This window comes from Netta rufina, assembly GCF_964035555.1.
Source record: "Netta rufina genome assembly, chromosome: 2".
Classification (NCBI taxonomy): domain Eukaryota; kingdom Metazoa; phylum Chordata; class Aves; order Anseriformes; family Anatidae; genus Netta; species Netta rufina.
Window position 1 is genome coordinate 33,882,690 of NC_140124.1, and position 71,150 is coordinate 33,953,839.

At 41.9% G+C, this 71,150-nt stretch overlaps 3 protein-coding genes across 4 annotated transcripts in view; all 3 read left to right on the forward strand.

The window, feature by feature from the left end:
* The first annotated feature begins 13,152 nt into the window (after positions 1-13,152).
* KLHL7 (kelch like family member 7) lies at positions 13,153-36,299 on the forward strand. Of its 2 annotated transcripts, XM_084282797.1 has the most exons (11): positions 13,153-13,425; positions 16,368-16,470; positions 17,398-17,491; positions 18,657-18,781; positions 21,020-21,195; positions 23,797-23,971; positions 25,392-25,534; positions 29,981-30,221; positions 32,817-33,018; positions 33,295-33,392; positions 35,044-36,299. In XM_084282797.1, the coding sequence occupies exons 1-11, from the start codon at positions 13,306-13,308 to the stop codon at positions 35,325-35,327; spliced, it is 1,761 nt and encodes a 586-aa protein (XP_084138923.1). In that variant the 5' UTR covers positions 13,153-13,305; the 3' UTR covers positions 35,328-36,299. The 2 variants fall into 2 exon arrangements, with proteins under 2 accessions (XP_084138923.1, XP_084138924.1); XM_084282798.1 differs by lacking the exon at positions 13,153-13,425 and having other exon boundaries at positions 16,399-16,470; positions 17,375-17,491.
* Positions 36,300-37,410: 1,111 nt separating this feature from the next.
* On the forward strand, positions 37,411-42,574 carry NUP42 (nucleoporin 42). The gene is made up of 7 exons (XM_084281896.1): positions 37,411-37,516; positions 37,647-37,905; positions 38,755-38,849; positions 39,154-39,230; positions 39,890-39,976; positions 41,678-41,762; positions 41,876-42,574. The coding sequence occupies exons 1-7, from the start codon at positions 37,423-37,425 to the stop codon at positions 42,442-42,444; spliced, it is 1,266 nt and encodes a 421-aa protein (XP_084138022.1). The 5' UTR covers positions 37,411-37,422; the 3' UTR covers positions 42,445-42,574.
* A 20,153-nt stretch (positions 42,575-62,727) lies between these two features.
* Positions 62,728-71,150, forward strand: part of GPNMB (glycoprotein nmb) — a gene marked incomplete at both ends in the record, with an annotated part of 16,035 nt that continues 7,612 nt past the window's right edge. The window contains 4 exons of the mRNA XM_084282347.1: positions 62,728-62,797; positions 67,695-67,844; positions 68,547-68,690; positions 70,003-70,176. Of these exons, the coding sequence (XP_084138473.1) occupies positions 62,728-62,797; positions 67,695-67,844; positions 68,547-68,690; positions 70,003-70,176 (538 nt within the window). The remainder of the gene's footprint in view (positions 62,798-67,694; positions 67,845-68,546; positions 68,691-70,002; positions 70,177-71,150) is intronic.

Genomic DNA, 71,150 nt, shown 5'->3' on the forward strand with positions numbered 1-71,150 from the left:
AGCAGACTCCTTGCTTCACGTGGCTCAGCTTGTGCTCTGTTACCTGACAGCACCTCACTGTAGCATCCTTCTGTCGTGAAGAACATTGGTGATTGAAATTAAAAAGGGACCACACGCGTTAGGTACATATCACATATCTGATCAAACCACTGGGACATCCAAGGGGAAAAAAGGTTTCTGTTTTGTGCAAGAACTTCATGATCTTAGGTATTATTCCCTGATAAAATCAGATCAGCATTTGACAATAGCTAAACATATTTCCAACCCATTTCTCTAACTCTGCCACAGATCTGTGTGTTCCAGCCTGGCAGCCCTTGTGTGTGTCACTGCCAGGGACTGACTTGTCTCCTGCCTTTTCTGGGGGTTTACTCTCTGTGTGACAGATTAAAATTATAGCCAGTTATACTGTCAGGTCGTGGCTTTGTTCACCACTAAATAACCATCGTAAGACACATCGCTCACTCAGACAGCCCCGAGTCTTAAAAGTGACCGGGTGCTGGTAGGTGGGGGGAGATTCATTGTTGATAGAAACAAAGTAGGAGGATTTTGCTTTTCCTTCGGAGAAATCACTTCCAAGGAGGAACCGGGGGAAAAAATATAAGCAAATAAATAAATAAAGTATGACAGAAAGCCTGAGATGGCATTGAGCAGGGGACGCCAAATGAATAAAGCTCTATAGCTGGGAAAAAGCAAGCAGCCAACAAACAGAACTGCACATGCACGTGTGCACGTATACATCTGTATTTGTGGCCACCCTCACAGCGTATAAACCCTGCTGCCACGAACCACAGCCCAGTGACCTGACTGGTGACTACGTTTTAATAGTCACCATGCTTTTCAAAGCATCATAGAAACGAAATGCACTCTGTAAATGCTAACGCTGAGAGAGCTATCACATTTTGACAGAAAGGAAGCCTACTACAAGAAAGCTTTTTGCCTCCCTTGGCACAGGACCTCTCATCACAAGCATCCCCAGCGGTATTTCCCATTGTCGCAATGACATCTGCTGGAGGGGATGGGGTTGAGCACGGATTTCGCTGTCCAGGTGTTAACACTTCCAGCGCCAGCAGGGCCGGTGCAAATCCTCGTCCTGAAAACTGGTGGAGGAGTGAAATGGGCAGAAAGCAACATGTCAGTGTTATTGCTCTATTTTACACTCCCTCAAGAGATGCGCGATAAAAAAGAATGAGAGGAAATGATTCAAACCTCATCTACTATGTGTAAATAAAAATGACCCGGCCAGATATTTTTAAACGATTAGATGAAAAGGAAATGAACTTGTTAAACATCTCTTGAAAGATATAACAATCACTAACTTTAGAAGAATACTTCGCTGTTGCACTCCAAAGATACGTAAGTCCAAAACAAAGGTTTGTTAAAATAAATGAGATATTAGAAATTGGTTATGTAAACCAGTATAAATTGAAAAGAAAATATATTGAAGGCTTTTATATTTGAGGTGTTTAATTTTATTCACAATAAAAATACTGAATGTTTACACGAAAAAACTAGTATATATTCTTGCTACAATTTCATTTGAGGAGTTCCCACTGCCTGCACAGGGCAAGGCAGGCATCAAGTCCATCTACTGCCCCTTCCCTTCCCTTCCCTTCCCTTCCCTTCCCTTCCCTTCCCTTCCCTTCCCTTCCCTTCCCTTCCCTTCCCTTCCCTTCCCTTCCCTTCCCTTCCCTTCCCTTCCCTTCCCTTCCCTTCCCTTCCCTTCCCTTCCCTTCCCTTCCCTTCCCTTCCCTTCCCTTCCCTTCCCTTCCCTTCCCTTCCCTTTCCTTCCAAGACAAGACCTCCAGGGCAGCCAAACGTGGGGCTTGGAAGGCAGGGCCCTAGGGTTTGAGCTTGGCAACAGGCAAAGGTACACTCAGGGACTCGTGTGCTGAGCAGCTGCTCCATGTAGGAACAGGTAGGAAGCCTGACATGCCCTCTGCCCAGCTTCCTGAGCACGCTTGTCCTGGATTTCAGGCTGCCTAGAAATCAGAAGAGCATTGGCAAAGCAATTTGGCAGCAGATGTCTGCTGCTAAAAGAAGACGTCTACTGCCCAGGGTATTAGGGTTGGCAGGCCAGAAACATGCTGTCAGTGCTTGGCTGCTCGGGAGCGAGCTGAAAGGTGGGGGTCACACAGCTGAAAGGAGGGCACTGCTCCCCCAGTGATGTACCCCTGTTAGAAAGGGAAAAATTAAATTAAAATTTAAAAAAAAAAAAAAAAAAAAAAAGATGCTTCAAAAGGTTTTTACAAAAGACTTCTTAAAAAACTCCACTTAACCAACAATTAAGTTAAATCACAATATTAGGGAAACCATGGATATGGCATAGGAAGAAGACACAAAAGGAAAGAAAATACTCAGAAAGTGTTTGTGAAATGTGGGAAAGCAGCTTCTTAGCACTCCTGTGCTTGAAGAACGCCTCTCACCTCAGTCTGAGCAGGTTTCTTCCCACAGCCCAAGCCTCTGGCTATCACCTTTTCTTTTTGTGTGTGTGTGTGTGTGTGCTGAAATATGATGCTTCTGCCTTCAGCCAGGGCCCTGTCTGCACTTCCCAGACCATGAGTTATGAGTGCCCTCGTTCTTCACACATAACTATTTCTGTTTTCTCCAGAATCAATGACAGCAGTAATGAATGGCCAGCTTAAACTCTATTATCTTACACTTGCATATGAAAGCCATTAGATAAAGCGTATCTCTAAAACAGTGAAAACTGTCCACACGTACAATTGTCAGGCTTGCCATCCTCCAGCAGGACTGGATTTGTTTTAATTTCCTTTATGACCCCTCTCCCCTTGCCTCTGCCAGTTTGTCTCCACGGGGAGCTGCTGAGAGGTGATCTCCCCCCTCCTGTGTCTTCTCAAAGGGTTTACAAGTGTTTCGGCTCTGTTTCATCTTCAAGGTCTCAGACTGAAATTTGTTTCTACTTGGAGACTGTGTGTCGTGTCCCTGAGCCTGCTGGCTTCTCCTGTTATCTTTTTGCTGTGAGCCTGGCTGGTCTTGTGCGGGCACCAACTGCACAGCCTGCGCCTTGTCTGCTCTTCCCACAGCCTCAGGCTAGGCTGGAGAAGACGGGACACCCAGAACTCAGCCTGTACAGATCCTGTTGTCTCTCCCTGGCCCAGGCACATATCCTTCATTGGCTTGTTGCATCCCAGTGCTGAGTTTTATTATTTCTCCTCATTTTTGTCATTTACCTGCTGTAAACATCCCAAACCACTGTCATTCACACCGGTCAGATCACTGATCAGCCTGTATCTGACTGTGGCTGCACAAAGACCACCAGGAGCACTGATTGCTCATCTTTACTATGCTCGTGTCAGCCTCAGAAGTCTGCCTTGGTAATCTGGAAATACCTCATTGTGTAACTTCAATGAAGATTAGGACTGAATATTCTTACGGTATCAGAATTTCTCATACAAATGTCAGTACAAAAATTTGTTTTGACTGAACTAAAAGAAGCAATACACCTTTTTTTTTTTTTTTTTTTTCCCACACACGCATACCACGAAATATCCTGTTTACTTACCTACCATTTCAGCACTGACAACACAACCTCCTGGGGCGGACACAGCTTAAGGGAGAACTGTTGTGCAACCCCCGTGCAGCTGCCCTGAGCAGTGAATGGGACCAGGACATCCTCATCTGGGGCAGACACGGTCTATCAGAGGTAACTGCCTGCACCAAAGCTCACCCCACCTGCCCCACTGTGCTTCGGGCACAGCAGCATTGTTCTGGAGGCTGGTGCAGAAGCTGCAGGAGATAAATTTGGCCCCCCTTTCTCCATTTCCATGTTCAGTTTCCTTTCTTCTTGTGAGAACAGAAACAAAAATAAGCCTTTGCAATCATCGGTCGCTGTTTTGAGCCTGACCTTCTGCAGGGCTGGCTCTCTGCTTTGCTTAGATCTCTGTAGCTCAGGATCTATGCCAGCAGGATTAATGTTTTTAGACACTTGGCAAGACCAAGCCAGAGGGGATGCATCTTGCAAGACTAAGACTCTTTGGAGCAGCCCTTTGAACACCATAACCATGCTTCTCGCTAGCCATGTAGGGCCTGCACCTCCTCAGTAGGTTTCGCAGTTCCTGCATTGCAGGACATCGTGTTTCTCGGTCCCTTGAGACACAAAGCCCTGTACAGTCTCATTTCTGTGATGGAGTTAGTGCAGCCAGCCTCTCACCTGCTGCAAGCATCACTTGCGTGGCAATGCAGTAACACTGCTGCTTGACAGGACACGCCAGGGCTGCACAGGGCAGGGAAGAATCCATCCATCTAAAGAAAGCCTCGGGAGGATTTCAGATAGGTTAAGTGAGTTGTTCCACTGACATTCATCCAGCATACCACCCCGAGCTGGACTCGTGGTTTTCCTAAGTGCTTACATCTCCGCTGACATCAGTGATCTGCAGCTGTTCACAACAGCATGAATCTGGCCTTGGAGCTGACGATCCTGTGGCTTGCAGGCAGGAGGGGGGCAGTGAGAAGCGTTGTTTATTTTGGGTAAAAGTGGGTCGGGGACTGTGTCACAGCCCCATCGCTGCCTGGGGGAAACTGCCCTGTTATATCCATGCAGTGGTGTGTGTGTTTTGGGGGAGACACCGACGCATTGCCACGGCCGACAGAGTGAGACACCACGGCGTAACAGGCACTGTCTGACCTTTACATATTCATAAAGGCTTTTATTAATTTGCTTGGATTCTGGATTATTTTCTAAAGCAGCAACAACACACACTGCTGAAGGCAGCAGCTCTGTTCCCAGCACCCCAGCAACAGGCACTCAGTTAACACTGCCTGGGCTGGCATCCAGACAGACCCAGCGCTTCTCCCAAGCCCTACCTCATGCCCCTATCTCTCTCTGTCACCTCCCCTGCCACCCCACCATAGGTTTCACTGTCTGCGTGCCAGGGATCCAAGGTCTAGCTCTGATGCAGCCCAGCTGCATAACCTTGGCTCACACTTCTGGGAGGATTGCAAGGCCACGGCCAAGTGCCGTGAGAAGGTCCAGGCAAAATAAGGAAGGTAAAATTATAGAGGTGGGTGAAAACTCGGTGAAAGACTGGGTGAAAGACAGCAACCCCACAACTCTGATCTGCTCCAGAAAGCAGCAGAGGCCAGCCCACCCCATCCTGACTGGTGCTGCAAGGACTCTTTGCTGCAAGGACCCCCTTTTGAGGGGACATGAGCATGTGAGCTCTGGTAGCTTGTTAAATCTCAGCTATCTTGCATGTGTGTGAGCCAATAAATTGTTGCTTTATACTTTTAAGCTGTGTTTGTCCTGACTGCAGAGACTCTTTACATATGGCTAACTGTGCTGGAACCTAAGAGGATCAGTTACAGTCAACTGCAGAGCAGCTTCCCTTAATCATCATTAATCATTGTTTCTTTCAAAACCAGCTTCTTCCTACCCACAGAACAAATATTTAGTCAAATGAACATGACAAATACGTCAGCATCATTCCAAGATGGTTCCTCAAAGCTCGTTACTGCAGGCAGCCTCATTAGCACCGAGTCTTGCTGCTCCTTCAGCAGTCATTCGGAGTCCAGGCTGCTCCTAGGCCCTACATATCTCCCTCCTCTGTGCCATAAAACACGTCCAAAGCACCAGCCCAGTGTGTGACCGGGGAGAGAGGAGCTAGAGGGGCAAAGTATTTTATTTTATTTTCTTCAGCTCGATGCTGGAATGACTCATTTTTTTGTACAGTCTCTTCACTTGCCAACTAACCAGATTTCCTGAGCCTTTATTACTCACCAGAGCTCATGTGAATTCTCTTGGGAGTGGGTGAAGTTGGGCTTAGTGTTTATGCATGGCACATGCATGCTATCCCAGTGACAAAGAGAGCAATAGGACCAATTCTCCTAGGTAGGGTGGAACAGCAGCAACAGGAGAGCATTGCAGCCACACCACGGGCCTGCTGGCTGGGCGTATAGGTTCCATACTCCCTGAATTTCATGCATCAGGCCATGCAAAATGATGTTGCTCCTCCCAAAATAAACCATACCACTCATTTATAATTTGTGAGGACTTCCATCACACCTGCAACAAGCAAGCTCCGACATATATTTAGCCCTTCTCAAAGCTTTCTCTCCTTGCATTACCTCTCGGAGTGGGAAAACTAGAAACCAGTGCCAAGGGGTTGAGAACCACAGCCAGCACAAAGTCCATGTATGAATGGAAATTTGTGAAAATGTATTCTATAATAATATTTTCCTAATACAGAAATGGACACAGGGAAAAAAAAAAAAAAAAAACAATCCACAGAAGTCTATGCGTGCTACTATCTTGCTCACCAAAATCCCCAGTGAGCTCTCCATCCACCTTGAAGTTCCACTAGAATCAACCCTCAGAAAGTATCTTTTACATCCAGGCATTCAAACAAGAAGTGTTTAACAAGGAATAAAAGTTTTACGAGTTTTAAATGATCACTGGCTCATGCTTCTTTTCTTAACATAACCCAGAACAAGCTATAACTGAGCTGGCATTTTAATCTTCGTGTGCTGTTATTCTAACTTTTAACATCAACAAGCCAACAGTAATGCTTACTGTCATAAAAAATCAAACAACAACAACAACAATAAAAAACAGGTTGCTTCTAAGGCCATCGTGCAATTATGTAAGTATCACCATCATGTTTATAACTGGGTATTTCAGATGAATGTACATGACTTTGTTCCAAAGGAGGTGCCTCCACCGCACGTCTCTTGAGGATGACTCATGCATTGTTTTCTTGAAGGCATCCCATTACAGGCAGCATTTGGAATGGAAAAATGTGATTTGTTTAAAAATGTATATATAGAACTGCAATCATGTGGACCGGTGGGGTGTAGAGGCTGCGAGTTCCTCTGAATGATGAGGGAATCCAGCATGACCAGGAAGGCAGTTCTGCTATTTCCTAGTTGCTGCTACAAAAACAAAACAAAACAAAAACCATGTTAAAAGTGTGCCTCCGTAAGGGTTTTTCCCATGTGTTGGCAAGCCTGTCTTTTGTGTGTGTGTGTGTGTATTCAGAGAAGAAGCAATTTATTTATTGGCTTATTCAGGTAGAAGAGATTCAGGAAAATCCCTTGTTCATTGTAGGGAAATCAGTAAAAAGCTATGAATTGGAACTACTCATAGCAACTTTTTCTGTTGATGAGATCCAATATTTGGGAGCCTTCCTTGGTAGGTGTGATGGCAGCTATGCTCATCTGTTAGAGCTGTGCTCCTTTTCTGTACCTCAGTTCAGCTGAGGGCAAAGCTCACAGAGATGACAGTAATTCAGGTGGAATCTCTCCCTGGCTTCATTGTCCCTGCATTGTCCTGAATGTTCCTATTTCTGAGCTGCTGAAACCTTAGTTATGGAGAGACTGACACCCTCCGTAACACAAAAAGGCGGCGTTACTCATTGAGTTGGACTTTGCACAAATGGCTCCACTACTCCATGATCTTGTTTCCAGCTCTGAGGCTAATGTACTGTGAGCTTTAACAAGTTCAGCCACTGGAACACACACTGCCAACTTGTGGAGTGGATCTTCTAACACTGAGAGCCATCCTCAACAGGAGATATCGAGCTGCAGCTAATCCTTTTCCTTCTGGGTTTCTCCCAGAAGAAGACTAGATCTGAGGAGGAGAAGACAGCATCTGGGGGCTCTGGTTGCTAGAACATGCTGAAAGGCAGAAGGTGCTGGAGGGAGACAGGTGCTAACTATAGCATGTTATTACTTTAAGGTTGCAGGATTTAAAACTCCCTGAACAGAATGCGGGTTTTAGTCCTCATCAGGTTCGTGCCCACTAACTTTAAGTATGGAAATCAAAAAAGCTACTTCTTTTTTCACACCTCATTCCCCTGTGAACTTCATTTTTTTTATCCTACAGTTACTATGATCTTGCTGCAAAATCTCCCCCAGCAGGGCTGCTTGCTCTTCTGACCCATGGACAAGGAAGTCCTGGGCGTCTGCAGGATCCAGGAGCACAGCAAGATGTGCAGGATCCAAGAGCACAGCAGGACGTGAAGGATCCGCTGTCCCAGCCCCTGGCCAGCTCCCACGGGACAGCCTCACAGGGCACCAGGACAGCAAAACCAACCCAAATGCTGGTGTGCTGACACACACTTGCCATGTTCTGCTGCTCTACTGACACGTTTTTACAACCCACACTAGAAAAGTTACTGATCTGGCTTGGAGACACATACAAATATTATTTTTTCCTTGAGGAAAGGGCAGAGAAGTGAATTGGGATAAAAGTATTGTAGGCAGCCTAAATATTTATCGTTCTCCAGAGTGGAGAAGCTAAACTGAAGGTCTGGAATTAGTGCCGAACATTAACAAAAAAGAAGAGATGCATTCAGAGTAGGGCAGATGTTAACGACTAAAGGGCTTTGTGCAATGCATCCTGTGGCAGAATTAACCTCATCTCACCCACCGGCTGGGGTCAGCCAGACAGGGATCTGGAGTCCTCTGCGTTCCTTCTCGTATTGCTTATTTTATCTGTTCCCAAAAGGAGATTATTTTCAGAGTATTTACAAGCCTGTGTCACAAAGGCCTCCTTTGGCTGGCCCTGGTGATAAATCATTCCCCAACGAGCCAAGATGGAAGTGCTGACAGCGAGGAAGGATTGCCGCCTGCCACAAGGCATGCACCAACCTGGGCTGCCAGGACAACACTGCCCTCGGTCATTCTCCCATCCTGTCCCAAACCTCACCACTGAGATTTGGATGTGTTGTGTTACAACGACAGTGCGATTAAATTGCATGAAATTCACCCAGAGAGGGCAGGGGGCATCTGCCTGCATCGAGTTTTGGGTACCCAAACTGCTCTCTACAGTGGGGACCCTAAAATTGGAGGCACTGATGTTTGAAACGGAGCAGATCCCATCCCAGCACAGTGACCAGCCATACTGGGGTCACCTTGGCTCCCCCCATCTCCCAGGGCAGCCCCACTCTGCCTGCTCCCTGACATGGGAGTGCCACTTTCATTTCCTGCTTGGGGTAACACGCAGCAAAACTTCAGCAGGTACGTGGTCTGCAAAGAGTCACTTCGTCAGCTGAGGTTTTGCTTATGAGTTATTTTGTGGTCTGGGGTTCTCAGGATAACCAAGCAGGACCGTAATCTTTAATGCAAAAAGGCAAATAAACTAACTTTCTTACATCATGTACAAGCAAATAAAGAACAAACACCTTTTAGCCTCTCTTTCCTCTGCCTTTAAAGCTCTGATGCATCAGGCACCTACCAGAAGAGAAAATTTGCAATAGCAGGGGCTGTTGTAAGCCACAGTTCACAGAAGTGCAAGTCTGCCCTCCATTAAACTGAAGGCATGAGTCTAAACCATGACGGGGGGAGGGAAAGGAAAAATTGAAACCAGCGCTGAGAAAGCCTTAATTCAAGACAGTAAAACAACTCTCTGAGCCAAGAAAGCAGAAGGACCTCTAATAAACTGATTAGGAGGGAGTACCCTGGAAATAGTTCAGACCTGAGAAAATCCTTCAGACAGAATTCCCCCCGTGCTCTGGCACAGCTCAGAAGGACTCACAAAAGGTGGCACAAGATGTCCTTGCACAGAAGAGGCTGCTGGCAGCCAGTAAGAGCATGCTCTGAAGAAGATCAGTGAGAGTTAAAAATGTACCAGTCAAAACCAGAATGCTGATTTCAGCAGAGTAAGCCGTCCCACTGCTCCGGAGACAGCAAGGAAGTAAATGTTATTTGATCTCCTTAATGCATGTAGTAAGGTGTCCCAGCTAATGGGGTGATAAACCCACCTCATCCTTGAAGTTTATGCTCCCTGTGAGTGTCAGTGCTGTGACTTGTTACAACACAGTTAAGGTTTTCATGTGCAGCTGTACTGCAAAAAAGAACTGGTCTGGGGTAAATGAAGAACAACCTGGAGGTTTTTGTTTTGTTTTGTTTTGAAATATTTGGGATGGATTGACATAAAAAGAATCAGAAACATTACAAAATTGGAAAGCTTTTTGCCACTTTGCTAGATAATACACCTGAGACCCACACGTGGTATGTTGCAGAGGCAAGCCTGCTGATAATCCCTGGCTTAAAACCATCCCCAGTTAAGTGTCTGTTTCCATCTTTGATGTCATATTCCCATTCATCCAGTAGCATCTGATTGGAGTGCTTGTCATTTATTTTTTTGTTCTCTGATGTGATGTGTTGGCTTGTATTTCTCTAACCAACAGAATATCAATTGATCACAAAGTCAAGAGAGCTGGCTTTTAAAGCAGTGTGTGTTAAATATATAATTAGAGGATCATCTGGGCGATCTTTCTCTCTTGCCATAAGTGCCAGCCCTGCTTCAGCCCACATACACTTAACAAAGCCTGTTGCCATTCCCTAGAGCCACAGCTTTCTATTTGTCTCCACTGTTTCATTAGGACTGTCGGCTCTTTGCACAGCAGCACCCCTCAGGTCCATCCGTCATTCATGTCACATAAGCAGAAGACACTTGACCTGCCACAAAAGCCAACCAAAGGCATTTGAATCTTTCACTACAGTGCTGCCAAAAATAGAACCATAATACCGCTAGGCATCACTGTAACATCAAAGCTTTGGGAGAGGATTGCCATGCTTTTGAAGGGAGGTGGCCTGGCACAGGAAGAAGGGGCTTCTCTCCCAGCATCCTGATCTCAGAGGGATGAGAGCTCCCTTGGGATCCACCATTTCATGGTGAAATCTGCACTGCAAGTTGGCATGAGACATTCTCCATATCCAGCACAACTCCCTTCTTCCCCCTCGCTTTCCTCCTAAGACCCTCAACTCTCCTAATTTTCCCCACTTTCCCCAACATATCCGCTTTTCCCACAAGAGGCAGAGGCTCTGCTGGTAGAGGAAGGGGAGGGTAAAAGTAGCATTTCTTTATCTGAACAGAGGAGTAGCATGGGGGGAAGGGTGAGTAGGCCCAGGCTCAAGATAACAAGACATAAAGCTAGAATGACAGCTCTATCTATATCATGGCAGTAGCTGCCATCATCAGTCCAAATCACGGTGAAATAAGGTGTTATCACATACATTCAGATTCAGAACTTCTAGTCTTTTACTCCAGTCTTCTTTGCCTTCTTTACTTCTAGTCTTGCTTTGTGAATTGGAAAGAAAACAAGGCAAAAGTGAACAATCACCATTTATAAACAGTATATAAGAAATTATTAATGCTAGCATGACAAAAGGGAAATTAATCTGACCCCAATGTCAAAGCAGCAGAAGAGCATCCTGCTGCACATATCCTGAGTTTGTGTCTCAGTCTAGCAAAGAGTTGAACACAACCAGTACTCAGTGTCCTTTTGAGTCCGTACCACAGAACCAGGCCCTCCTAATCTTCTAAATTTCAGCATAGCACAGATATTACTTCAGCTTCTCAATGGAAACACTTCTACCATGCTGTGGATTAGAAATTATTGGATTAAGCAAACAATGCTCACAAAAACATTTCAGAGTATTCAGCTGTGTTGCACTAACCCCGTTAGCAGCATTAGTTCATCCCTCAAAATACAATTTGATATACTTTCAAAACCGCAATAGACATGATACTTTGTGCCAGAACAGTTATTTTGCTGTCAAACTCATAAATAAAATGCACTTTAGAGAAGAGTATAATCCCTTTCCATTTTTAATTTTAACCTCAGTTTGTGAATCAGAAGATAAGACATCATTAAACTGTTAATGTTTGTAGAGTGCTTTGAGAATAACAATGTGTTTAGATGAGACACGACGTATTATGATGCTTTCACTTGTATTAAATTCCCAATTTGTGTTACAAACTGCCCATTTCATTTAAATGACTTGAATTTAATTTCTCAGATTTCACGAGGAACTGACTTCTACTTTTTCCAATTCCCATCTAAAAATTCTGAGTAAGAGATGCTGTCCCTGAGATTACATGATTTTCTGCCATCACTCCAAGATTCTGGTGTGTTAGAAATCTAGGACATTAATATGTTTTTCTTTTCTCATCTTGACATGTTCTTCGTTTGTGACTTTGCATATTTACACACAGGAGTGCATATATAAACACAAGTATACCCACACATAAACGCTAGCTGGTTTTCATCAAAAAACAATATAGGATTTTACCTCAGCTAGGACACTTACTCAGAAGACCATTTAAATTTAAGCTAAATGTAGAATTTTCTCTCTAATACTGCATCCAGGCTGCTCGTGGTGATGCAGCTGCCTTGATATCACGCTCTGCTCCCCGCTCACCACCACTGCTGGAGCAGCCAGACCTCACCGCTCCCACACACACCCTTCATCTGTGAATTTCCCTCATATAGTAAAATTTGTAAAGTCAAGTGTGTCAGTGCACTTATTTCAATGAAATAGAGGAGGTTTATGTTAGAAATTAGGAGACATTTCTTCTGAGAAAGAGTAGTAAGACATTGGGACGAGTTGCCCAGGGAGGTGGTGTCGTCACTGTCCCTGGGGGTGTTCAAGGAAAGGCTGGACGTGGTGCTTAGGGACATGGTTGAGTGGGTGACATTGGTGGTAGGGAGATGGTTGGACCAGATGATCTTAGAGGTCTTTTCCAGCCTTTATGAGTCTGTGATTCGATTATAAATGCATTACAACTCTCTCCTCAGCACACACAAGCCTGAGCCTTGCTGCCACCTTGCCAGAGCAAGGCTGAGCCAGAGGAACTTCAAAGCAAGAGCTGGTGTGGTCCCCATGCATGGGCTGAAACCATTCACCGACTGCTCACAGGCGCACACAACTACCACCAGTCCCTAGAACAACACAGCTTCAAAACCCCTCAGGTGAGGAATTGAGCCTAAACCTCTAAAAACAAGCCTTGACCTGGGCTCTTGGGCAAGAGGGATTCCCTGGAGGTGCTCAAGACCAGGTTGGATGAGACCCTGGGCAACCCGGTCTAGTGGGTGGCATTCCTGCCTTATGGCAGGGTGGTGGGATAAGATCTTTGAGGTCCCCTCCAACCCGAGCCATTCTGTGATGCTATTTCCAGGGATGGGGCACCCACAGCTCCTCTGGGCAACCCTCGTCCTATCCCTACGCCCCGTGCCAAAGGGTCCCTCCCCAGCCTTCCCGGAGCCCCCTTCAGGTCCCGGCAGTTCCCCTTCCCCAAGCCCTCCCCAGCCCTTTGTTAACCCCAGCCGGGGGCAGCGCACCGGCAAATGGCGCCCGCGCCTGCGCAGCCCCGCCTCGCTCCCTCAGCCCCAGGGCCGCCTCCTCCGCTCCGGCATCCCCCCCGTCTGTCTGTCTGTCCGTGTGTCCGCCCGGCCGTCTGTCTGTCCGCTCCCGGCTGCGGGGCGGCCTCCGAGGGCTCCCCGCGGCGCCGCATGCGGCCCGCGAGGGGTGACGGCCCCCCGGTGCCGGCGGTGAGGGGCCATGGCCGCCGCCGGGGCGGAGAAGGGCGGCAAGAAGAAGACAGAGAAGAAGCTGGCGGCCCGCGAGGAGGCCAAGCTGCTGGCCGGCTTCATGGGCGTCATGAACTGCATGCGCAAGCAGGTAACGCGCGTTGAAAAAAAAGCGTGAACCCCCCCAAATCTGCCTGCGCTGATTTGAGGAGCGGTGAGCGTTTTTCCACTCCTTGAGAGCCCCGAACTTGTGGTGTGGGCGCGGGGTCTGCGCGGATCCCTAAACGTGAGGGGAACTTTCTGCTCGGCGGTTATTAACGTGCCCGTCTGGGCTGTGTCCTGAAAGGCGACATCAGATATCCTATACATCTTTTATTAATAATGCTGTCAATTGCACTTGTGTGCATAAAGCTTTTTGCGTAGCTCAGCCCCTGTGTATGGAGAACGGAGTTGGCTTCAATGGAGGGTTTGTGGTGGCTTCAGGTAATGGGGCGCTAGGACTGACGTTGACGCTCGGAGCCTATGACCTACTTCTTGTAGGATTTCTTTCTGCTTTGAATCAGGTAAAACATGTTCCAGGGTGCGGCTGAGCCCAGTAACTCAGCTGGATGCCATCTGTCTCATACTGCTGTCCTTGCTGGCAGGGGGACGCCAGGTGCTGGTGCTCTTTGTGCTTGGGTAGAGGGAATCGAGCCCCGGTGTGAGAGGGTGAAGCTGAAGTGCTGCTGTGACACCTGTGGGTACTTCTGGATGTCTTGAAATTTGGGGTGCCAGCGGGGATGCGACCCTGGATTTTGACGTCTTTTATTGTGCCAGAGTTTCCCAAAAACTTCAACTCAGACCTCAGGTGGTGGCTTTGCACGTCTGTCCACCCCTCTAGAAACTTGTGTGTAGCTCATGACACGCCTGCTTCTTCTAGTTGTTTGTGGGAGGAGCAGCCAGAGGAAGGCTTACTGGATCAGCCAGCTCATTATGCTGTGGTTCAATAGGACCTGTAGGAAGCTCTCCTATGTGTTTCGATAACTTGAGGATTGTGCTGTGCTTATAAAACCTCAGTATGCTGTGCATGAAAACTTTCCTGTGGTGGTTATAGCAGCCTGCGTGCACAACACCACCAATTTGACTGCGTTGGTTTAATGATGTAGGAAAATGGTCTGGGTGGAAGGTACGGCTAATTCTTAAGAAGCTGTTTTTTTGTGTGAGTTGGGATCTGGAAGCAGCTGCTACGTTTATGGGATTTTAGAGCAAACTGTGAACACATCTGCGCTTAGTTCTGGTGAGATGTTGGGAGCACGGAGGAGTTGTTGCTCATCTCCAGAATGAGGTGACCCATATCTTTGTGGATGTCACTGAGCTATTTGACAGCACGCGCATAAGTCCTCTGTTGCCACTTTGTAGCTGCGTGGAGATGTGCCAAGAGGGAAGCTATTGAGAATGAAGTTGGGGTAGGTTTGCAAGGTGTCGCTGAGCTCACAAAGCTCGGCAATGCCGGCTGATGCCTGGGTGTGTCCTATGGTTGACGAAATGCTGGTCTTGCATTGAATCCTTGGAGCTGTGGAGTGATGCAAGTGGGCCCTTTTGGAACGAAGTTCTTGCTGGAAATTTCTGTATGGTGTTTGAGACGGAGCAGTTACACCCAGGCACGTCACAGAGGGAGAAAGCAAAGCGATGATCCGTTCTGGTTGACAAATATTTCTTCCCACGCCCAGAGAGGCTTTAGGATATCTGAGATGCTTCAAATGCTGAGCTGAGGCAGTAAACATGCGGACACTAAGCATACCTCACAAACACAGCACGTAGGTCAAGCAGCATTACAAGCCTTAGCACAGCTTGCCCCCAGAATTTTATGGTATCTTGTAGTGCTAATGTGCAACGCTTATTTTGAACCAGATGTGCTGGGAATTCCAGCTTTAAAAGATTTCCTTTGAAATTTTTCTCACATGGTCTTTTTTATTGATTCAGTCTTAAATGTTTTAAAGCCATGGGTGCGCAAAGAAAGTTGGGTGTCATACACCCCTCCACTCTCTGATGAGTGTCCTCTAAGAAACTAAAAACCAGATTTTTTTCACAAGTCTCCATGTGGATTATCAGCCTGAGTTGAACCCTGGGTAACAGTCTATGTGTGGAGAAAATACTAACACTGTTCTAATCAAGTGTATTTCCTTCCTACAGTAGAAGTGCTGCTTTCTGGGGTTAGCACTGGGATGGGTGTAGGTAGGTGTTACCCAAAATAGTCTCATGAACCTAACATAGTAACAGAAAGTGCTGAGAAGCTAACTTCCTAAAAACAGTTTTTCTTAATAAGAGAATGTTATAATTAACTGCAGTATGGCGTGCCCTCATTTCAGTCCGTGTGTTCTTAGCAAGGATACCACGTTAAAATCTATTCAAATAACATATTTTTGCCCTCACCCCTTACTCTTGTCTCCTGACAACTTTTAAGTTCTGTCACTTTGTCCTTCTAGTTTCTCTCCTACATGAACCGTCACGCGCTGTTTATATGCAATGAGCAAACAATGAGAAATAAAAGTGTATTTTGTTGGAAAGTTAGTTGCTGATGGGGTGTGAGCATTCAAAATCTTCAATATAAGTGGTGGTTTTGGGATATGCTTCATTTAACATATCCAGCTGAATGTTTTTGAATTTGTTCATCACTTTCACTCTGGGCAGCATGGTGGGATTCTACGGGTATTGGGATCCTCTGAGTTATTTATGAAAATTGACAGCTGAGGAGGTGAGAGAGCCCCTGATGGATGAAAAGGCTGCAGTGTCAATGCAGCCCCCGCTAGATTCTGCAGGGACTGTTATAGGAAGTTGATGTAAATGTCACAGGAAAAGCTTTAGAGTTCATATTTTATCAGTGACCAGCTTCAAGGAACAAGTTCATGGGGAAAACTGAGCTTTTTTTCTTCAACCTGACCAAAGGTTTGATTTGGTTGCCTTTCAGAACATATTTTTGTTACATGATACTCTTTTGAGTTATGCAGATTGAGGACACCAGTGAATTTCCTTAAGCTGCTGTTAGAGAAATATTTTTGAAAGTGTTTCAAAAAATGCATATCTTTTTCTGTTTGTCTTTTTCCTTTGATTCAGAGAACTCTATGTGATGTCATTCTTATGGTTCAGGAAAGAAAGATCCCAGCTCACCGTGTTGTGCTCGCTTCAGCAAGTCACTTTTTTAACTTGATGTTCACTAGTAAGTCTTCAAAATCGTTTGATTTTATGCTTTCATGGTAATATGCTGTTAGATACGTGGCTGACAAGCTGTTTATTTTATGAAAGTGATAAATTTCAGAGATAAGTGTGAGTGAATATTTCAGTTTGTATCCTTCCATTCATCTCTGTTAACCATTCCCCTCGTTTTCACTTTCTCTCCTTTGATCAAGTCAAGTGTTACTTCATATGAAAGCCCAGCTGGAGCCCACACACTGTCTTGCAGTTGCTTTCCCTCCCTTAACCTGAAAACTGGGAGTTGCTACTCCCGTGGCACAAAGGATGCCTGCCCTGTTCCTTCCCACCATTAGGCACTGCCGCTTACAAAACAGGCTTCCAGGAACGTAGGCGTTCTTGTGTTTGCACTAACTTTACAAATTCAGCCACGTAGCATCTATGTTACAAATCATAAATAAGGCATGCAAAATTTAAACTGACTTCAGTGCGTGTTTTATAGCACGGTAAGTAGCAGTAAAACGCGTGTGCCTTCCAGTGGTTGGCCTGTAACCATCTGCGGGTGAACTTGCAATGCGTGGGGAGCTCTGAGCTGGCTCTATTATCAGCGTGAATATGGAGATAGCTTTTAGTAGTGCAGTCTGTGCTTCCTGTCTTTGGTAATGCTGGCTTGGCAGTCTGCACTGCAGTCAGCAGCATTTCTGACCCTTTCTATTTAATACACCTTACAGCATAATTGACACAACACAAGCACGTGTGCACATGAGTTCTCTTGGTTGTCACACTGCCTTCTTTCTTTCATGACTTGCATGAATAATCCCGGGAAACACCAATCAACTGTGTGCAGTTTTAGCAAGTTCCCATTTTGTATTATCACTTTACATTTTGCAAAGAGTGGAAAATACAATAACCAGAGTGGCTTATTGATGTAGTTTGTCTTTTAATCTATTTGCAGCGAATATGCTTGAATCCAAGTCCTTCGAAGTGGAGCTAAAAGATGCAGAACCTGATATTATTGAACAGCTTGTGGAGTTTGCTTATACTGCAAGGTAGTTTTGGTATTTTAAAATGACATTTCTGCTAGAAAGCCTGCCAATTGTAAATGGTAAAATGTTAAAATAATGCTTTAATGATTCATCAGTTTTATTACCATTATAATCCTTTACTCATTTGAAGTCTGATGTGACTAGACCTTCTATTCTCCTCCCCTTTTCCTTTTTATTTAATCAGTAGGAAGCCCCACAGACGAAAGAGGGTGGTAATTGTCTCCAGAAGGCAATTCAGAATGCTTCTGGCTTCAGTGTTGGAGTCAAATGATATTCCCCATTGTTCTGAAATCCAGGCCCCTGTTGATACCAGCAGGGGTTTCTCTTTATGCCCATAGTAGCTATCACAGATAACCATTTCTGGGAGCTGCACCTTCACCTCTGGTCGGGCCGGGTGGATAACAACTGTGTGAACAGCATTTCCCTTCTATCGCAGGCTGCCCCCATGCTTGGTTTTAAATAGCACTGCAGGCACTGCAGTGTTTATACAAAGCTTGCTCAAACAGCTAGGATTGTGAACAGCACTTTGCAACGAGCTCTTATGGCAGATGGATGGCAGGCCCTTCATCTTCGTGCTGATGGGATTAACTCTCCTTAAGAAGGCTTTTTCTGTTTTCTCAGAGGAGCCTTGTATGCTTCATCCGTGGTCAGACACAGTGTCAGTGCCCCAGCCGTACTGTTGCCTCTGCTGGCACGCAAACGCTTGCCTGTGGGCTCTGGACCTTTTCTTCAGGCACTCCCAAATAGTTGTTGTGCTCACACGCTTTAGACAGATCAACCAGAGCGGTGTCCGCAATGAGTTTAGACAAAATTTGCTGATGTCTGTTTGGGAGTAGGTGGCTGTCAGGAAAAGGTTCTGTTCCTTTTCTGTTTCGTAAAAATGGTTCACCACACAAGTCAAAGTAATTAGCGTGGTATTCCAGATGGCCTGTGTTAGAGGCTTAGCCTTTAAAATCCGGGACTGTTTGCCCTTCCTCGGCAAAGTACAGCAAACCAAAGCAATTTGGAAAGAGCATGAGGGGAGGCTGTGTCTTCTTTGCGTGTAAGAGAAGGATGCCTGGGGAAATAGCAGGGGAATAATTTTGCCATTATTTCAATTGGTGTAAGTTGGTGTTTTGGCTCCAGCGAAGTAGGTATTGGTGCTAACTTTGCATCTTCTGTTCCTCAGAATTTCTGTTAACAGCAATAACGTCCAGTCTTTACTAGATGCAGCAAACCAATATCAGATTGAACCTGTGAAAAAAATGTGTGTGGATTTCTTGAAAGAACAAGTCGATGCTTCAAATTGTCTTGGTAAGAGAAATGCAGACTTTTTACTTTGTTTTTAACTTTGCTCTTCTCAAAACATAGATAGCATCATCTAAAAGACAGTAGCGCTTGGCTAAATCCAGATATGTGGAAAAATAATTTGGCTCTATCTAAACTGTTTTCCCTTGCCATAAACAAAGTGATCTGGCAGTTTTTGTTCAATACCAAGGTCCACTGACTTTGCTAGGTCTCATCCCAGTTTAGCAGCAGCCTGTAGCTTCTTGTTTGTTTGAGATCCTTACCTATTTAATAAGGTGGAGCTTTCAGTTGTTGTTACTGTACTTCGAGGTGGAATTTGATGCTCATAGTTCATACAAAATTAGCCTATCTTCTAAAAAATACAAAGAGGATAAGTTTAGGTTGCTCTATTTTTAATTGCTTCTTTTGAGTGATGTCTGTGATTGTCATCTGGGCAGATTTGGTAGTTAATATGCCCTTTAGCCTTACTGTAAACTCTGAGTTACAAAAAAGGTAACAAGCAGAACTTGGTGTGTATTGGTGCTCCAAGATTTGGAGCACTTTAGTCTCTGTTTAAAGAAAATTTATAAAGCTTCTTGCTGACCTTGGTTATGTTATTCTCCTAGTGACATCTCAAGTATGTTATAGACGTTTATAATATCAACAGAAATGTTTTGTGAAGTTTCTGAATTAAAGGATTCAACTGGTGCTTCAGTGCAGTACAGCAGTGGCTCCAAAACAACTGCTGGAAGGAAGACGTTACTTTCTAAGAAAAATGCCACTTATGCTTGCTTTGGGGCATGTTCAGTCCTCTGTGGTCTTTGTTAACTAGAAAGCTAATTATATTCTCTTAACGCTTGCATACTTTGCTAATTTATATCAAAAGGCAGATCGAGATTAAATCAAATCTTCCTCAAGATATGCTTTACAAGTTGAAATGTGTTCTCTGCAGACTCACAGGCAAGCCCTTAGCTCATAAAAAATGTGTACTTGAAAGAAACCGTGGTGAACCTGGAATCTCTCAAAATTGTTATTTCTCACTTGGACAGCAGCTTGTCAGAGGGATGTTTGGATTTTATTATTGTATTTTGCATCTTACTACTTAGAGAACCTCAGAGTTGCATCCCATGGATTGCCTTTCACTGGTGGGTTGCTTCTGCCACCGCCCGAACCTCCAAAGGAGGAGAGGGAAGATTTGCAGCATGCTGAGCAGATTTCCTGCTGAATATCCCTCTGCTTACCAGGTTACCAGAGGGAGGGTTGGAAACAGTGCTTCTCAGTAGCAGTTGTCTTTTGTACCTTTATGCCAACTTTCTGCTCTTGATGCAGTATTAACTCGACTTCTTTGTGTCAGCCTGCAGCAGAGTTTGCTACCGACACATAAAAGTCCCAGTTGGTTGTGGCCCTTGCAGGAAATTGGGCTGGGCTGGTGACTGCTGCTGCGTGACCAGGTCAGGGGAGGTCATGAAACCTGGAAGCGGTCTCTCAAGCTGTGCTGGTTAGACTGGGTTGTTGTAGTGTGGCTCAGACCTAGTTAACATGCTGTTGGCTCTTTCACAGTGGGGAAGGAAATAGTGGGGAAGTAGCTAATACAGCAAGTGCTACAGGCCTGGCTCTCCAGTTAGTTCTGCAGGGATAGGGATCACAAGTTCGGGCTTATCTTAGTTTGTCTTGAGTTGCAGATGAGTTGTAACAGCATCTTTTTCCTTCTGTTTAAAAAATAAATAAATAGAAAAAGCCTATCAATAAATATTAACTAGGTTTCTAACTATTACTGAAGTTATGGTATTTTTATTCTAGTGTAATATATTAAAAGTAGAACTATAAAATGGCTCGGGTTGGAAGGGACCTCAAAGATAACCCAGTTCCAACCCCCTGCCATAGGCTGGGATGCTACCCACCAGATCAGGTTGCTTGGGGCCTTGTCCAGCCTGGCCTTGAACACCCTCAGGGATGGGGCATCCACAACCTCTCTGGGCAATCTGTTCCAGTGCCTCACCACCCTCTGAGTGAAGAATTTCCTCCTAACCTCTAATCTAAATCTCCCCTCTTTTAGTTTAAAACCATTCCGCTTGTCCTGTCATTGTCTGACTGAGCAAAAAGTTGCTCTCCAGCTTTTTTTATAAGCCCCTTTTAAGTATTGAAAAGCTGCAATGAGGTCACCCCGAGCCTTCTCTTCAGGCTGAACAGCCCCAGCTCTCTCCGCCTTTCTCCGTAGTAATTGCAGTTCAGTTGGGAATTCTTTTTTCAATTTTTCCTTTGCAGGTATAAGTGTGTTAGCAGAGTGCCTAGACTGTCCAGAACTGAAAGCCACTGCAGACGACTTCATCCATCAACACTTCACTGAAGTTTACAAGACGGATGAATTTCTTCAGCTTGATGTTAAACGTGTGACACACCTCTTGAACCAAGATACGCTAACTGTGAGGGCAGAAGACCAGGTGAGATCCCTGTTTCATTGTAAAAGAGCTCTGTCCACTAGCAGCGAAGAGCATTGAACTTCACTATGGTTTTCTAATCAAGAAACAGACTGAGGCAGCTCACTTCGTATGTTCCTACAGTGTGTGATGCACGCAGTGCTTGCTAAAAGTGTATCCTAGCTTGGTCAAAACCCGATATTAATGAGCATCCACACTTGAAGTGTGGATGTTTTGTGTGTAGTCTCAGCAAGCTGCAAAGAGAAGTAATAAAGGGAGTAAGCGAAACAGCTTTCTGTATTGTGATAGCTGTAGGGCTTTCAATTCCATATAACATGAATGGAATTAAATTTATTATATTACAGGAGTTGCTCCCAGACTGGGGTGAGACGTACACCTTAATGGCTGCGTGTCTCAACCTGAGTATGGGCTGAGCCTCAGCTTGTCTCAGAGAAGAGCTGCTGCTGATGGAAATATGCATACATAAACTAATCTTCCAGAACTCAGGAACTTAGGAGCAAGGTGCACCAAACACTCAGAACTAGCTGCATTGACAGTGACAGGTTGGTGGAAGGCCTTTATTTATGGAATAGATTAAAAAAAAAAAAAAAAAAAAGCCTGGGTGGCTGGAAAGGGCCTAAAACTCCATTCATTTAAAAGCTGTAAGCTGTGGTAGAAAGTACATTCACAGCAGTCCCATTTGGAAAACTTGATTCAGGATACCACAGCCCTGAATGGTTATTTGCCAGAATGTTCTTCCTACTGCAAGGAAATAAAGTACAGGTGTGTCTGCAGTGCAGCCCAAAGAGGTGATTGCAAGATGGTTGTAGCTGCTGGGTACTTCTTGAAGGTTCTCAATCAAATCTGTTGAAACCACACTGACGTTTTGCCTTTCTTGCTGGTTCTGGCGCTTGAACTAGATAATTTAAGTTCATTTAGCTATGTCATCATGAGTCTGTGTGCCTCTTTGAAGTGCAACAGAGGGATCTCGTAATCAAGATGGTATGTGTGCGCACTTAAATAGAAATGGGTGTTCTGCTGACTCTGAAGTTTAGTCTTTGCATAATTAATGCATTTTCTTCAATGTATCTGTTACATGAAAATAAGAATTACTATGGGTAGAGGAATAATATCAGGTGACAAGAATATGACAGCTAACTCGTTTATAAGTATGAATATGATTTAGGTCACAGTTCAAAATTCTTACCATGGACTGGGAAGAGTTCAGGCCACAGGGTAACAGTCTCAAAGCTAGAAGTGTTATATTTTATTAGTTTGTAGTGGAAATTACACTTTAGAATTTACATTCTTGAAGTTTTGCTGATAAAGATGGGATGCTTCAACTTGGCAGGGGTGATAGAAATTTCAGGGAGGCAGCACGGCATGATAAAAATTCCTCTTGTTAAGTGGCAACGTACAGTATGAAATTGCAAAGTTAGTGATACCAAAAAAAATCGTCTTTCTTAGGAGTACCAACAGAAAGTTGCCATAGTCCAGTCTTTGTATGGTGTAAAGCATATTTACATTTAGCAGAAACAGGAAGGGCAGCTTTGATTACTAAGTGGCCTATTTTTCCTGAATGCTAATAGTGTTTCTGTTGTTGACTGGGACAGGAACACTGTATGCCAACATTCTGCTGAATTTCCTTAGCTGGTGGAACTTGAGCCTTAAATCCTTCTTTCTTTCTCTACTTTTCCTTGCTCTGTGGTCATTTTGCAGGATTACAGCAGAGGAGGTTTAGCAATCCTTCTGAATAACTCATAATATGGAGAGACATTTAATGGCAGAACTAAATCACTCACAAGTGATCACTGTGATCAGTTTCAGCTACAACGAGTAGGTATTGAATGTGTTAATCACTTGTAATGAAACGAGTGCTGACTCTGAAATGGCAGCGTAGCAGATAAGCTTGCTATGTCTGAGAGCAGCACTGAAATATCTTAGTACATAGGAATGGAAAGGAAGTCCACTATTACCTTCCTGACTCAGAGGACAGTCATAAATAAAACAGGTTACCTTGCTTGTCCTGTCCTCCCTGCCCTGCCAAGGAAACCCATTTTCTTTTCCTGTAAAGAGGAGATAGAGAGGAGAGTCTCAGAACAGTAAACTTATGGCAGTCTGCAGTTAAAGCATATATATATTTTTAAATGGTCCCCCAAGACACAATAGCAATGCATTTGGAACTTCCCAGCACTGATTCGATAACAGAAGCAGTTTGTCAGCTCACGACACTATATAAAGCACAAGCTATTTCAGCACTTCTGGTGAAGTATTATCTGTGTTGTGACATTGAATGTGAAGCGTACTAGTTTTAACGTTGCCCAGATAAATATGAATTGCAGATTCATGCTTCCCACTTGAAGAAAAGGTTAAATGGCAGTAGAAGTTTTTATTAAAAAAAAAAAAAAAAAAGTTTTGTACAGGGATTTTACTTCATGCCTGAGCGTTGTCTTGCATTTTTGGAAGATGGAGATGTATACACTTGTGAAATCTCCGTGTACTGAAATGTTGGTATAAGTTAACCCTCAATAGGTAGAAGAATCTGTTCAGAGCACTGACATTTAGCTTTTGTCTGAGTCTGTGGTGATGTACATTGTCCTTTTCTTTCCTTTTCTTTTGTTTAAGGTTTATGATGCAGCAGTCAGATGGCTGAAGTATGATGAGCCAAATCGCCAGCCATACATGGTTGACATTCTTGCTAAAGTCCGATTTCCTCTTATATCAAAGAACTTCTTAAGTAAAACAGTTCAGGCTGAACCACTTATTCAGGATAACCCAGAATGCCTTAAAATGGTGATCAGTAAGTTGACTTCTAGTTGAAATCTTTGATGTTCTGTATAACTTAAAATTTTTGTGGAATGTAGATTGTTGAAAATTGGTTTAAAATGTTCTGACAACATTTTTGCATTAAATACATCTGACTGTGTTCCCTTGAGGATGTTGCACATATTTGAAGTTGGATTAGCAAATTGTCATGTAAATAGCACACATTCTTATGTAACAAGAGGAAAGAAGTGAAACATCATCAGCAGAAAGAAGTTAACACCATAAGCAAATGATGTTAACTCTGTGATGTGTAATGTAATGAAGTTTCTGTCAATGGGTTGTCAGGGTAATTGGAAGCATTAGCATGCCTTTGGGACACGACAGTAACTTCAGTGTCTAATATTCATATGTGAATTATTAAAATTTAAAGAAATAAATTTTTAATAGTGTGAAGCTTCCCTATGCAAATAAGAATGTTAAGCCTCTGTTGTGCTATTTACATCTCTAATATACTCTGGAAGTTGAGGCTAACAGATAGTTACATTCTCAAGGTACAGATGAGATGAGGGAATAAGCTTTTAGTGTTTTTAGACACCAAATTTGAAGTTTTATCACATAAAAAAGAAAAGCCTAGATGTTGATAAATATTCCAGAAGAATTTTTGCGTTTCAGTAGCAGTTATTTAGGCAACTTCCTTTTAGTGTAAATCTAAAACTGGCATACAACCGTTTTCCTTCAGTCAACAAGCAAGGTTCAAATTAGCCTATATGTTGGTAAGTATTTGCCAACCATCAGTATTTCAGTCATACTTTTTGCATGGCATGGAATTAGGTGGATTGCTGAAGGAATACATTTTTTTTTGTTTTATTGGTTTGTAACGTCACTAATATTTTTGTATTCTTTGTAAGAAAATGCTAATTTTCTTATAGAAAATATAGCTAATACTTTGGATTGTCAAGTTATGAACAGCAGTAACTGTTTTTCATAGATGCATTCCTTATTGATCAGAAACCACAGGGTAAGGAGCAGGGTGTGGTGACTCCTTGTTGCCTTGAAGTTCCTTCTTTAATGTTGGTGCTGTGCTCCTTGGGCTCACAGTTCTGCCAGTACTAGTCATCCTTGGTTGTGCTTCTTTTTGCCAGTTTCAGCATGGCAAACTTAGTTGCCTGGTAGTATTGGCAAAAATTGAGCCAATAGATAGATTGGTATGTGAAATGCATCCATATCCATGTCCTGTTTTCACATGGAGTAGGCAGATTGAAATGAGATGTAAATCTGGATGTATTCTCCTATGTGCTACTGCACATTGTTACATTTAAAAAACAAAACTAAGCCGTACAGATGTACTGTGGAAACTTGATTTCTCCCCCCCCCCTTTTTTTTTCCCTCCCTGGCTCTGAAACATCCCTTTCTCAGCTACGCTGGATTTACAACAGTTGTTGTGTTCCTTCCAGGTGGGATGCGATACCATCTACTTTCCCCAGAAGACAGAGAAGAGTTAGTGGAAGGTACGCGGCCAAGAAGAAAAAAACATGATTATCGCATTGCTTTGTTTGGAGGCTCGCAGCCCCAGTCCTGCAGATATTTTAATCCAAAGGTAATCGTTACCTCAGAATGCATTAACATTCACTGTCTGTAATCTTCCGCGGTTTATATTTGCTGATGATATTAACTAAGGCATAATGCTCTACAAAACGGCGTGGGGAAGGATGTATTCCCTGCCTCTTGGGTATGCAGTTGGAAGAGTGTAGCTAATTAGCCGTTTTCAAATCCGTGTACCTAGATGTAGGACTTCGTTCTGAGTAGAATGATTATGTGCTTGTTTGTTGGCAGTATTAGATAGGGAGTTCTGAAGTACTTTTGAGTCAAGAATTGATTGGTGTGTGCATCCCACAGCTGGAAATAACTAAAAGGTCACAGAAACATCAGGCAGGCAGTTAGGAATATATAAAAATCCATATGCATGTGCATGCGCGTATGTGTCCAGAGACTAACTCAGAGCAGTTTCTTCTTAGTGTAAGTTGAAACATTGGCTTTTATGATAGTATAGAACCTGTTTTAGAGTACAAGGGGTTTTGGTTCATTCAGTATAAATGTGTAACCTTTCCTAAATTCCAGTGGTTCACAATTCCACGAGCTAAGAGTATGTTAGAAGAATCGGCAGCCAGTTACCCTAGAAGTGTGGGGAAAAGTGAATTTCTACAACAAAACCCTTAGAGATGGCCAATTTAGAGCAATCAAGCTTTGCCTGATATTTTCTTCCACGTTTCCTGAATGAAGTCAAGCCACTGGAATGTTTATTACAGCTCTGCAGACTAGATGAGGTTGGAACATTGGCTGCTTGCAGGAGGATTACCTGTACGCTGTTTTACCAGCCAAGCACATGCTTAACAACAGAAATAAGTTTCTACCAAAGCATCAATGCTCTCTAATAAATTATGAAGTTACACAACTGTAATATTTTGTTGCAGAGATTCCAGTTGTTTCACCTCAGCATATTAAATGCTTGTTAGAATTTCGAACAGTTGTGTGTTATCTCTCTGAACTGCATAATGAACAGGAGCCCTGTCAGATCTAATTCAGAATGAACAAGGCCTTGGGGTGCATTTTGAACTCATCCAACATGAATTTGCATTCCCTTAGGTAAAATAAAATTGAAGCCACCTCTTACGAGCATTGATTAAAAAAAAAAAAAAAAAAAAAAAGATTTGCTGACTTAAAGCGAGACATTTAATTTGTATTTTTATTGAGAATCCCAAATTCTTGAATAACGTTCATCTTTCTTCACGCGTATGTTCAAGTAAGACATATAGTGGGGTGGGAGGAACAGAGTAGGTGACTTTTATTTTTTCTTTTTGGAAGAAATCTTGCAGAATTACCTCTTGCTAGAGCTGTATGGTCTTGCATGTGGATTAACTGTGGGGCCGGGCGTGGGCAGAAGGGTAGGGGCAGGGAAGGAGAAGGAAGAAAGTAATTGGAGAACTTGGTTCTAATAAGCATTGTCTCCCTTCAATGTCTTTTTTCTAGTGCTTATATGCTTCCTCAAGTGTTCTTAGCTAGCCTGTCATGTCTTCTTCAATAGCTTTACTTATTTTATTTTTAGCTCTTAAGTTACTTAAAGGTCCTTTTCTGGATATTTTCCTAGAGTGTGTCTTTGATCTTTAACTATGACTGTAGCTTCTTAAATGCCACAAACCAAGGATCCAGAACCCCTGTGAGATTAGCATCACGTGCATGTGAAATAAGTGTGGGATGTAAGGCTCCAATGCTGCAAATCTCCATGACATGTTTAACCTGCTTTAATTAGTCTTATCAAAAATAACAGGAGTGTCAGAGTGCCAAAAATCAAGGTTATATATGGACTTCTGCAAGGTTTTAGGACCTTGGGAAGGAATTGAAATTCCTTATTTTGTTGTCTTCTGGGTTGATTGAATAGTGACCTAAGCCTCTACTTTGATTTTAATTAAATTCAATAATTTAATTATTGAATCAGCGAAAGAAATAGTTCAAAACAAACTTAGGTAATCTTTCTCCTGAAAATATTATATTGGTTGTGAGTGACGTAACTTTCACTAATACTGCAAACATTATTTCGCTATTGAATAGGCCGTGTTTGTTGAAACTGTTAACAGAATTACGTTGACTATCTTTGTCTTTGTTGTGCTGTGTTTAATACTTCGTTGCATGTACTTCAAGAGAGCAAAATAATGGAACAGATGCAGACTGGGGCATAAAACTCTCGTGGAGCAATCTGGCACTATTTTGAACAGAAATGTTTGGTTTCAGAATTATACTGAAAATCTTAGGTGTTCTATTTGTGGTGGTGGGAAATACTTTCTTGTTGAGTTTTCCACAGAGCACTAAAAAAAAACCTTTTTTCCCAAGTTGGAAGTAATTTTTTTTTTTATGATTTCTTGATTAAAATTTATACATAACTTCATGACTTTAAGGTAGGAATACTCCTTTGAAATTATTCTGTTAACCCTAGTTTTAGGCTTTAACAATAAAAAATCCACCAATGGCAATTTAAAAATTAACAGATGCCTGGCATTGATGTTTTGTGACAATTAAGAGAACCAGCATGCCTCTTAGGAGCAGATAAGGAGCTATAGGTGATATGCTGTTAATGGCAAGGTTGTCCATGTTAGACATCTCTGCTGTTCTTCCCTGGAAGAGGAAGTAGCAAGTGAAACAAGAATTAAACAAAAGGATGGCCTATTATAACATCTGGAATTGTTGTCACTGCAGGGCCTTGTAGCTGCCAAGAATTCAGATAGTTTTAGTGAGTTAAATTTCTTTTTTAATTAAAAAAAAAAAAAAAAGCCTTTCAAAAACAATTAAATACAAAGATACAGCTTCTGCCTCTGGCGTCCTGCATCACCAGCTGTTGAAAACCAAGGTCAGTAGGCGAAGTGTCAGCATATATTTATCTTGTTCTTTCTTTCCTTCTAACCCCACCACTCCACCCCCTGAAAAAAAAAAAAGAGGCTTCCCACTGCCCTGAGTTGCAGATCTTGGCTGTGGTGGCAAGCAACTGTTTGTAAGCGCAAAAGCCCCGTTGAGATGAATACTGTGGGGTACAGGCGAACGCACTGAAGAGCACTGAAAGAAAAGGACCTAATTGCCTCCTGCTTGAAGAGGAGGGTTCTGCTGAGCGTGCTGAGGTTATGGGAGAGCCTATGGCTTTTCATTTGGTAAAGGTGTGATTGAAAGGGTGGCTAGGAACTGAAGCCACAAAAGTGGGTCGGATCGCAGCCCTTACAACAGTAAGGGAAAACGGATTTCTGTAAAAGTGCCAGAAACTTGAGCCAGAAAATATGATGATCTTGCAGAAAGCACTAAGACATTTTTCTTAAGATTTATGCAGCTATTTATTTTGCCATGCTGTAGTATGGCTTTCCTTTCTAGGATGCCTCAGGACGTGTTTCTCACCATAAAGGGCCACATGCACCTGCCAGCTCTTCTTGATTTGGGGGATGCTACAGGAAAAGATTGTAAGATGTTTTGGACTATAACATGCTCTGCCTCTTTCTTTGAACCCCCATGTAGGAGTCGCTGTTCCTCCTCATTGACCAAGGTGTTTGAAGTATGTCCTTGCTAAGAAAATGTAATAATGTAATGTCTTGTGTGAACCATTACGATGAAGGTCATTCAGCAGGTTTAGCTAGACCATCTGAGGTGACAGAGATAAGTTCAGGTCCCAAGCTTTCCTGTTCAGCATAAGATACAAGCTGTGCTCACGATGGCATGGAATATGTGAGATGCAATTATTCAAGAACTGTTTCTTGTTCTGTATGCTATCCTGGTCTGCCATCAGTTGCTGAGTTTGGTGTTCTTAAGGCTTTGGGTAGCCTTAATGCCTATATTTGATACTTGCTGGTTTTGCCAATCCATGCAAAATCAGCTTCCAGGCACCATGACTGTCAGTATTTGTGATAAAGCATTACCCTATTTCTCATGCTATCAACTGTGGATAGCTATAGATCATTTGTGTTTTGTAAATTCTGTAAATAAGCTTCTAGTTGTTACGGTAATAAAGTATGTATCACAGAGCTTTTTAACTGAGTTGCTTGTCAATTTGGATATTATCTTTTCCCTTTTGCCATCGCCTTTGTTTGGTTTTACTTTCTGTACTTATTTTCTTTAGATGTAAGATGTCTTTTTCCATTCCTATAAAAGAAATTGCAATTCTGCTTTATTGATTACATGCATTGTTTCTGACTTGATAACAGCAGGAGGTCAATTCTGTTGGGGGAAAAAAAAATTGTTTTTCAGGGAAGCTGTACAGGGTGTACAGAGGGAATGAGGAAATAGAAATTGATAATGTCATGGTTCGTTGCAGCTAACTATGTCTGTGTCTAAGCGAATTTTTCAAGAGTACGCCTGAGGAGTATTCTTCAATAAACAGTATTCATGTTTGTTTTGAAAAGGAAATTTAAAACTGACCATATCTAAATCTCTATGAAAAGCTCTGTTTGAAAAACACTCGCTGTGCAGGTAAGTGTTACAATCTATTAGACATTACCTGTTCTTTGTAATGCAGGATTACAGCTGGACAGACATCCGATGTCCCTTTGAAAAGCGCAGGGATGCAGCTTGTGTCTTCTGGGACAACGTAGTTTATATTTTGGGTGGTTCCCAGCTCTTCCCTATAAAGCGAATGGACTGCTACAATGTGGTGAAGGATAGCTGGTATTCCAAGCTAGGACCTCCAACACCTCGAGATAGCCTTGCAGCCTGTGCTGCTGAGGGCAAAATTTATACATCTGGTGGTTCAGAAGTGGGTAAGACACTAAAAATCTTTAAACCAAACCCAAAAAAAAAAAAGCACAAACAAAGATACCTGGAGATTTTTCTGGTTTTTGCATGATTCTGTTGGAACGAAACTGCACGTTGCCATGTTAGCCTAATGAGTTATTTTTCCCATATTGAGAATTTTCTCCTCCCTACAACCCAACAATCTATTTCTGTTGTGTTTTTAAGATGGTTTCACTTATTGAAATGATAATATTCACATTAACTGGCATGTAAAGCACACTGTACTTTTCAGAGTTAACTAGGGACAAGCAAACATGATTTGCCATCCCACTCTGCTATTAGTTCACCTCTATAAATCCACAGAACTGGTTTAAAATTTTCTCGGGCATATGGCCGGAGTACCTGCATTTTGGCAGTGGCATACATTGTATAAGTTGGGCCTCGTGATTTATTTATTTTTTTTCAAAGAAAAAAGTGTGAAATAAAGCTTTTGAGTTACTGGTTTTGGTGGTGAAGTTATACCTGAGGTTTTTTTTTTAGTCTGTTTTTTCTGTGAAATGACAGAAGTTATCTTCTGTTAATTTGTGATTGTTGGCTTGCCTCAGTAGATGATTAAATACTACTTTATATGGATGTAGTTAAACTTGTCCTTGTAGTTAAACTAAGACCACTGGGGGGTTTTACCCCTTCCCACAAAAAAACAAACAAAAAAAAAACACTAGTGGATGACATAAACCCTAGCATAATAGCAACTGTTACTAATTTTTGTCTAAATTTGGTTTCCTGAACAAGCATCAGATTAAAGTAGAAATGTAGGTATGCTATTATCCATAAAAAGTTTTTTTTTTTAAAAAAAAAAAAAAACACCAAAACACTGTATCTAGGGAGAAATTTTTAGTAAATCCTATTGAGTTCTGTCTTACTGCAGAGGAAAGAGCAGGAAAAAGTAGTTGTAATCAGTGCCAAACACTATCAAGATTTTGCAACTTCCCATTAATTGACTTAGTAATGCTATCTGACTTCTAAAATATCTGCTGCTACAACAGACGTCGTACAATAAGACAGTTTATAGCTGCCACCTAGTGTGATAAATGTGATATAACACTTCCCATTACTTAAAACTGGTTTAACCAGGACTTGGAACACTAAAACCTATTAGATCTTCCGCGGGAAAGACAGAAAAGTCACATATAAAAATAAACAAACTCATTTACTTTGCAAGCACATTTTTGCTATGGCGTCCAGTGAACACTGCTTGTTTAGAAAAGTCCATCTGTCCTCATTACAGTGTTTTCTAAATTGGAGCAAACAATTATGCAAAGCTATTAATTGGGGAAAATGCTGTAGTGCGTTTAATTGTAAAGAAATCTAAAAATTGCATGCTGCTTGCATTGACTGGAGAGCTTGGAAAACAAAGTACTGTGCCAGGCCACTGAGACATCAGGGTTTGTTTCACCTCTTAGAACTGATGGAATCCAGGTTTACTTGCAATACCCAGCAGAGTTTGAGCATTAAACCTCCTGAATTCTTCCACTATAATCAGGTGCAGAACAAATACTTAACATGATACTGACTGAAAACAGCAGCTTTTCACTTTTTAGCAATGACATTAAAGACAGTTATTCTCTACTTCCCATTTGAATTTGTACAACTTCAAAGCAATACCGATGTATACTTACATCAAGAAAAAAAAGTCTCATTTTGTAGTTCTTAATGATATGAGAATTATGTGGTAGGAGTAAATAAATATACAGTTTATAGAAGTCTACTGTATTTTGGGTCTGGAAACATAACACTTCCACATACCTTGATGATAGTTGGTAGTGAGTGCTGCTACTGTACATGCTTGGCTCTTTTCAGAGCAGGTTGTATCCAGCTGCCTCTGCTTTCATTATGGCTAGTCATCCAAGCACAAGTATTTAGGCTCCAATTTATTTACATTTAAAAAAAAATAATAAATTACTTTTGATTTAATTAATAGTTTTATTGGCCCTTGAGGGAGGAAGACAGACCTTGCACTTCCAGAAACTATTAAGTATCTGCTAGGCCCCAGGAAGAAAGTAAAATGGTGAGGGCTAGCTACTTTGTGGTCACTAATAATTCAGAATTATGCTTTAACATAATCTAGCTATCTAATTCAGAAGCAGCAAATATGCTGGGAATTGTACAAATCACTTTGCTTAGAGAGAGACTCGCATGAATCTGTACTAACTTCACAAAGCTGGTTTCATCTCCCCATCCAAAAGTTCCCTATGTCTCCAAGTACTGAGAGTAGCGTGGATTGATGGCGATTTGATCAGTACCTGATCAAACTATAATGCACATCTTGATTCAGTCTGCCCCCCCTCCAAAAAAAACCCTGCATAACATATACTCATTTTCAAACACAAGCAGCAATTTTATAAACTTAAATATTTTGGAACAAAAGTCAATAAAAGAATTACAAGTATGTGCTTTTTGAATAGTCCCAAATTTCGAGTTGGTTGGCCCTATTTTTAGTGGTGGAAAAGCACCTTTCCCCTTACAACTAACAAAGCAAATTTGATAATTACTGTTACTCTCCTCCTGAAGGACAACCATCAAAATTAACACCACTTTGGTGGGTTTCTTATTTTTTGAAGGAAATTCTGCCCTGTATTTGTTCGAATGCTACGATACGAGAACGGAGAGCTGGCACACAAAGCCCAGCATGCTGACTCAGCGCTGCAGCCATGGGATGGTGGAGGCGAATGGCCTCATTTACGTGTGTGGAGGAAGCTTGGGAAACAATGTTTCTGGAAGAGTACTCAATTCCTGTGAAGTTTATGATCCAGCCACCGAAACGTAAGTGTTGTATCAACTCTGAATGTTTTTGGTCACTTTGAGCTTTGTTCAGCCAACGAATGCATGAAATAGAGATGAATAGGAAGAATTGTGTGCATTAAAGTATTTTCCCTAGTTAAGTAGTAACGTATCAGTTACTTGTAGTTTTACTTGAAAGGTTAATTTTCTTCAGCTTCCTTTCATATTCCCAACTCCAGGATTTATTTATGTATTTTATATTTATTTTCTAGGAACTAAATTGTCAATTTTCCTGTGGTATTGTGTTGTTTTTTCTAGGTGGACTGAGCTGTGTCCGATGATTGAAGCCAGGAAGAATCATGGGTTGGTGTTTGTAAAGGACAAAATATTTGCTGTGGGTGGACAAAATGGCTCAGGTACTCCAGCACTTGTAATCCTCTGCATGGTCTCACAAGGTTTCATGGGGGGCTTTTGCAAAGAATTCATTCTACTTTAGTCAGCTGAAAAACTTTGAGCAGTACTATAAAACATGTTGTGCTGCTGATGCATTGTTGTTGCCCTCCTTTCTCCTCCATACATCACTATATCTCATTTCCCAAAGCGTTTTACTAATGATAATACAGTTAAATTCAGAAATGCACCCGTATTTTAGCCTAGTTCTGCAGTAGTTTAATATGGCTAAGCTTAAGAAAAGGTAATCTTTTGGATGAGTTAACTTTTTTAGTCCTTTATTATGTATTTGAGAAACTTTGTTATTCCCCTAAGAGACAGGTAAAAATGTAGCCATTGTTTTGGGAACTTCAATCTAAGTGAGCTATTTTCAAGTGGTGAAAAAGTAAGAATTTTCTTGACTGCCCTAGTTAATGAAATATGACTGACTGTCATAGGCAGGTCACTTTATGATCTATCTCCTGATCTGTAAAAGTAGAGTGATAGCTTATCTCCCAGGACAGTTTAATTTTAATTTTAATTACATAGGGTTTCTGAAGTGCTTTTGAAAATGAAAACTTCTCTGCTAGGAGATCTATTAATTATTATTTATGGTAACTAGAATATCTAATTTCACATTAATACTGTTTTAGAATAGAGCTTTTACTTTAATTAGTTACTGAAACTATTCCAACATGATTGACTCTTAATTTAAAAATAGCAGTAGATAAAATCTTTGTACTTTATCTAATAGTTATGGTTAGAACTGCCACTTTGCAAAATTTTAGTGTATTTTCTGAATGTGTAGTACTGAGGCAATAAGTATTTTGCTACTTATATTCTGCAACTATACTGATAAATTGTTCTTAATATAATGGTGAAGAACTATGTGATGAAATATTTATACCTCTTGAGATTAGACCTGAGAGATTCATTTCTACAATAATTCATGTCTAGAAGCGAAAACTTTTCTGTGCCTCATAGTCATTGTTAAATAGGGATAACAAGTTGTTTGTAGATCATATGAAGCATGATAACTGCCCATTTCCTAAAGAAACAAATCTTACGTAGATCTTATATTTTTGATCTTATAGAGATCTTATATTGATCTTATAGATCAAATGAATAACTTGAAACTATTGGCTCTTCCAAAGGCATTTAGGCCATTATGATAGTAAAATCCTTGAAATTTATTGGAGAGACATCCCCCGTCAGTATATGACGTATTTAAGTAAAAGTATGCTGAAGACTCCTCTAGAATGACATGGTCGCACTAGGGGCAAGGAGGTAGTTTCCTAACTCTTGGTTACTAGCCACAAATCCGTAATGTACCGGGCCTTGTTCTGTTCATGAAGCAACACATTAGAATCTTTAGTAAGTTAAATGTTAATCTTTATAATGTGAAACTTGTAACAATATCTCTCATTTTCAGTCTCCTTTCTACTCTTCTTTCCCTATTTAAAAAGGGTAGGGCAGCTAGTAAAGAAGCATGTGGCCCTCCTTTTCAAGGATTTTTAGTTTGATCTCTCTTTCAATGTAAACCTTGCAAATAACTAAACTTTATGAAGCGTTTGTATGCTCAAGTTCAGCCTTGACAGTACGTTGTAATAAGCAGTTATCTGTTTCATTGCTTTGTAGGTGGCCTTGATAATGTAGAATATTACGATATCAAGATGAATGAATGGAAGATGGTGTCTCCAATGCCATGGAAAGGTGTAACAGTGAAGTGTGCTGCTGTGGGATCTATAGTCTATGTCCTGGCTGGTTTTCAGGGTGTTGGTCGCTTAGGGCACATTCTTGAATATAATACTGAAACAGACAAGTGGATAGCCAACTCCAAAGTCCGTGCTTTCCCAGTGACGAGTTGTTTAATCTGTGTTGTAGACACTTGTGGTGCAAATGAAGAAACATTAGAGACCTGAAGATGTGTAGGAGATCCTGAGAAATTCTTCAAGGACTTGGGGAAAGATGGCCATTGGTACTTTGCTTCCATGTTTTACTGAATCTTGTTATACTGAGTAATAGGAAAAACTGAAATGCAGTCTTTCAATTTGTATATACAGCTTATTGTATAACATGGATTTTTGTGATGCCCATTTTATTGTCTGTTTTGAGATGGGGATGTGTTTTAAGAATCCACTTACCTACCTGAACACATATGCCATCTTCCTGTAAAAGGACTCTTTGTGTGGCCTTGTCAAAAAATAGACCCAAACCAATTATTTAGAAGAACTCAAGGTATTTGATGAAGATAATGTTTCTGGTTAAATGACACCCAAGCACAGTTACAGAGATTCCTCCTTTGATAAAGGTGAGTAAAGATAGCTTGGGTCATGAGAAATGTGAGCAAATTTTTCTCATTCATACATATCTGCAAAAATCTTACTGGGATGCAATGATTATTTTGCTCAGGAAAGACCAAGGACAGCAGTACTTAGATTCCTATAGTGAATGGGGATAGATTATACAGCTCTCCAGATTACAATAGGTGTTTTATTCTGGTGATTATCTTCCATCATCTGCATGACTGCATAGCGATTTTAAAGTCAGACAGCCCATATATATAGATAGATTTGAGAAATACTTTGCTTAATGTCATCTTTGGCATTTTGGGAAGCTCTCACAAAAGACTTTCCTATTTTATAAAGGCAGGGGGGAGGGGAAGGTCCACAATAATTGTGCACTATCGGATCGAGTTGGAAATTCAAGATATCAAACTCAGTACATCTTCCTAGGCAACCAGGCTGTACATACTGTGGATGCCAAACCGTTATCAAAGAAGTGAATAAGAATGGGAAAGCAAAGTCAATACAAAGAAAAGTATTGATTTTTATTGAAAATGACTGTTTTTAAAATGGCACGAACCAAGTCATTAAAGTTATTTTGCAGAAGTCTTCTGACGTTGCACATGATTATTAATCTCTGGTTTTGTAAGTGTTTCCAGCCAACGTGATACTAAAAGTGATCACAATTTTTCTTCCAGCATAAAGTTCAAGTTGTCAGGCTATCAGTGTCGACATTGTGTACGTTATTCTGAAAAACTATACAAACTTCCATGCAGGTCTGTCCTCCTGCCATGCTAGTTCAGGAAGATCTTCATCCCAGTTTTGTCACTTTTCTAACTTGCCCATTCTTGTAGGTCTGGGTCTGTGGGACTACAGAGTTAAGGTTGATGCTTGCCCACCTGTATCTTACGCGTCACTGGTGGTGTGGATTTTTTTAGTCAACTTTATTTCTGAAGATCTTGCAAGTAGTACAATTTCAGTTCTCAAAGCTTTTTTGTAACCTTCTTCCTGATAAACTTCTTCCCGATTTTCTTGTACCTCTTAACAACTCTGCATGTATGGAAAACAGTAGATGCGGTCAAGGGCTTAAAGGGGTTCATGCACCTTGGTTCTCTATTCAGGAGTAAGTGAATGATGTACAATGCTTTTTTTTTTCCCCCCATGCTTTTCTGTTTTTGAAAGAAACAAATGTCACTGCCCTTTTTGATCCTTATAAAATACTGTAAACATTTTTCTGTACTCTCTAGGCTGCGCACGCTCTTTGATTTTTCGTATCTGCTTTTAAAAACGCGAAGCGCCTTTTTCTAACTTCGTTTTGAAGGGGTAACTTCTTAGGTTACTGAAAAATGTGTAAGGAGCAGGTTGTAAGAAGCAGGCTGGGTGCGCACCGGGCCGTGGGGGACCCCCCGTGACGGCCATTTCGTGAGGGGCGCTGTGGTGGCGGCCCTGCGCTGTGTCCCTCCGTGCCTCGCCACCTGAGTGGGGCCACAGAGCCCTGCTTGCTTCTCCTTCGTGCAGGGCCACGATGCTCCCTGTTACGCGCACCACCAGCGCACCGCTGTTCATCGTTTCCTCGACTCGTACCGGCCCCGCTGCCTTGAGCCCACCCCCGAACCGCCCCGCCCCGCACACGCATAATGGCGGCGGCCGCAGGGCGGGGCCCGCCCCGTTCCACCCCCGCTGCTGCCTGGCGCCGGCCGTGACGCGGCGGCGGTTGCGGGCTGTGGCGGCCATGGCCATCTGCCAGTTCTTCCTGCAGGGCCGCTGCCGCTTCGGCGACAAGTGCTGGAACGAGCACCCCCGCGGCGGAGGGGGCCGCCAGCAAGGTACCGGGGGAGGGGAAGGAGAGGGGGGAGCTGCCACAGCTGCCGCTCCTCACGGCCGGAGCCGGCGGCGGCAGGGGCTGGGCTCACCTGGGTGCCTTGGGTGTGTTTGGAGCTGTGCTTGTGTCGGCAGGCGCAGCCAGAGGGGGAGGAGGAGGAGGAGGAGGATGGGGCGCCTCGACGCAGAGGTACAGCAGCGTTATCCAGCCGTCAGCCTTCAGGAGCAGCGCGTGGGGCGGCAGCCGGGAGCACGGCAGGGGCTTCTTCGGCTCCCCCGAGCCGGGCTCGGCCGGCGGCGTCGGCAGGAGCGCCGACTTCTCTCAGAACAGGTTCTCCGCCTTAAGCAGCCAAAGCCTCGGCGATGGCTACAGGGATGAAGACGAGAGACTTCTGTAAGTTATCAGCCTGCCTCCTCGGAAGGACTTACGATGAGCTAAAAGTTTACTGGGTAATGCAGAGGGTGCGATCCCGAGGAGGGCAGCTGGGATGTGTGGGAGAAGCACAGAAAGCCCTGCTTCATGTAATTCTCTTCAGTTCTGGTACCATGGGAAGAGAGGGGTCCTTGCATTGAACCCGGGCAGGGCAGCCAGCCAGCTGTGACAGGAGGATAAGGAAGGAGAAGCTAAGCTGTGTATTACCTTACAAACATCCGAGCGCCTGTAACGTTTCGTTACTGTGGAATAATCTGCCTCTCCGCTTCAGTTTTTAACCTTTCACTGTTTGTTTACATTTGGATTTCAGCCTGTTGCTGTAGCTTCTATTTTTGTGCTTCCACCAAAGCTTTTTTTAAGCTTTTGATTCTTTTCCAAAACATATCGAGAGCAGTTCTCTTACTTCCTCCCCCTTTACTGAATTTTGCTGTTTAATACTGTGCACATTCATTCACATCGTAATATCTTCTAATACTGAGAAGGTTCTAAAGTGACAGCACGTGCCATCCAGGGATTAAACATACATTGCGTGTTTTGTTTTTTTTAAAGACCGGGTTTAATTTACTTGCTTTACTCTATGCTTTAGATGATACAGTAAAACGCTTTGAAGGGACACACGTATCCTGCAGAATGAGTGCGTTTTTTTTCCACAGAGAATTGTGTAGTTCTGTTGTTCATCCAGAGTAGCATCCTACTTAGCGTTAAACTTAATTTTAGTGTTTTCAGGTACTTGAATTTGACTCTGCTTGTGGTGTTTTTCTTTTGACCGCTTAGTTTCTCCTTCATTTGTTTTTACGCTTTGTTCTCTAGTGAATGTATAGTGAAAGACATGGAAATTTGGGAATCCTCAGGACAATGGATGTTTTCATCTTACTCACCTATGAAAGACAAGCCTAATATTACAGGTAGGTAATATTCTTAGTGTCACTGCGTACTGCTACTTTTTAAAATGTTCCTTATCCACGTCTATTATACGTATATAATACTGTTTGCAAGGTGATCACTTGCATTGTGATGTAACAGAAAGGAATGTTGGATTATTACCAATTCATTTTGCATACTCGCATCTTCTGTAATTAATCCTTTTTGCAACACAAACAGTAACTGACTTGTCACAGATGGTGTAGCAAGGCCCGTTTCTTCCAAACTAGAGAGGGTGACTGGAACTTATATTTTCTTTGAGATTTTTGATTATTCGTCTCCTTGCAGGCTTTCGAGATTTCTCGCCAGAAGAATTGCGTCTGGAGTGTTATAACTGCAGAGCAAACAGTAGTGCTCAGACCTATGTAAGTATTTTAAAACAACTGGCTTTTTATTTCACTATAGGACTTGTTACTTGTCTTCGGGTGGCAACTCTTGACTCACTTGATTACCAGACTCAAGGAGATTATCAGAATACCAAAGTATTTTTAACTTGCTGTGCACTAAATAGTACACAAAATAGCCGCTAGTCTGAGTGCTCTGCCGTAACTTCTTATTTCTCTCCGAAAATTATATGATACAGTCCTCAAAAATATGTAAGTATCCAAAGCATGTGTTTCTGTTGATAAACCAGGTCAAAATAAACGGGACAGATAAAAAACAAGGATAGAAAAGCTTAGTCTTTTATACATAAAACTTGAATCTTTTGTATTTTTTTTGCAAGCACCTATTTCAGATAGTGATAGAGCTTAGATTTAGAAAGCTCCAGGACATTTTTTAATCTTACTGTTGCGTAAAGTGTAAAAAAATAAAATAAAGGCTAATAGTAAGAGAATTGAAGGAATTCTGGGTTAATAAAAATTTCAGCTCCTCGCCTTGAAATTTTAAGAGAGAAAAAATTCTGTCTTTTAGCTTAAGTTTTTCTTTTTAATTCTAGATATTTTCTTGTAGTTTGCTATCAGATCATTCTAGTTCCATTTTATCAAGTCTAATAAAAATATGCTTGTCTTTTCCCTTGTTTTAGTTAAATTCTGTCCAACAATTAGTAAAAGGCTGGAAAGACAGGCTGCTGCAGTTGAAGGCTTTAAATGCAACAACGAAAGTAGCATTGGTGAGTGTCAATGAAGGGTAAAATATTTCTGTTTCTGATGTCATTTTTTGCTTAATCTTTGGCAAAGTTTTGTGTTTTGTTGTCTTCTTTTTTTTAAGGTTCACATAGTTTCTGTTAAAAAGGCTATTAATTAAATGATTGCTAAGACATAGTTGTAATATTCCACCTTCTTTTTAATGAAAAAAGGATCTTGCAAATATTCCATAGAAAATTCAGCTGTTATTAAAGGGTTTTACTGCACAACTTTGTAAAAAAAAAATAAAATAATAATAATAATAATAATAAAATTAAAAAAAAAAAGGTCATAAGTATTGCTTTGAATATCTCAGGATACCGTTGTACAAGCAAATACACATGATTCTTCTAGGGCATCCTTTTTTGCAACTAAGTACCTGAGACCTGAAAATGTTTGGTTCCTAGATGTAGCGGCAGTTGTAGTGGTAGATACATGAATCGTTCTGAGGAAGAACACCTGGCATGAAAATGTTTGGCTGACTGGCAGCATGAAAATCTTGGCAGTAATCTGAAAATGGTAGAGAAACTGCGAAGTCTGGAAGGAGGAATTACATAAGAGAATAATTGGAGCTTGAAATCTGCCTCATCCTTGCTTCAATGTGGTTTTTATTGGTGAGAGAAGTGTGAGTGAATGCTCTAGCGCTGAATCAGATGAACATGGAAGTCTTTGAACACAGTTTGGGGTGTCAAATCCACCCTTCTCTGGAATCATGAAATCAGTGAGTTACTTGCAAGTTGGATTAGAAATAGAACTGTTTAGTTACCTAAGGAAAGTAGTAGTGAATCGGGATGATTCCAGTTAGGATGATGTTAGCAAAGCGGTGGCCAGGGTTGGAAAATGTTATCACTGCAAGTCACGTGGGAGTAACCATACCTTAAGGATGGGTCTGGGTCATATGCATGTGTAGCAGGGTGCAAACAGCCGGCCCCACCTTTTTTCCCCTGTGCTGATGATGGCTTTTCTGAAGCGTAATCACTAGACCAGAACAGAATTGTCCTCCAGGCCATTTTAGGATAAATAGAGCATTTTGGTAATGCCAGAATGAGAAATTGATACGTATTTGATACAGAAGAGAGGCTGTGTTTAGGTGAAATGGAAAGACTAGTTGTTAGGCTAGTTGTTCTTGGGAAGTTGGCAAACAGTTGTGAATCGAAATGTTTCAGAAGAGGATGCTCAAGAATAGTTAAAGCCAATATTAAATAATCAGGGAGACAGTAAGTCGATCAAGCTGAAGTCTGCTTGAAGTGCGTTCAAGTTTAAGAACAGACCCCTCGATGTGTCCAGGGCTGAAAGTGAGGAGGTGGGATTTGGACTTCAGCACAGAAGACCAGATGTGTGAAGGTCAGAGAACAGAAGAGGCCAAAGCAGTGGCACAAATCGAACAGACTAGAAAAGACGAGATAAAAACGAGAGCTCAGAGAGGTGTTTGGTCATTGCAATTTATCAATTTTTTTTTTCTGTCAGTGAAGATATTTGTACTTCTAGGGTGTTTCACAGAAAATAGCCTTAAAGCAGTTTTTTTATACCTGCAGTTGCATGCAATTAGTGAAAATGATCAGTGTCTAACTTTGTCTAAGTTGTGTTAAATTAAATGGTGCAGCTGTTCTGTTCTTCCATGTAATTATTGAAAGATAGCTGCCTGCTTTGGAATGTAGTTTTCATTTATGTATTTTGAATTTTTAAAGCTCTCTGAATTAAAGAACACGGTCATGCAGCCATTACCTTCATTTGGATTTGGAGGACAGCAAACATCCAGCTTCGGGGCATCAAGTAAGTTCCTGCATTATGAATCAACTTTTTTTGAGTTTTCTTCTGTGGGATTGAAATAGAGCAGTGTTTTAGGATTGCAGGTGTACCCATTCTAAATGCACTTATAATTGCAGGTTTTCCTGTGAACAGCAGCAGTACCAGTGCCAGCAATTTCTCCTTTAAAACAAGTTCCAGTCTCCTCGGTGCCTCATCAGGAAATGCCCCTGCTTTTGGGAGCTCTTCTGCAGGCAGCAATCCTCCCGCGTTTGGTGCAATGTCTTCCACGAGCGTTTCCCATCCTTCTGCTTTTGGCAACCCATCAGCTCCCTCTGCAGCCTCCTTCTCATTTAAGCTTTCTGAACCAACCAGCGGTTTTGGATCTTCTGGGTTTTCAGGCTTTGGCAGTTCTTCTACTGTGAACTCCTCAAGCAGCACTCCACTTCCAGCTTTTGGAGCTTTTAATGCAGCAGCACAAGCGTCCCCCTCACATTCAAGCAGTACTTTGTTTGGTCAGGCTGCCACTGCCTCTGGACATAACATAACACCAGTGCCTTCTGTGCTCACAAATGGTGGTACAGCGGATAAGTTATTTACATCCAAGAGTGAATTAACAGCAGAGGAGTTGAAACAGTTTGAAGCAAAAAGGTTTATCATGGGAAAGATACCTCTTAGGCCACCACCGCTAGAACTTTTAAATATTTAAGACTTGTACGTTTATTCTGAAATGACACCTTTTGTAGCTGGTCTATGACACCTCAAATACACAATTTTGTGATCGACTCATGAATTAAAATGCCTCTCTCTGAGATAAATTTTCATTTCATCTCAGTCTTCTGCGGTAATAAACACTTAAAAATTGAATTTTTTCATTCTGTATTTATTTTGGAGTTGACTTTTTATATCCATGAAATAAGCTACTGAAAATAAAATTTCTTAGTAAAAGTTCCCTTTTATATTCTGTACTGTGAACTTGTGGGCAAAAGGTGTATTTAAAAACCTCTTGTCAAAGGCAGGAATGCTCTGGTGTGGCATTCACAGCTACTGTGAATAGAATGCTAGAAAGAAATGCACGCAGTGCCAGCCTGCTTGTTGGACCACCTTGCTTTTGTCTCTTACTTACAGGCTTCGTGCAGCCTCTGATAATTGTGGCTGGGCAGGGAAGGAGCAGACCGCACAGGAGACCTCTGTGGCCCCAGAGGCACTTCCCTTTCCCAGCTGATACAATTTTGGTTTTGTTGGTTGTTCTGCCTGAGGTCATGCTACACGCGTTCAAGTCATACACCCTGAAAGCATTCATTGGGAATAAGAAACTTGCTGTTTGCTGTTTTGGCACATCTTAGATAAAACTTTTCAGCAACTGTAAAACTACTTATGACATTTGCATGACATGATGCAGTTTTGTTGTCTGGGCCTCGAATCTTGATGGGTGCATGTGCCATACCCATACTGAACTGATGATACGAGGGTATGTATTTTGCCAAGATGCTATAAAAGCAGTGGTCAGAAATTTTCCAAAGGAGCTTCTAGAGTCAGGTGCAGACAATATTAGTTCTTGGCCATGCACTCCTATTGGCGGTTTAAAATCGTTTAACCTCTTATTTAATAGGAAAGCAAAAAATGACTCTCTGATACACATAAATCAATTGGCTGTTTCTTTAATGTCAAAGGTAACATTTCAGGTCTTGCTATGGACTCATGGTCCTACTTAAAACTTAACTGTAAATGTGTTTCCTCCTTAAAGGCTGTTGCAGGAAGATGGCTTGCTAAAATAGCGTGAACAGATTTAAGATCTTGTATGACAGGGTATGGGTGGGCACTCTGCGGCCGTTCTGCTCCAGTAAAGTCAGAGTTCCTCAGTCCATGTGCTCAGTGTACATGAACCATAAAATTACATGTGTTATGTTACAGTGCTGGGTTGCTGCTATTAAACTTTTTGGGTGATTGTTTTGCAGATGAAGTAAGGCATCTGGTTTTTGTTATTGTTGTTAATGAACCAGTGCAGGCTTTGTGCAACCCACAAACAAAATACTGATACATTGGCTTGGAGCCCCGTTTCAATCTTATGAAACGTGTTTTTCTGAGCAGGATCTCTGGAGCAGTGCTAAGACTTGTTCAAATTAAGAAATGTGCATCTCTTAGGGCTCACTTAGCACTGGATCGCTTGTGCCAGTTACTCAGCTTTTGACACAGGAACTAAGGAACAAACCAAAATCCATTACGTAGCTGCAGAAAATCCACAACTTTACAGAAGCTATTAAACTCACATTTGTAAAAGCTTAGTATTCAACAACAACAACAACAAAGTGTGGCTTGTTAGATGAATTCCACAGCTGCCTAAACTTGGTCTATCCTATACCCTTTCCTGTATTTCATTTGTGAAGCCTTAGTGATTCTTAAACCCATGTGTATCAGAAAGCTACAAGTTTCGTTTGTTTTTTAAGTTTCTGCAACGTTTTTTTACTGTTGCCATATTAAAGCAGTATTCCAGCATGGCAAGAGCATATTTAGGGGTAAAGGTGTAATAGACTGAAGTTCCACTGACAACCTCAAGGATCCCCTGGCATGCTTTCAGAAGACTGTGGATAATTTTGGCTTACATTTAAGGCAGCAATGATTTTGAAGTCACCTGTGTTTTTCATTTTTTTCTTAATGCTTATCCTCTGAAATAGGTTTAGTAAAAAAAAAAAAAAAATAATAATGGACCAAAAGGAGGGGGAGAGGGACTAAATAGCACTTAAGGGTACTCTGACAAATACTAAAGGTATCTTTCCTAAGTCAAAATACCTTCATACACAAGGGCAGTGAAAGATTGTTGACCTTCTGCACCTCAGTGCTGCTGTCATGCAGTGGAAGACCCTAAAGCAGCCCACTTCCAAACTTAAGCGATGAGCCGTCTAAAACCTTCACACTCTCATAGTATCTCAGCAGGTTGCTGCTGCTATGCTGCACTAAGATGTTTCAAGGCCTTGAAATGTGTAAGGGCTATTTAAGTCGAAGTGCTTTAAATTAATAATAATAGGACCATGAAAAATCTGACTAACCTGTCGCGTGTACCCGAATTAACAACATTGGCTAGATGTTCTCAAACATCATCCTAGCCTACAGGGATGTAAGGGGAGAAGGGAATTTGGAAGTCCTAGGTCACTTTGCTGTAAGAAATGAAAAGAGCAAGGTTCAGGGAGGTATTCCTGCTTTAGACGACAATAAATAAAAAATCATGTTTGAGCAAGTTTTTTGAACGATTAATTTTTTAGATCCTCTCTTCACGTGCTAAGAAAAATGAAACAATGCCTATTGAGGAAATACTAAAGGCTGGATGTTTCATCCCAAACGGTCTTCTGAGCGTCTAAAAAGATGACAGAGAACAGTGTGAGACAAGAATTGGTGATATGACATTGCTAGCAAAAGTCAAGCTGTCTATTTGGCTGCAGAAGTGGAGATAAGGATAGCATAGAAAGAAATAGTCTTGCTCTAATGGGCTTACTAAACTGCAGAAAATAAGCAACAATTTGTCAGTAGATCAAAGCAATCTTTCCCAATATTTGCTCTCTATTTCATTTTTTGCAGTTTGCCCTTTTCTGTGTTTGTTACACTTGCTATCAGAGTTGGTTATGAGTACAAAGAAGGCTAAATAATACCTTCCTTTCAGCTTCGATCCTTTCGTTGCCTTAACTTCTCCTTTTCACATCTGCTTTTTTGTCTGCTAGAGGGCTGCCATCCAGAAAGCCATAGTATTGTGGTCTGGCATCCAAAAATACATATAGGGTGGCAGCAGTCACACATCTTATTTACTGCGCCTTGTTTTGGAACAGGAAACACGAGGTGAAAGCCCAAGCACGGAGGTGTAACACAGCGTGATCGGCAGGACTTGCTCTGGGAAGCAGGCTAGGACCTTCAAGCTCCATGTGATGTTTTCAAGTGCTTCCCTAACTTTGAAATAACAGGATTTATGAGTCACTGAAATTCCTGCAGTGTGGTACAAACAACTAAGTTGAAGAATTAGTTGAAGTTTGGTTTCCAAGAGATCCTGGATTAATCCTCAGACAGCAGCACTAGAGCCTGGCTGCATGCCGGAGAAATGCCCTCCGCTGCCCAAGCAGAGGAAGCAACCCAGCATGTAACGAAGGGGATCTGCTCTGCCCTCAATCCTCTGGACGATGCTGGCAGCAGTGGGAGATGTCAAAACATGAGCTATTAACAGAGAAGAGAAAAACAAGAGTCTCAGAAAACACTATTTTCTCTTACAAGTTAAGCATTGTAATCATGTGCTCTGTAGTTTGGCTGCAAAGAGGTGAGGTAGCCTTGCTCTGAGAGTGGGAGGCGCTGCGAATAATCAACTGACTGGCTTTAAGCCACAAAGAGTAAAGGCATCAACAAGAATGATTTAGCAAGAGACAAAGATAAGGAAAGGAGCTTCCACGAACATCTAGGGGAAGGAAATACAAAGAGCCTGTTAGTGTAGGTGCACTGAGGTGAGATCGGTAACAGATGCTGGCAATCTGTGTAAAATAAATACATGAAATGGGGCGGGGGTTGGAAACCATCGTGGATGCAATGCGGTTATTGATAAATGGCAGGTGAGAAAATATTTATGGAATGTAATTCTACTGCAGCACAGTGGGAGTCCAGACAGTTGGCTTTACTGGTCAGTAAGGGAGTCAGCTAACGGAGTTACCATAGTAGGGTGAGTGTTTAGCTAAGTAATAAAGCAGTAGGGATGTGCTAACGGGGAAATACTACAGCTTAGCAATCAGAGGCACCTCTTTTGTTGATGATTACAAATAATTTGGGGGATTCTAGAGACTGATACTTTGACTTTCACTAAAGCATTTGGAATAGACACCAAAGGCTGTCAGAAGTGATTAGGGTTAGAGATTAGTCACACGCATTGATGGGTGAGTGAGTCTTTTATGTCTGTGATCTACAGACTAATGCTGATCCTAATGCTGATGATAGAGAGAGAAACTGTAATTTGATTTTTACCTGGTCAATATCTGAGGAGAAAATCCATAGGTTCTATTTAGACATTATCGGTAGGTACCTAATTGTATTTGACCTCATACAAGCCAGCAGTTGAAAGATAAATCTGTACTACCAGTGAGTGTACAGAGAGACTGAAAACTGCAGGGTCGCAGGGTACTGACAGTAGGTGAACCCACAGTGGTTTCCATCAGGAAAACGTAGTTTGAGACATAGGAATCTTGTTCACTGGGCAATTCAGTAACACTGCATTCAGTTCTGAGCACACTGTTGCTGTAGAGGAGCTTGACAAATAGAAATTCAGAGAGCAGCCAAAGTGATCAACAGCTGGAAACAAGGATTTGGGTGGAATCAGAGGAGCTGAAAAACGCCTGCTTGGTGAAAGTGAAGGTCGTAGTATGGGATGACTGTCCTGGTGGAGGTTTGCTCACAGGAGGGAGGAAATGGGATTTTTTTACAACACCTTGACCAGTAACCAGAATATTGAAGTGCTTACTCAGAGATGCCTTAGGCAGCATGTTTTCCCGCTGGGAAAGTCCTATTAATTCTCTGCTAAGATCTGGCCAGGCCAAAACGACAACACTGGATACAAATCCCTGCTGTCAGGGCTAACGGCACATGTCCTCAGAGACCTGAGAGTCAGCATAAGCACTTCTGATCCCTCGCCTTTGAACCTGAACACACCAGCACTTGTGAAGAGACTGACAAGAGTGTGAAGCAGAGCATTTGAAGCAGGAGCTGTATGCTGCTCCCAGCTCTCCTGGGAAAGATTTAGGGCTCTCTGTAGCACTGGAAGCAAATATGCTTCTCAGTCTTGAAACTCACTCACAAATGCTTGTTTTTTCTGTTAAGAATTAAAAAAAAAAAAAAAAAAAAAAAAAAAAAGCAGTTATTAACAAGGCAGCCCTAGGCAATACTCTTATTTAACCCATGATGCTGTTGCAAGCTTTTGGTTTGTTCTGCAGAATAAGGCTAGGCATGTTCTTACAACACGGTATCATGCAACAGGCTCTTTGCTAAGACTTACCCTCCTGCAAGCTAACACAAATGGCTCTTAAAACATAGGGAAGAGGAGCAAGAACAAGGAGATTTAAATGTCAACAGGCTGGGCAACACTTTTTTCCCCATGTTACGTGGATTGCTTCGTCTTCTGTGCTTTTCTCTGCAGGCAGTGAGTGGGATTTGCCCTTACCATGTCACGTGAGAGGCATGAGAAACAAGTTTTACATCTTACGCCTTCCAGCGGGCAGCTCTGTTACATTGCTAATTGCATAGTAGTCATCAGAACAGCGAACTGGTGGTTTTCAAGTACCTGCAGCACTTATATCCTGTTCCACCTGAATTTCTGTCTCATTAGGGCAGTGCGCTCTTGGCAAACCAAATGCTTTCTAGTCAGCATCCAGACATGCTTCTGGAAGTCTTCAGCATGCCCTTATCTTTGTAAATCACATGAAAGGTACCCAATATAAATGCCCCAGCTGTACTAAGTAATTAGATTAGTCCTAATTATACAGAGTATACCCACCCTCCCGTATGAATTGAAGAAGCAACATTTGTGTGTGTGTGTATGCACAAATCACATCACATCACTTTAAAAGGGGCACTGCTGAGGTACAGTTCTGATCTCAGATAGCTCACCTTTTCCGCCCAACCAGCACTCTTGCATTTTTCTCAGCCTGACAAGTATCTGCAGGACTCTGGCTCCTGGTGCGCTTCAGCGTTAAAGCACTCCTTGAAATCACATGAGATTTTGATGTTGTAGCTTACTCCTACACCTACAGGCTCCTCCTTAACAGCCGGGTTTCTCTTGGATTATATGTAATAGTGAAATAGGCCCAAAATCATATAAAACTGAAACAGCAAACTTACAACAAAGGGTTACATTAAAAAAAAAAAAAAAAAAAAAAAAAAGCTTTACAGATTTAGAACAAAAGCTGTCTCTGGATGACTAGTCAGTCACACGATAGCACTTGTTGCTTTATATACCCTATTTTTCTCAGACATAAATGTCCTAGCAGGGAGGGGAGGAGAAAGGATTTGAACAGTTCCTTGTACTGACCGGTCATCTGTGGTCTTCTACCTTTGGTCGCAGCTCACTCTGTCATGAAACTCTTCCAGAACAGAGGGTAAGCACTGCATCCCTTGGCAGCCCCCAGCACCTTCTGGCTGTCCAAGTGTCACTGGTCACCCTCTGGGGAGGTTAAGCAACAAGGCAAGGGGAGGTTTCCAGGGCCTTCAGCGTTCCCCCACTGCCTTGGAGCTTGCTCAGCAGCTCCTAAGGTGCTGGGGACAAAGAGGTGCTCTGCTATGCCCACCAGCAGGTGAGGATGCCCTATGTTGCTCTCACAAAGCAAGGCGCTGCTTGAACTTCTCCATAGGAACTTGGCACGGCATGAAAGAAGGACCTGGCCTGCAGGCAGATCTGCCTGCCCTCAGATAAGGCTAACATTTCACAGCAGAGCCTCTTTCCTGGAGTCTGCTTCAGACATCTCTGTCTCTATCTAACCTGCCTGACTCCCTGCCCTGCATGTCTCCCACTCCCACCAACCTCCTTATTCCCCGGCTTACTCAGTGTGAGGGACACGACCCGCTCAGCCTTCCCACCCAGGATTTGCTGAGGGAAATGGCCACCAGAAACAACACTGCTCTGGAACTCTGTGCCCCTTCCTGATGCCTGCATGGGAACTGACGTGTGCATATGGCTCTGGTGACCTCGGGTTCGTGCATTACTCCAATCACCACCAAGCCAGCCGAGAAGAGATGCAGAGCTGTACCCCGCCACAGGTAGGTGGTGACCCAGCTCCAGCACGACGTGTTTTTCCAGCTGGTGCTGTCTCAAGTGTGTGTCCTACCAGCACCCTGCATTCACATGTTCAAACCCCAGACCATATGATTTTTCTAGCAAAACTAATCCCCCTCAGCTTTTAATTATCGTGTATATCCACCAGTCAACTCCTCCAGCCTGTTCTTACCAGGTTCTCCACCCGGTGTACAGCTCAGGGAAGGAGGGAGCAGCTCTGGGCCCCCACACGATAGTGACCTCTCTGCTAGCAGTTGCTTAATTGTCTGTACCTGCTGACAGTCTGATTGACTTTCTCCTGTTTTTCCTTTCTGAGCAATGATTCACAAAGGATGAGAAAGGAGAAGGAATGGCACAAAGTACTCCAGCACTTTTGCTGCAGGTGTACTGGAAATCCCTGACACTGCCAGGGGAAAAAGCCTGGACATCCAAAATTTTGGCTGTATGTTTGAAGCATGATCCCACCCTTCTTTTCACAGTTCAAATAAAGAGCAATGCTTATCAAAGAGCACACATTATACAAGTAACACAAGCAATACTTTTTGATCCCTGCATCAGGAAACACACCCAGTTGCCAATAATAGGTCCGCATTAAGGTAACGAAGTCATCTTGGGCATCTGACGATATATAAGGCTGTCTGTACTATCCATCCTGATGAAAGCAGAGCACTCTTTCTGACCTTTGCTTCTTGATTTATCTACTTTCTGTTTGAAAAAAAATATTGGGTTACATTAAAAAGAGCAGCAGAGTACCTCCATATTAAATACAGTGCTGGAGAACAAACAATTAAATGCACACAAGACACTTCATGATCACAGCTGCTGTAAACTGGTTCTGGCAGCAAAGAGATTTTCTCCCACTTAAGTGATCACTGGACCCATTCCATCCTTGTGATGATTTACTTTGAGAAGGTTTATTCTTCCAACAATAACTTAACAGAAACAGTCATGAACAGAGGGAGTCCTCTAAAATAACTGAGAAGCACATGAGAACAACGTGTGTGTGTGTGTTTTAAAATCTGTTGGGGTGTGTGTGGCTGTAATTTATAGCTCTGCATCCTAGATCACTTACTTAGGAGTCTGTATATGTTGCAGTACGTGGTATATAGCAAGAGGAAATAAATTGCTTTTTACAGCACTCCCACCTCTGATGCTGGGCCCGTGGGGACTCATGCAGCTGGAGGACCCGGAGCCAAGATGCCAAGAAGACACTGTCTGGTGTGCCCTTGCAGACCCTCAGCGTGGACCCATCTCTAGAAACCATGCCACAGAGCTGTCACGCTGCCTGTTAGCTATCTAAAAAAAAAATCTCTATGGAAGTAGCACTTCAAAACAGCAATTTAAGTTTCTGAGATAATGCACAGGAGCCAGAAAACTGCTGAGGTCCAATTCATGATGTTTTCTGTTTTACAGTCAAATAACTCAATTGTTTTAGCAGGTTTCCTAAGAAAACAACGTGGTTTTGATTAGACTGTCTGATTATCTGTCTGTCATTCCTTCTGTCCCAGTCCGTTTTTTAAAACCCTGTGGCCAATTTCCAAGCACTTAAGCCTCGAAGATGACTGTATTCTCATAGCTGGACTAAGAATTGGCAGCTGGATGAGGAGGGAGACCAGAATTAGTGCTTCGACTGAAAGAAAAACAGGCACAGCTCAGCTGCTATGAATATTGCCAGCAGCTGGCTGGCTGACCAGCACCCATGTAAATCCAGTTTGCAAAGCTTTCGCCCCACTGGGGTATTAGCGAGGACAAAGGGCACCAATCCCAAGGAAATTAAGTTTCATACACACATTCTGTGGGCCAAAGCCAACTTGTTTTAAATATCAAAGCACAATTCTTTCACTTCCAAATGTGAAGTTCATCCAGGAATGAGGAGCAATACAGAAATCCTGTGCTTGTAAGTCCAGATAGAGCAAGGTATGGAGGCTCCCAGCTTCACGCTGGGTTGCTAACTTGCTGCTCATTCCATACTTAGTTGAAATCAATGAAAATAGCCATAATCCCAGATCTGTGCTGATAGACCCCCAAGCACCATCATTCCTAGAATCCTACTGGCACAGGATCTGGCATCCTTCCTGTCCCCTGAAGCTCATGGGGAAAACAGGTTCAGAGCAGATGAGCTTCTGCAATGGGACAGATACTGTGCACGATGTTTCATGTAAATGAAATGAAATAACTCGCTGTCTAAAGACCATTGTTAGAACTTTATTCCCCCCTCCTACTGGACAGTTTCTACCCATGGCTAGTCACTAACCCTTTATCATATCACGTAACACCATATTCATTTCCTTGGTCTTTCCTGTGGCAGGTAATACCTTTTTTTGCCAAAACAATTGAAAATTTAAAAAGTGCTGGCTACAGATATCAGCTGAGTCCTACAACATATTCATTCATCTTCTAGTCTTAAACCTAACAAAACTTACTCCATAAGGCTTAAGGTACAGGACAGGCTGAATGTGAGTGAACTCAGACAATCTGAGATGTTTTTCTGTCACAGGTGCCAGGCTCAAACACTCTGCCAGCACTAACTCCTTCAGTTCAAACTGGAGAGAACTGACCGGGCCTCCGTATATAGAGCCTCCTTTACTTTGCAGGTCAGCCACTGCCCCTGCAAAAAAGGGTTCCAAAACATTCAGGACAAGCATGGGTATAACTGAGAATATTCAGCCTCACCTGCAAACTGAAGCTCATGAACCACTCAGGTGGGCTCTCCGCCTGAGTGGTTCTACCAGGAAACATCACTGAACTGATAACCACATCTCTAACGTAACTTCTGTCTGTTCATACCATTTCATCTCCAGGTGGCAACCTCTTACGTGGTTATCATACAAGGCATGATAAAACTTGCTGAGATAGTCAAACAAGAGTTCCCAAATTGGGCTGCCTGTGTTGGCCAAGTCGGAAGCCACCAAAAATTACCTTCTGGCCCTATGGCTACCACAAGAGCTTGAGGCAATACAGGAGCAACCTTCCCTTGCTACCGGTAAATCATGGAGATAATAGGCGAGTAGCAGGTGGGGTTGCCTTTGTCCAGGACACCAAAGTTCCCATGGTAGAAGACCAACTGAGATGAGGCCACACCGTAGAACTACAACAGCACAGGAATACAGCCCTGCAACACCGGCTTATCATTACATGTTCATGAAATGCTCAGCACAAAGCAGCGATGGCTGATTATGCCCTCTAAATACCACTGTGATACTAACACTAAGTGATTCCATTAGCAAGTTCATTTTGCTGGTTCTTAATTACAGAGAGACTTGGGAAGATATACACATCAAAGGAATCCTTTTCCCTAGCCAGATAAGTCTTCTATTTATTCCTATGATATTTTAAAATTCCCCACCCTATTCAGCTTGGAAACCTGCTGCAGGCTGTTAGGATTTAAATCAGTATATGCTTATTTGGAGACTTTAAAGGTAAATGAAAGGTTACATGGACTGGTACAGAACTGCTTCTATTCGGTATGTTTTCAGGTACATAAGAAACAGAATTAAATACCTTCCTGCTCTCCCAAGCTGTCCATTATAAACCCCAGGCCAGTCATTTCTTAACTGAATTTAAAAGCTCTCTGAAAATAATGCGATGTACCGTGAAGCACAGAGCTGTCTGCTCCCAGCATTAACTCTGTAAATTATTGTTAGCAAAAAACTTGTATCCATCAACTCTTTTCCCACACAATGTTCTGCAAAAGCATTGGTGGACTGACTTAAACACTGAAGGAACTGGGATTCAGAAAGGAACTTAAAGGAAGGCCACTCCTAGGAAATAGACTTTACAGACATATATAGCCCTACAGCCATTGAAATGGCCCCAGACTGAGCACAGCAGAAGAAAAGGACTTGTCTCCAGTGAGAATGCAGTGAGCAGGGGTAGAGTTTCTTTTAAATTGCCTGTTTTGTCTTATTCTATATTTGCTCCTATTTAAATAGTGAGTAGTTCCCATTTATGTTCTAATCAGACCTAGCTCTTGAGATCCAAAGTTTTTCCTGTGTGTTGGGAAACTTTGTTTTAAGGAGAAGCCATCTCAAAGCCTTGGACTTGGTGGGCCTCATCCAGCAGGAAATAACCTTTCTTCAGTTGTAAATCTGAAGTTTTTTATTTATTTATTTTAAATTAATATCTATGAGAAGTACATTATGAGAGGGAGTTCTGTGTAATCTGAAAACACATGAAAAGCATTCAAATACTATGGGAATGAAAACTATAAAACATGTCACGGATAAATGAAAGGCATAATTTGCACATCCCTCTGCTTTCAGTGCTGTTGTGATGGAGAGGTGGGTTCTGTAATTTGAGCAAAAATTTCAAAAAGATATTATTTGCTGGGGCTTTTGCCTCCTGTCTACATGAACACACTGTCTTCAAGCTTTCCAGCAAAAGTCACCTGATGTCCAAACCATGTGAATATGTAACAGTGCAAAAGTACTCCCTGTGCCCTTCAAGATATTCACATAATGTCCTTAAGCCCTGCCACATACGACTTCAAAAATTTCATAACAGTGTTTGCTCTTTGTTTTATTTCTAGATGCTCTAATTCTAAGAGCCCTGAAGAAATGACACGAAATCCGTAATGAAAGACCTAGTGATTTTAATAGAGTTTTTCCCTGAACCTAGATAGCCAGAAACATTTTCAACTGCTTAAGCAGAGAAGCAGTCATCACTGTAAGTATCCCTCCCAGGGAGAGAGTGCATGAGCTCAGGGGAAGATCTAACTGGTTATTCAGAGGGAAGGGAGCTGGTTCAGGACATTTTGATGGGCTCCTCCACCAAAGTGTCATCTCTGATCACTTTCACTTGCAGCCTTTCCATTTTGTATGAATTAAAGAAAGAAATCACAGTTGCCTTTAACCATTTTCAATCACTGTGAGCACACAATCTTAGTAGGGTATTAGAGGTGCTGGGAGGATGTATGGGGTCAGGAACATGCTGCCATCCCTCAGTGCACCAAACAGAGTGCTGACGGTGGTTATCCTTTATTGCATATACATCAGCATGGTGTTTTTATATATTGTCATGTTTATGACCATCAGCTTGCTTAAGGTATTATTAAACCCGTCCTTCTCTTGATTTTTCTCCCTTACTTATAGAAAGCGAAGTAACTTATTCACCCAAAGAGCAGGGCCAGCAGTATCCTCCTTCATGAGTCTTTTTCCTGCTGCAGAAGGAGGTACTTCAAATCTCTCACCTTTGGCTGCTTGGACCACTGGGGTGGAGGACAAGGAAGAAGCCTTGCAGACCCTCTGCTACACATCCCCAGACAATAGCGATGTTTTTCACATTTTCTTTCCTGAGAAATCTCTCTCCATTCTCTCCCCAGTTATGTAGCCCCACGCATTTACTTTTAAGTCTTTTTTCTCTCTCTAGCTAGACAGAAGACATCATTAATCAATTTTGTGCTGTGTGAAGACACAAGCAAAACAACCAAACACTCCCTATTCTGATGGATCACCTGTGGCTTAATTGAGACGGTTTTGAGCCATCTTACAGTTCAATACACCTACCAGAACACAGAGCTGGGCTTTCTATGAAGCAACAGGGGCAGACCATACCCACAGAGCCCCCTGGTGCTGCTTGCCCCTCGCTGCCCACTGCCAGCAGGCAATGTCACCACAGCTAACGTCCTCACCATGAGGTTTGTGTGCTCATTTTCACTCATTGGTGAGTTCCAGCTGGGTTTTACTACTCAGTAGATTGCTTCTGCCAAAAAATGTAAACATCCATAAACACAGACTGTTTCACCAGTTAAAAGCATGGCTGCATGGGAAGGGATGGGAACATAACTGCATAGCTGTGTAAAACCCAAAGCCACAGTGGTCACAGCAGGTAGATGGCTTCAAAGCTGCTCCTGCCTTTGGACTTCAGAATTTCATCCTTGACAACAAATACCACTGCAAGGTAAAGAAGCTCTGACTTCATATTATATTCTAAATAAAATAAACATGGCAGCTTGGGCTGTATACCATGTTTCTTTACATTTGTCAATTTCTTGATTAAACTTCTTGATTTGAATAAAATTTAAATGCATACGAATGCATTAGTAATTAATTCATCTGTCCTCAGCACCCACCTAAAGTAGCTTCTATTTGCTATCAGAACACCCACAAAAGTCAAACTGCTAAGAAAACTGCTCAGTGGAAATGATTAACAGCATAGCTTGGTGTATGTGTCTTAGCACATGCTGATTTTTCTTGTGTTTCTATTTTTAATTCTACAAAGCACCATTCAATAACGAGTTCCACTTGCTGAAAGGTCTTTTGTATCATGCAATAATAGAAGATCTGAGTACTCGGGAATGCAGCAAACAATTGGCAAACAAAAGATCAGATTATCTCTATTTTCATTTTATCGTGTTCTTATTTCATAAAAACAACTTTTTGCCTCCATCTAAACCCTACTCACTGTGACTACCACATAAAAAAATCACTGTAAATTTATAGGGGTCTGAATGTACAATCCGTTTTCCTCCTCTTCACTTACACTACTCATTTCTTTATTTTCTTTTCTTTAGGGCTATTCCAATTTTTCTACTTTGACATCAGGCACTTGCAGTACAGGATTAAATCCAGACCACTCAAATTGCGCGTAATGTCCTTTACTGAGAAGAACTGCGGCTATTTTACATTACATCCCAGTTATTTAATAACTGTTAAACCTCCTTCCCCCTGCAGCAGAACCCAACCATTTGCAGTGAAAATGTAACCCCCTGTGTTAGGCTCCTGGCACACAGTAGTGCTCAGAGCAACCAGCTGCAATTAAGCATGTCCAGGGGAAGATTTGTTAAGCTCTTCTGCTCTTTCAGGGGAGACAATTTAAACTATAGATCTAAGAACCAGATTTTTCTGTTACATGATGCACAGACATTTTCTGTGACAATTTTTTTCAAGTCATCTAATATTTCCCATGCAGACCTCATAGCTCTGGTGATCAGTGCATTACACATGATAGAAAGATTTTAGCCTTTGTATTTCACTTAAGCCAGGGATTGTGAGTAGGCTGCTGCATTAAATCAATTTTTTGGTTCTCACACTGTAACACAATAAAGTCATGTTAAGTTTTCCAGCACTGGCAAAGAAAGCTAAAAGAAAATAGCTTTGTCCCAATACAGATTTAAAACAGAATCAGAATCGCATCACAGAAAATATAAATTAAGGATGTCAGTGTTTAAGGCAAACTCAGAAGACTAATTCTGATATACTCAATGTATGTGATGTTGTATTTCTCTGCCTACATGTGATTACAAGTGTTAGAGATTACTAATCAATGTTTTGGGGAGGAGGGCATTAAAATATAGATATTTTCTCATAATGACAGAAAGCCATCGGTTTCTGTTAAAGTTTTTGCAAGAACAAACCCCTCCACCTGTGCTGCAGCCCTGGGGGGCTGCGGAGCTGCCTTGGCAGCCCATCCTTCTTCCTGCCTAAGACGTGTGGATGTGGTGCTGAGTCGGTACATGTGGGAACTGGCAAGTCAGGGCACAGCCACGCTGCTCCTCCTGCGCCTTGCCAGTTAACCCGGCGTCCCAGCAAGACATGACAGCTCTGTGCGAGTGACAGCAGATCAATCTGGAAAACAAAATGCAATACAAAACAAAAGAAACAAAAATTAACAACAACAAAAAGCACGTTTTCCTTCTCTTTCCCTCTAGGCCACAGAATGAGCTTTCCCCACTGTTGCCAGCTACAGGAGCAGGGTCCAGGTGGATGTAATTCCTAGCACGACAGCAGCACATCTCTAGGAGCACAGCAGCTCCATTTGCTGAGTTTACCTTCTTTTTATGCCACAAATGTTACTATCTAAACAGGGCTTATAGGTAGAAAGCTGGGTGCTGCATAATGTATTCTTCTTTTTTCTCATTTTCCATTGCCTGTATGTCCACAAGTGGGTCTGGCCTCCAAGGAAGTGGTGAGTGTCTGAATTACTGCCGTGAGTGAGTGGGAATACAGTCCAAAAAATGCAAATTTTTGCCCACATTCTTGTTGTTAACATATTAAAGAGAATGTTATGCTAAAGTTCAGCTGCCAGCACTTTCATTTTTTTCAGACTCCTATTACAGAGAAGTGCTGAGCTTATTTCTTGAGCAGTCAAGGCAATTTCAGTGAACTGTAAAGCAACTGAGCTTCTGTGTTGAAATCTTGAAGCCAAGCCCATAATAAGTGAAATATACCATATACAGGGAAGGAGATATAACTTAGTACACTCAGTTTGTGTTTTTTCTTAGAAAAACTTAAAAGGAGCAGATTTTGGCTGAGATCACTTTGCCTTCAGTGTCCTGTCACCAAAATGACTACAAAGCAGATGTTTCTGTTACGTATATTCCTTTTGAAACAACATCACCTTTTTGGTTGGGTTTTGTTTGTTTGATTGTTGCTGGATACTTTTTATTTTGAAGAAATCTTTTTTTAATTTTCCTAGACAAATATCAATGAGAGCCTCAGGGAAAACAACTTTTCAGCAAGAATTTGGTTGCTCTCTTTGGAGCCGGTTCATACAATATCTTCCTTTTAAAATCTCCCCGCTCAGCAGAGAGGCCTGAACACATTTCATTATAATAATGTGTAAAATGTGGGTATCACGCAGTCATAATCATGCACTTTTACAGCAATTATCTGCCCTCACGACTGGAAGAGGATGGTGCCTTGATGAGTCACTGTGAACATAAGCCGTGTAACTAACAGTTCATTAAGCCAGCGTGTAAAATGTAGTACAGTAAACCCAATGTCCAGACTGGAAATGAACTGTGGCAGCTCTACAAGTGGCTCAGCTGAGGTGTGCACAGGGCCATCAAGAAGCTCACTGAGGCCTTCAGGGGACCACCAGTAAGGGAAGCAGAGCACTGGGATTACTGGGATAACTCCTCCTTGCATTGGCACTGTAGCTAACAAAAATCTGCCTAGAGACATTGAATGAAGCTCACTTGCTCTGTTTATACATCTTGAGGAAAAAGAGGAAAAACAAACAAACAAAGAAAAAGAATTAAAAAAGAGTGGTGAGGTCTGGGTGAGGTCTGGAAGACCAATTTCTGTTACCACGCTTCATCTCCGACTGCTGATCATACACATGAATTAATTCCCATGAGCTGGGAAGCCAAGTCCACATGTGAGAGATGAGTGGAGCGGCATGGGTTTGATCTCAAGACTGAGCTCTGTGCATTCTCTGATGTCAAAGATCTGCAGCCCTTCCTTGAGTTGAATGTTATCTTGGGTTTCTGTGCCTTCCCGTGAGCTGCTTTCACAAGAGTTTTGGGGCACTGTTACGCACCTGATCAGTGAGGTTAGTGTTACTACAGAGAAAAAAACAGAGACATCCCTAGAAAAGGCGGAGAGATGGCATGGTCATTCAAGCCTTTGCTCTACAGGCAATCAAGCCAAAAATGACTTCTATCACACACACACACACAAACACAAACAAACAAACAAAAAAACCTCCAGAATTATATACTGTGGTTAAGTACAAAGTTTGGAAAGCATCAATGCATCAATACCAATACAGGAATTTGTAGAAGAGTACAAGTGTTTGGACATGCCTTCCCATTAAAAAAAATAAAAATAAATAAAAAAATAAAAATAAAAAGCACAATCAGCACAATCTTAGCTGTAGCTTTATCTATTGCAAAAGAAAAAAAAATATATAAAAAAAAATAAAAAAAGGAGACACTGGAATTACTGAAAGCCTGTTTGTCCACTTGTGATGGTTAACTAATTTTCGAGTGATAAATTGAGCTGGGTGGTGCCATAAACTGATCAAGAGCTTTAGTAGACCCTTTTTTTTTATGTGTTGCCATATACACACAGATACATGGCAGTTTTTCATGTATTTTCTGCAGAAAGACTGAAGACTGCTAACGCAGCTTTGTGTACACATTCAGTTTAGTCAGTTGATGAGGCACTGTCCCACGTGAAGTAAGACATGGATGATATCCTCCCAGAAAGGGAATTTGTGTCGCCTTAAGCAGCGTTCCCTAGAGACCACTGGTAATGGCAGACAGCTTTCACCTACACGTACCTGGTTAGCTAAAATGAGATTGGTTCATTTTCATCTGGTAGCTTGGCTAAACATCAAGATCATTCTTCGTATCTGTTTGTTTTTGCTTTTTTTTTTAAGTTCCTATGAGAAGTGTTTAACAATTCCTGTACTCGTGTTGAGGAGATGGAAGCATGATAGCAGTGAGAACATGCCAGCTCTGTCACAATCTAGACATGCAGGTACACATGATTTGATCACACCCTGTCATCTGACAAGCCTTCAGGTAGCAGAGATCTGTATCTCTTGGATGAGTTTTAATAACTGAGGAGCTAAAGCTGTGAAGAACCAAGCTCTTCCTACCCACCCACTTCTTTGTAAGATTAAGTCCTAAATCTCTCTGAACATATTTCTTTGCTAAAAGAATATTTAAGCTATATTTTAAATCTTGTCTCTGTTGCAGCTACACAATTCAGTTCAGTTGCTTTAATTGTGAAGCCACTTCTCAGACACCAAGCATAATGATGTAAAATCTGTGAAGTTCATTTACGATCTGGTGATGATCAGCCAGCTAAAAGCAATTCTTCGGTGTTTCAGAAGAACTCATGTTCAAATACAAACTGAGAAGTCAGCTGACACTGGGACATAGGGTACAACTTTAAGTCAACTCTGTTTTCAGAGGGTCCCTTCAGTCTTCACTTCTAATATTTCTTCACTTTTTCTTCCTCTGGTCACTCTTTTTACATTTCTGTTCTTCCTAGCTCTTTCTTCCCTTATTCTATGGCTTCCTACTCTCCTCTTTTCTTGCTAATGCAGTTGGCTGCAGCCACAGCATAAATGGATCCAAACATTTTCTGTTTCAACCCTTCAGGACTGTTTAGTCTAAGGCCCAAGAGCAGAAGAGGGAGAATGTGAAGGACCAGATCTTCACAGTACAGACACCTTTTAGTGATTACCCCAGCCCTGGTGGTTTTGGATTCCTGTAACCACAGGCCTGATCCTCAGTGCCCCTGAAGTCTATTTACAACATGTTTAATAATTTCCACCAGCTGGCTCTTATTGAGAGTGTCACTCAATATTTATGTAACATTTTCATGTATCAAATAACACGGCAAAAAAAAAAAAATCTGTCTTAACCAACCTTATTGTTTTTAGGCTGATAAATTTTTGTTTTTAATTACCAGACATTTGTTGTCAGCAGTTTTTCTCTGGAGGTTCTCAAAAACCCTGTTGGGAAAGAGTGCTCAAGCCTCCTTTCTCCCTAGCAGACTTTGGATCAGTGCTGAAACACAGTATTTGAAGGTCACTTTTCACTTTTAGGATCAATAACGTGGAAACAAAGGAGTGCAATTAAAATTAATGTCCGATGTGGTTTAAAAAATAGTTGTGAATGGCTTTGAATCCTGACATTTCAACTGGGAACGTAGTTAATTTAATAACAACAAGAAAGCAACAATCACATGAGGACGCTACAGTCATATGATTTTTTTTGCATAGTCAGTCACAGGTTTGACTTTGATTTACGCTCTCTCTCCTTTCTGCCAGATAATGAGGGCTTAGTTTAAACAAGCCTGGTATCCCTAAGGCTATTGCCTTCACCTCTTTTCCTGGCTTGGCAGCAGGAGGGAGATCTGGCTACAGACAGGAGGCTGCTGAACCATGGAGTCTCCATATGCAAGATACACTTCACTCTTCGCATGGCCTGGGATCCTTCTCTCTGTGCTGTTGAGAAGACAGGGGAAAAAAAGACACTCCTGTTTTCTGCTCACCCATGTCTGGCTTCACACACAAAGGCCATGACTTACTCTTTCTGAAAGACCTCCAGAAGGAGTCTTGCCTTGCATCCATCAGGAGCTTTTAAGAGAACAGGACATCAGAGTCTGTGTTTCTGAGAAAAAATGCTGGCCGGGGTGCTCCAGGTAGTGACAATAACTTCCAGGTAATAGAAAATGTTAGGGGGAAAAAAAAAAAAAAAGACACTAAGAAAGAAATAAATTAAAAGAAGTCATACTTGTAAAGTCTCCTCTCATTGGGCAATCTCTTCATTTTGTTTACAGTATGTTGGATCTACAGACTTCCACCTGCCTTGCCCAATATAAAAATGGATTAGTGTTGCCCAGCTTGCTCTTTTCTGGCTAACACCTCACTTGCCAGTGATTTTTGGGGTCACTGAAACCATTGTTGAACTCCCGTCTTGAGGACTGTATTTGATCCTATGCCTTGTCTCATCAAAGCTTGTTTTCTGCTGAAAAAAAAAAAAAAAAAAAAAAAAAAGCAAGAAACTTCATGAGGCAGCCAGGACCAACATAAAATACAGTGGTTGCACCGCCTATGGAAGACCACCTGGGGAAGGTGTCTATGCTGATGAAGCATGTTGAACCTGAATTTGAACCATAAGTGTGGTGTTTGAAAGTATTGCCTTCCACCTCTTCAGCCACTGGCAACACCTTGTTATTAGGGTGGACAGTAAAGTCTACTTTTAATTTATCTCTGTACACCACACACCACATTGAAGTGCTTTCAGTGCTTTGGTCACGGCAACTAGTGACCTAGATATTGGCTGGCCATCACTACACAGCCTGTGATCATACCTCTAATTGTGGACATGTCATGTCACACAGCTGGGCCATGGTGGTACATGCATGTGCCCACTAAACAAGCCCTTAAATAGTTTTTTTCCTTAAGGATCAGCTCTAATCAGGAGCCACGTCCAGGGAAGTGCTAGAATCCGCCAGTCTCCATTCAGTTTGCAGTCTGTTGCCCAGCATGTGGGAAGAGAAACATGTTTAAGTAGTGGTGGGCCCGTCAAATGCAATGAGCTGTTGCAGTAACACTAGCAAATCAGGCTAGGGTGAGAGTTAATTTGGATTTCTGGAAATGAATGTTCCTAATTTAAAAACAAATTAAGCACCAAAATTGATCATACTATAAAACTAGTATAAAAATGCCTGCAAGGTAAATGGCGTGGCTCTAAACAGGTCTCTCAGAAATCCCAGGGAATGCTGAAAGCAAAAGGAGTGAGTCATAAGCACATGAGCCGAAAGAAGCTGAAGACAAAATCATGCATCTCTGCTTAATTCCATCACATGATGAGTCCCGGGGCCCTTCATTTAATTGGAGAGCTGCGCAGCGGAGAAACTTTATTCTCACTTCTCAGCGGAGACCGACGGAGTTGCTGCGTGCAGGAGCTGGGCGCCCTCCGCTCCTCCGTGTGCGCCGACCCGACGTACGATCCCTCACACCATGAGCGGGGTCTGCTGCCACCTCGGATTCCTGCTCCTGGCCGAAGTGGTGCTATGTGCTGCTGCCACGCGTGAGTCCTTCATCCCTTTCCTCTCTCCTGTCCTGAGACTGTGCTGTAAAACCTGCCGCTCCTTGCAGGTGTGGTGGTTCCTGTAGCTGTACTGGCTGTAGGAAGATGCCAAGAGCTGTCCGGTTGTCTCCTGGCAGATAGACAGTTGACTGGAGCCTTGGGGTTCATTTCCTCAATTCCTAACAATATTTCCCCAGTTCAAACCTGGCCAAAAAGGCAGAGGCAGTGTGGATTTCTCATAGTCTGTTCAGCTGTGTCTGGAAGAAGCCACCAAACCTCTGCATCCTGAACCTCAAGGAGCCCAGTCAAGGAGCTGGACCTTCCAGCTGCGGTGGATGGGCACTGGGCTGGTCCTGGTCTTCTTCCCAGACTCCAGCTTGGTTTACAGTCTTATGCTGACTCACTGAGCTTAGTGCTAGGAACCCAGAAATGGGAATTTAGGGTCAAGTTCCAGAATCTGAGAGAAAGAAACTGAAGAAAGAGCTGAGGCTGCGCATACCGCTAGCCTTGCACCTGCCTCCAGTGGGGAACAGTCATAGATGTAGAACTGGACAAGTGTACAATGGCATTTACCAAGGATGCTTCTCCAGCCTCCACTGATTTATAGCACCAGAACTTCCTCGGTCAGATGTAGAGCCATTCTATTTAACAGTTTTTTACTGGACTTCTCTTCTGCCAGTTTGTGCACTCGGTTGTTGGCGGTAACCCATGTAAATTTTGAGCACACACAACATCCTGCCAACAAGAAATTTCACAGCTTAACTGTGCCTTGCATGAAGAAATATCTTTTTTTTTTTTCTTTAGTGTGTGTGTGCTTAGAACCTATAACCTGCTGGTTTCATTTGATTGTCCTTAACTTTTGTGCTTTCAGAAACTGAAAAATTGCTTCTTTCACCATGCTGTTCTTGATTCTGTTTTTATATTCTCCTCTGTCACTTCTTCTGTAGGCTCAAGACATGGTCTATTTAGCTGTTCCTCATACGGAAACGATTCCATCCCTTTACAGCATCCTTGCCACCTTTCTCTGTAAGTTTTTAGCTCTTTTACACCCTGCTTGAGCTGCAGAGAACAGAGCAGCATACGGTATTCAAGACACGAGCACACATGGAATTATACAATGCTGTAAAGACGTTTTGATCTCCATTCTCTAACCTTTTCCTAGGTTTTCAACTATTCCCGAGCACTGCATTCAAAACTGTAAAGCTACAAGATCTCATTTCTGAGCGGCAATAGCTAGTTTAGAGCCTCTCATTCTTTAACTTTACCTAAAGTTACATTTAACCATGCTGAATTTCATGTTGTTATATTGTTGAGTCATTGAGTCTCATCCAGTCCTCCTCTCTACTACTTTATCATGCTGTCTTTGGCAGAGTACAGAACTTCACTGTTTACCTGTTTTCCAGATTATTAACATTTAAAATTATTTCAACAATGGTGGAAACTAGCCGCTTGCTCACAGCTTTCAAACATCCTAAGCAATCATTTACTCATGTGAAATCCTTCTTGTCCCATGGAAACTTAGCTCCTTTATGCGCCTTTAGCAAGGGGCCTCACCAAACGCTGCCTGGAACTCAGGCAGACTGTAACCAACAGGTTACGCGCTCTCTGGCTCCCTCAGCAAAACTTGAATATATTTGTGAGGAACGCATTCCTTTTACAGAAAATCATATTAATCCCCTGTATCTGCTAATTCTGGTCTTCACTGCTGTTTCTACCAGCTTGTCCAATTTGAGTATCACACTTTCTGTAATCCTCTAAATCTTCCCTGGAAATGTTTTTAAAAACTGTCATCACAGTTGCCAACTTTTGTTTCACAGCCACTGAAGCAGTTTTAAGCAAGACTTTACATGCTGTGGTTAGCAGCTCATTTACTTCACTCTTGAATAACTTCCACACCTTTTGAGCCACCTGAGCTACACAACTCTTTTGTTTGTTAATTTCTTCTATAATTCTTCTTTTGTGCCAACACTTCATTTTGAGAGAGATTCTCCATCATCGTAAAGAAAAACTCTGGCACAGAAGTCTCTCAGGCTCCTCCTTTGTGAATGAAAATGTAAACTAATGTATATTATTTTTGTGCCATTGCTTTTTCTTCCTTGAATGCTTCTTCTGTATCTATTTCATCTATTGGCCCTACAGACTTGCTGGCAAGCTTTCTCCTACTTTTGTATTTTAAAAGATTAATTAGTAGGTTTTATGTTTTTGCAAGTTGTTTCTCAAAATCTCTTCTGTCCTGCTTTATTATGTTCCTACATGCAACTTTGGTAAGGTTACATTATTTTCTGTGTTCTTAGCTTAGCCATAACATCAGCCTTTTCCCATTCTGCTCTTTAACTATGTCATCTTTTTATTGCTATTCTAACATTCACTTTCTCTCTATCATGGCTAACACACTATCACAGGAAATGCTGAACTTCTTGACTTTTCTGTATTTTTCACCAAAATGAAAACCAGAATGAGAAAGAAGAAAGTCTATTGAAGTTAAGATCTTTTCTCCTATGATCACCTCACCGAAACTATTATAGAAATCATTTCCTTAGATTGTTTTATTACTGTCTATTTTGAACTGAATCGCTCTAATTTTATATTATGACCAACATCTGTTCTTGAGTGCTTTGGGCTGGATTTTCTTTAGGTTGGTTGTGGTTTTTTTTGTGTGTGTGTGTGTTTTTTATTTATTTTTTTGTTGTTGTTGAAGAATAAATGCATTACTTTAGATTTAGCAATGGAAAATCTTCAGTTCCATGTGTTAGAAAAACTAGAGCTAAAGTATTTGCTCATCTTAAAAATGCCTTTGTCTAGTCCTGAAGCTTGTGAAATGTTTTATATTTGATTGAAATACACAAAGCACATCAGGGAGGCACAGAAATGCCTAAGGAGCTTGTGATTTAGAAGCAGTGACCACAGTTATTAGTAAAGCTGGACCAAAAAAAATGATTTCTGAATTCAAAAATTGTTATTCAAAATTCAAAATTAAAAGCATTTATAAAGTTAAAAGTGTTCCATCTCTTTTTGATGAAATGAATACTTGGGAGAAAAAAACAATGGTTGAAATGTTTTGAACTGACAAAATCAAAACATCGTAATCTTTACATAATTTTTCAATAAAATCAAAGAGAATGGGAAAAACTAGGAAAAAAATCCCTGACTACTTACTTTCAAATAAGATGAAATTAATTTCTTGACATAAAATGCAATTAAGCTTGATAAGCCTTTGTGAAATATTTTATAGTCTCTAATCTGTTGTTTTTTTTTCCCCTGAGAAAAGTTTCTGAAGGACAGTATTACCCAACTCTGCTTCTGACCAAGACTGAAAATAATAGAGCATGTGATACAGGCCACTGAGTAAATACCAGTCATGATGTTATGCTCTGCTCACATCAAAATATATTAACTCTTCAGGAAAGTCTTGATCCAAGTGGTTTAAGTGAGGCTGTGAGGAGTTCCTGTAGGGCAAAACAGTATGGGAGATTATGTCTCATAAAATCTCTAAAATTTGCCCTTTTCCTCTGACCTATCTGTCCTCAAACCTCAAGAGACTAGGGAGAAAGCTACCAGCATCACTTCAGAGTGACCACTGAGATGGGACTGGCCGAGGGAAGTCCTGCCCAGCTGAAATTTCTCTGGGTGGTAAAATGCCAAGAGAAAACAGCTTCTGCCTCTTCTTCAGTGCTGTTTCTCTGGCTCTTCCTTGCAGTAAAATTAGGAGTCACATGCCCATAAAGACCGTGCTTAGACTGGCTGCACCTGCTCTGCACCTTTTCCAAAAGTGGGAGAAACTCCAACACACTTGGTTTTGTAACACCACGCAGGGCCATTTCTGTCCTTCTTTATAAGTCTCTGCATTTTCCTTGAAATCAACCAGCTCTTCGCTGCACTTGGGTATAAATCTCAGAAGCATCCAGCATCTGGTAACTTTAAAAGTCACGAGAAGCAGAAATCCTAACTCCCTTGATCTTGTGACAGAATGGCACACCCAGCAGTTACCTGATTAACATGACAGGGTTGTTTAAAGCCTCCAGGCTTTAATGGAACTCTGCCTGTCAGCCGGCTTATGAACATGCTTCTGTGGCATCCTCCAGTGTCTGACATGTTCCTACAGGTTAGTTGGATATTTATTTTGCTTCCCATTGTGCGAGTACTTTGTGAGAGAAAGAGGGATCCTCGAAGGCCTGGGAAAAGTTCGAGTCCATCATTTGTAGTAATATGAGAAGAAAGAGGTTATTAAAGTTATTTAATCTGAGCCATTTTAAAGTAATAGGCGTGGAGCTAATATGTTTTTGTTGTTATATTACAAACACATTGAATTTACTACTCAGCTCTGAATTTCCTTTTCTGGAAATGCCAGCTTCTGTTACAATTGGTTCCACCCCTCCCACCCAAACCACCAGCCAGCTCACCAGAAAAGCCTCACTGGGTCAAAATTCATTCCTAGCATAACTTCCAGTAGAGCACAACCCAGACACACAGGGAATTTAGCCTGCTACCCTTTCAGTCACAGATTTATTACCAGTCAAGCACAAAGCAGTCAGCAACAGCAGTCAAGCAGCCTCTTTACAACTGGCCTGACTGTTGCACGGTTATCTCCATTCATAAGAACAATTGCTCTGATATGGTCAAAATGTTGTAAAACTTTGCATTCTTCCTCTGGGGAGCCTGCAATAGTGCAAGCAGAAAAATGTCAGGCTGTCAGTGGCAGAATTGTCTTTGTGCTGGTTGTAGCTGATTTAAATGTCCAGAGCTGCAGTGACAAAATTCTGTAACATTCCACTGGCAAAGAGTTTTCTAAGCAGCACAAAAATACAGCCACAATGAGACAGCTGTTCAGCACGGGCACAATGCTTTAGAGGGCAGGAGGGAACATAGTAGCCCATTGCATGTTTGCTTTTCTATCCAGGGTTTCAAGATGTGCTGAGCAATGGAAGAACTCCTCCTGTTGCATCCTACAAGCAGGTACAAGGCTGGTCTAGCGATCAAAATAACTGGAATGAAAACCTTTATCCTGTCTGGGAGGAAGATGATCCCAGGTGGAAGGACTGCTGGAAAGGTAATTGCACATATGCAGTTCACTGAGAAAATTGGCCATAAAATCCACTCCACTGAAGAGTGCGGGTGCTGCAGTGCATTTTTCATAAGTGCAATGTTCACAGCTGCTGCAAGCAAGAGCAAAGTAGAGACAATTGGGATTGATGCCATTACCGGAACGCTGTCTGAAGCAGCAGAATAGTGAGTTGTTACAGTAAATGCTTTCCCATAGCTCATAGCCTCAGACATGAATACTTATTAAGATGTATTGATGGCCAGGGCTCTAGGATAACCCTTTCTTTGAAGCATGCCCTACAAGATATGCAGCTTCAACTTCTACCTCAGTAGGGTACTGTGGGCTTCAGGTTAACAACTTCTGTGTAGAGCCTGTTTATTATCTCCTGCTCTGAGCTGAGGTCTAACAGCTGGGGAGAAATAAAAATATTTTCCTTTGGAATCTATCAACTCCATGGTAAAAAGCTCATTCTTAGCTCTAAGAAGGAAATGAATGACAGATCAGTAAGTTACGTGGGCGAAAATGAAGAATCCCCATTGTCCTAAATTGGGACTTTGATGAGAGCACAAATGAGTGAGGAGCAGAAATTCCCTTGGAAATAAAGGAGGAATAAACAAAGCATTCCTAAGGTAAAGGGTGCACAGCTGAAGGTAGCTGCTGCTCTGATGCATCTGTTAATGCTGTGAAGACCAATTTTGTTTTTTACAGGAGGAAGAGTGACAGCCAAACTGGTCACTGATAGCCCAGCACTGGTAGGATCCAATGTGACCTTTGTTGTGACTCTCCAGTTTCCCAAGTGCCAGGAGGAAGATAACGATGGCAACATTATCTACCAGAGAAACTGTACCCCGGGTAAGTAATGGCAATCTGCATGCACTGTACCATGCGTCTCACTACTGTACTGGTGTGAAAGCACCATAAATCTTTGAAATCGTGAACAGTCACGGTGCTTTTAACTGATAACTACACTAGTGTCTAGCCTGGGTTGTACCTTTTTCCTTCCTCAGAAGATCACTGTAGTATTTTTAGCATTCTGCACCTGTTACATATAATGACCAAGTAATTTAAGGAGATTTGTCTTGAGTATAAAAATGGCTTCCCAAAATACTTTAATTGGCTTTAATTTGGCTTCCTAACAAAACTGGTGCCGCTTTTCAGCTCAATCACAAGGTTGAACAGTCCCTGGGAGAGTACAGGTTCAACTGATCTCTCAGTCACACTGTTTTTGTCAAAATTTGCAAAACTGTCCATTTATAAAATTGAGCTGTTGTTGCTTTTTTTTTTTTTTTTTTAATTACATACTGTAGAACTCACTAACAATCTTTTGTATCTTGAAAAACTCACAAGAAAGTGTAAGTCTCACATTCCCCCATTTTAAGAATTGGAAACAAGAAGAAAAATAAATAAAGAATTTAAAAAACAAGCAATCTCTTCATCAGAGAATCACCTTTTTTATCTTATTTATATGTTCCATGAGGAAAAAACAAAAACAAAAACAAAAACATAATGACTTCAATGTTTGAAGCTGCCAGTAATTTTCATTTCAAGGCATATCAATGTTTTTTTCAGCCTATGTTCTACTTTATCACCATCTAATGCTTTGTTAACTGTTGATAACCATTTTCTACTTAATGTCTGTTGTGCAGTTTGAGGAAGGAAACTGTCTTTTCATTATTCAGAGAGGAACTGAAATTCATGTCTAAGTTATTTAAAGGTGCCATAGAAAATTATTTTGACAAAACAAAATAAGTCACTTCCTCACAGTGTTTCCATGGCTGCCATTTCTACTCAACATTTAAAATTCTGCTTGCCAAATGCTGGGGCAAATTCACTAGCTTCAGTGAAACACTAGAATTGCGTGCAGTTGACAGAAATTTTTGGACAAGCAACTTAAATTGTGTCTGGCCTATTATACTAATTTTTTAATCCTCTAAACAAAACAGTTCCAAGCAAGAAAAATGTGGTGTTTACACTAAAAACAAAAACTAACAAAACAAAAACAAAGGACAATCTTGCAAGAACTGAATTTCAGTCTAAAAATATCCCACTTACCCTGCTGCTTAAGTGCAGAAACTTTGCTGTAACCTGGGGTGTTTGCCTCCTGTTTCCTCATTTACTGCACAATTCTCAGTTGACCAGGAACATGTCCTGTTTCTACATTTAGATTCCCCAGCTTCCCAGGATCAGTATGTCTACAACTGGACCGAATGGATTGACAGCTGTGGCTGGGAAAACTGCACAGGCAACCACAGCCATAATGTGTTCCCAGATGGGAGACCTTTCCCTCATAATCCTGGCTGGAGAAGAAGGAACTTTGTCTACCTGTTCCATACATTCGGTTAGTACTGCAACATACCTGTGTGGCTGATGCTGCGAAGCTTACATTCATTCTGTACATCAACTCATTTTACCAGTATCTTTTGTTAAAAGTCCTTAACAAGATTCCACACTTCTTTAGTGGAGACTCTGAATTCATTCCCCACTTTCCAGGGAGGCCACCAATTGTTCTATTATCTTCTGCTAGATTTGGAAAACATGTATTACCAGATCTTCAAGTCTGCATTCACAGAACTACCACCAAAGAAAAATAATTTCCTTTCCATAGTACTCAAGAGACTTTCCTAGGAAAACAGAGGGTCTAGGCAGGTCAGTCAGATGACTTACTGACCAGTCAGTGCCATTTCAGATTCTTAAATTTAAGAGAGAACACAGAACTCTATATGTTCAGATCAGTTTAATGGTACAGCACATCTTGACTCTGGCAAGAAGGTGAAAATTGTCATTGACCTTGTCATACTGTTCTGGTCACAGATGCTGATTTTCCAGCTGTGAGTATGTAATAGTTGAGCTATTCCTGACATTGGCTACATACTGAATCTTAGTATCCCGATTTAGGTTGAGAAAATCAGCAATACCATTAGTATCAGTGTAAGTAATAATGTCCCTAATTTTACATAGAGGTGATACCTATCTCAGTCTGCTGACATGAAGAAAAATTAATAAATGTATGCAAAGGGTTCTGGGGTACAAAGCAAGAGGCATTATATCTTTTTGCTACACTGAAGGCTAACAAACACAAGATGACTTAAAATGCCTAAGAGGTAATACCATCCACTACATAATCCTAATAACATAACACAATTTGTTTGGAAAGATGAAGATGCCTTGGCAAATGTCCTTTCTTAGATCAGTGAAATCTGGGACATCTGACACCTTTAAAAAAACAACAAAAAAAAAAAAAAAAAAGATGTATAATGGGAGTAAACACATTGAAAAAGTGCTCTAAAAACACTTACCAGATAACTGAAAGAC

Excerpts from the sequence above, each read along its gene's own strand:
- KLHL7 (XM_084282797.1), top strand. The coding sequence starts at position 13,306 with ATGGCCGCCGCCGGGGCGGAGAAGGGCGGCAAGAAGAAGACAGAGAAG. Across the intron at positions 33,019-33,294 it reads TATGATCCAGCCACCGAAAC|GTGGACTGAGCTGTGTCCGA; the intron begins GTAAGTGTTGTA and ends TGTTTTTTCTAG. Across the intron at positions 33,393-35,043 it reads GGGTGGACAAAATGGCTCAG|GTGGCCTTGATAATGTAGAA; the intron begins GTACTCCAGCAC and ends ATTGCTTTGTAG.
- NUP42 (XM_084281896.1), top strand. The coding sequence starts at position 37,423 with ATGGCCATCTGCCAGTTCTTCCTGCAGGGCCGCTGCCGCTTCGGCGAC. Across the intron at positions 38,850-39,153 it reads AGACAAGCCTAATATTACAG|GCTTTCGAGATTTCTCGCCA; the intron begins GTAGGTAATATT and ends GTCTCCTTGCAG. Across the intron at positions 39,231-39,889 it reads ACAGTAGTGCTCAGACCTAT|TTAAATTCTGTCCAACAATT; the intron begins GTAAGTATTTTA and ends CCCTTGTTTTAG.